This window comes from Bos javanicus, chromosome 4 (assembly GCF_032452875.1).
Source record: "Bos javanicus breed banteng chromosome 4, ARS-OSU_banteng_1.0, whole genome shotgun sequence".
In the NCBI taxonomy this organism is placed as follows: domain Eukaryota; kingdom Metazoa; phylum Chordata; class Mammalia; order Artiodactyla; family Bovidae; genus Bos; species Bos javanicus.
In genome coordinates, this window is record NC_083871.1 from 117,732,748 (window position 1) to 117,803,619 (window position 70,872).

General features: G+C 53.3%; 1 protein-coding gene and 1 non-coding gene across 2 annotated transcripts; one reads left to right on the forward strand and one right to left on the reverse strand.

The window, feature by feature from the left end:
* Nucleotides 1-21,587: 21,587 nt before the first annotated feature.
* TRNAR-CCU (transfer RNA arginine (anticodon CCU)) lies at nucleotides 21,588-21,660 on the reverse strand. Its single transcript has one exon. It is a non-coding gene; the product is annotated as a tRNA-Arg (tRNA).
* A 13,969-nt stretch (nucleotides 21,661-35,629) lies between these two features.
* On the forward strand, nucleotides 35,630-48,434 carry INSIG1 (insulin induced gene 1). Its single transcript, XM_061415293.1, has 6 exons — nucleotides 35,630-35,774; nucleotides 36,415-36,846; nucleotides 38,975-39,099; nucleotides 40,284-40,450; nucleotides 40,989-41,088; nucleotides 46,561-48,434. The coding sequence occupies exons 2-6, from the start codon at nucleotides 36,438-36,440 to the stop codon at nucleotides 46,588-46,590; spliced, it is 831 nt and encodes a 276-aa protein (XP_061271277.1). The 5' UTR covers nucleotides 35,630-35,774; nucleotides 36,415-36,437; the 3' UTR covers nucleotides 46,591-48,434.
* The last annotated feature ends 22,438 nt before the right edge of the window (nucleotides 48,435-70,872 follow it).

Here is a 70,872-nt window from a genome sequence, read left to right on the forward strand (position 1 = left end):
CTCTGCGTTCCCTCTGATACGAAGGCGACGAAACTGGCTCGGCAGACAGACAAGGTTCCAGATCCTCGCCTGGGCCAGGCTCCGGCCCCGGGTGGAGTTTTCTGCAGCCCGTGTGTACAAGGCGGCCACAGCGAAGGCTCGGAGACCACCGGACGAGAGTCTGGCAGTGCACTGCATGAGCACAGACCCAGGGCTGGTCACACTGGTCACTTTGACTTCCACCTCCTTTCCTGCGTTTCCGCCGTACGGTGTATATAGGAAGCTTCTGTTCATTGACAGAATTCTGTGCCTAAAAGGACTGTGTGTGTTTCTGAGCAGCAGCAGCAGCAGGCCCACAGCACCCCACCTGCCCTCCCCGGTCCTGCCGCGCCCACTGCTGCCCCCAGAGCTGGTCACAGGGCGAGCCCACACCTCCCAGCCTGGTCCCTTCCTCTGCATCCATTTCCCTCCTCCACCTTCCCAGACCAGCCCACATGTGTGAGGCTCAGTTTTCTCTTAGACATCTGTAAAACGTTTCCAAAAGACGTGAAGTCCATTTTAGTATAAAGTGTTGTTTAACCCAATACATCCAAAATATTTTTATCTCATCATGTAATAAAAAATTACACGTGCGGATTATGCACAGGGTACTCTGAAGCTCCAACACTTTGGCCACCTGATGCTAAGAGTCAGCTCTTTAGAAAAGATCCTAATGCTGGGAAAGACTGAGGGCAAGAGGAGAAGGGGACAGCAGAGGATGAGACGGTTGAATGGCACCACTGACTCAATAAACATGAGTTTGAGCAAAGTTCTGGGAGATGGTGAAGGACAGGGAAGCCTGGCCTGCTGTGGTCCATGAGGTTGCAAAGAGTCAGACCCAACTTAGCTACCAAACAGCGACAATAACAGGATCTTTTGTGCTTTTTTTTCTTAATGTAAGCTTTTGACATCCAAGGTGTATTTTACACTCTCCAGCCGTCACAATTTGGACTAGCAAATGTCAATTGCCCCAGAGCCTCTTGTGGCTCATGGCTGCTGTAATAGAGAAGCGTCTCTAGTCTATTGGATTGGATGTTATGGATTGAATGTTTGTGTCTCCCTAAATTCACATGTCGAAGCCCTAACCCTGTTATTGTTAATTTGTTGCTCAGTCCTGTCTGACTGTTTGTGACCCCATGGACTACCGCCTGCCAGGCTCCTCTGTCCTTGGGATTTCCCAGGCAAGAATTCTGGAATGGGTTGCCATTTCCTTTCTCCAGGGATCAAACCCACATTCGAACTCACATAACCTACACTGATGTTTATTCCTGAGGGTGGAGGGCCATGATGAGGTTAGCACCCTCACTAGAAAAGACGCCAGAGACACTCGTGAGTCCTCTCCCTGCCTCTCCCTCTCCCGCATGGAGGGACCCAGTGAGAAGGTGGCCGCGTGCAGGCCAGGAAGAAAGTTCTCCCTAGAACCCAACCAGGCTGGTACCCTGATCTAGGGCTCCCAGTCTCCAGAACCTTGAGAAACAGACGTGTGTTTCCTAAGCCAGCCAGCCTGTGCTGTTCTCCTAGGGCAGCCAGAGCAGACTGAGGTGCTGCGGCTACGGGACGAAACCTCCCACAACCGGCTCGTCAAACAGGCCTCTCTCTGGAGGGATGGCGCAGAAAGCAGCAGGAGTGATGGGGAGCTGGGTTGAGGCTCCTGGAGCCTCGGCACCCCCCACCCCACACACAGACTGCACCGTAAGCCGCTGCTCAGAGAGCTGGTCCCAGCTTCTCAGTTCGTGAGGCTCGCTGTTCAGGGAGCAGACAGGGGGATAATTGCCCCATTTTACTATGATAACTTGTTTTACGGTCTAAGCCACTGCATGTTTGGGGAGAAAGCAACAAGAGGACCACAAACGAGTAACTAAGAGATGGAAACGGGAACTGAGGAATCCAGGCAGGAACGCGATCATGTCTGGATCAGGCAGCAGGAGCCCGCTGCTTCTGCTACTACTCACTGCTGACAGCCTAGAAGGGCAGATGGGTTTGCTGTTGAAAGATCAGCTACCGACACGAACAAGAATCACACCCAAGGCAAAGATCGTCCTGGTGTCTGAGGCTGCACTGGGGGGACTTCTCTCTACCGGTTGTTCCAACTTGTGCCTGGGTCCACATACTGGTTTGTTCCATGTGTTTTCATATGCTACCTTTTCCTACTGATAAAACATAAAAGAATAAAGAAAAAAAATAAAGGTGCAAGGTCTTGGAAGCGTGCTTAAATTGCTCGGTTCTAACCACAGTGACCAAAGAGACCTAAGAGATGCAACCAGTCCATCCTAAAGGAAATCAACCCTGAATATTTGTTGGAAGGACTCATGCTGAACCTGAAACTCCAATACAGTGATGTGAAGAGCCAACTCTGGAAAAGACCCTGATGCTGGGAAAGATTGAAGGCAGGAGGAGAAGGGGACAACAGAGAGCAAGATGGTTGGATGGCATCACTGATGCAATGGACATGAGTTTGAGTAAGCTCTGGGAGTTGGTGATGGACAGGGAGGCCTGGCGTGCTGTGGTTCATGGGGTCACAAAGAGTCGGACACGACTGAGCAACTGAAAAACAACAATTTAGCAAACCTATTGGGGGCAGGAGGAGAAGGGGATGACAGAGGATGAGATGGCTGAATGGCATCACCGACTCAATGGACATGGGTTTGGGTGAACTCCTGGAGTTGGTGATGGACAGCGAGGCCTGGCGTACTGCAATTCATGGGGTCGCAAAGAGTTGGACACGACTGAGTGACTGAACTGAACTGAACTGAAGTGACAGAAAAGTCCCAAACTTCCTCAGGGTCAGGATTTTAAGAGTACAAAGGGAAATCTATAGAATTAAAGAAAGAAAAGAAAAAAATTGCCTCAAGTTATCAGCCATCATACTCGTGGCTCCTATGGGTCAAGTTAAGGCACATCAAGGGACTCCCATGCTTCAGAGCCATAAAAACGTTAGAAAATGATTAGCCAAAAGGATTAGAGATGCCTGGCAAGGTCAAGGTACCAGGAAAAGTCCTTAGGTAAAAGGATAGGACGCTGGGATTAGTCCGAGCACAATCTGAAATGTCTGACACTCGCAGCTGGCACGGGAGATGGTGAATGGCATTGGAGTGAAGCGTGCAACCGCGCTCACCCCTAACACCCTGGTAAGACTTAAACCAACTCTGAGTCTTTGCGGGAAGTGTGCATAAGCCTCTCTGAACAGAGTAGACAAGGGCAAGTTTAGAAGAGAAAAAAAACATTGTGAACTGTGGGAAAGGTCTCCTGGAGAAACAACCAACTGTGAAGCAAGGGACAGCCTCTCTGATCTGAGAGCCAGCCAGGAACTGCTGCCAAGAGGCTAAACCACAGAAAAATAATCTGGCCACAGGGTCAGGGTGAGGCTAGAGGAGAAAGTCCAGGTCTCGGGAGGCCGCACAGTCACAGAACAGCACTGTTCAAGAAAAGCAGGTCAGGACAGACCGCCTGCCCCCAGAGGTCCATCCAGCAGCGGTCCAGCCACTGCACAGACTCGGCCCGGAGGTCCAGCTCCATGACCCAACTCGTGCTCACTGCCCTGGGACCCGCCGACCCCTGTAGCACAGGGAACGTGTCCGGCTACCCCTCCTCCCCTCCTTCCTAAGTCTCCTTCGGAGGCATCCTCTCTCTGTCTGAGGATGCACGGCCTTTGGAGGCTTCCGGGGCTGTCTCCAGGCCTTCTCTCCTGCTCCACCCGCCCCCCCGGGTCCAACCTCGTCACTCTGCATGTCCCTAAAGACCCCCTCAGGAGCCGTCCTTCCCAGGAGGCAGGAGTCACGCTTTCTCATGGGGATCTTTCAGAGACACTACTCTTTGATGCAGAGGGTGGCCCCTAATGCTGTGCGTTTCACACATGCAACAGGCCCAGCGGAAGGGTCTCTCTTAGAATGAGGAGGCTCCTTGGGTTCTCGTAAGCCACAGTTTAACACTGGCCCTGCCTAGAGTACAGTTGAGTAAAGACTTTGGGTAATTCGTGTTGAGAAATATTCATGTCAATTTCATGGACTATTTTACCTTAAACTTCTGTTTGTACCATAATTACTTTTTACTGGTTACAAAAGTAATGCAGTAGCATTGTTCAAAACCTTGTTTGTGGAAGTGCTGTCTAAATTCACCTCTAAAAGGGACCTCCTTGGTGGTCCAGTGGTTAGGACTCTGAGCTTCCAATGCAGGGGGCAAGGGTTCTAAGATCCCACATCCTGAGGGGCACAGCCAAGAAAAAAAATCACCTTCAAGAAGTACAGCCTAAGTTTACATCAGCATTCTTCTAGCTCTGTGTATGCACACACACATTTACAGATCACACGTAGATAGAGACAGAGGTATATACAGCTATGTAATGTATACTTGCAATAGAGCTTCCCCGGAGTTCAGCAGGAAAGAATCCGCTTGCAATGCAGGAGATCTGGGTTCAATCCCTGGGTTGGGAAGATCCCCTGGAGAAGGGCATGGCAACCCACTCCAGGATTCTTGCCTGGAGAATCCCACGGACAGAGGAGCCTGGCGGGCTACAGTCCCTGGCATTGCAAAGAGTCAGACAGGACTGAAGCAACTTAGCACACAAGCATGCAAATTGCAATCAGGAAACTATTCCAGGCTCCAATTTTCCAGGTCATCGTTCGATTTTCCTTTCCTACGTCAATGCAGAGCAGCTTCATACCTGTGCTGGAGACAGAGGGACGGGCGGGGACAGTTGGGGACACATGTCCTGCTGTTGCCCAAGGGGTCACATGGTGACAGCAGGTGTGCAGCGCTCCACACACACACACGTGCACACACGCACATGCACACGCATGCATGCACACACATGTGCACACACGCGTGCGCACGCACACACAGAACAGAGAGCCCTCTCAGGTGGTGATGCATGTGCACCCAGGCCTCAGGAGTGCGATGGCGATCTTTTCTCAGGGATACGTGGCATCTGTTCCCACGCCACTAGTCTTGGAGCGTGAAACCAAGAGTTCTGCCCCCTGGAGCCCTTTGGAACTGCCGGGATGGGCAGTGAGGCCTGCGGCTCCTCTGTCCTTCATCTCTTTGTTTGGGTTCCTTGTGTCAAAACCAACTCCCCCAGTTCTACTGGAGACTCATCCACGCGAGCTTTCCCTGGCTCTGGGGGAACACATAAAGGAAGCAGCACTGAATATGTTTAGGCTGAATGGAGCCACCCAGCGGTCCAAAGGCCCAGCCCACTCTGGGCCCCCGAACTCTCCCCCTCATCCTTCCCAGCCCAAACCCCTGCCATTCGCGTATGCATCAGGACCATGCTTGTGCGGCAGAAGTAAGGACTTGTCCCTGCTTCTCAGAGCAAGGCCCTCGCCAACCCAGGTGTCATCATGGACCGTGGCTCCTGCCATAGGGGTGGGGGTCGGGGAGGCGGTGGCCCTCCGTGTGATGCTGTGGGCTGGCAGCTGCTCCCCTCTGATTCAGGGCATGGCCAGTGGGGCCAAGAGTTGTCCCCCCCAAACTCCTAGGACCTCAGACCTGCCCATCAGGGACTGCGGTGCAGCCGAGGCCCAGCAAGGCCCCCGTGGAGCACCCTGGCATTTCAGCTGGCGGATGGGTGGCTGGGAGGAAACTGGGCAGGCCACGCCCCAGCCCGCAGCCTGGACCACAGCCCCAAGAGTTGTTGTGTGAGACGGAAGCACCCCGCCCCTTCCTCATCAACAAGGTCGCTTCTCCCAACCAACATACACACACCGAGGCCAGATGTCAGCCATCTGTCCATCCCCCCATTCTCCTTCCATCCTGCATCTCAAAGGCCCGTGTCTGCAGAAGATAAATCCCAAGGATGTGGCCTCTCGACCAGAACCCAAATCAAAATCACCGTCTTTTATCCAAGGATGACCATCAGCCTGCGCTCAGTGTTCCACCGCAGAGCACGAGGGGTCCGCGGGCCAGAAGCTGGCCTCCGCGGGCCTCCGTTTGCTGTGCTCCAGAAGGAGCCAGGCCTGCCTCACCACACGTGGAGGCAGCCAAGCTCTCCCAACGTCGCGCTCAGGACCGCAGTCAGCAGAACTCGCAGCTTGGAAGGGAGGGAGCTTGGAACCTGGAGCCAGAGTATCTCCACGCAAGCCCCTCTGTGTGACCCTGGGCAAGACGCTCAACCTTTCTGTACCCGCCTTTTCAGCTAGATCTGCGTCTTTCCGAGGGTCGGTGTGAGTTTGGGAGAGCTGGCTCAAAGGGCTGAGCCCTGTGCTTGGTGCACTTGAGTGACTCAAGAAAGGCACTGCCTGATCTTCCTCGAGAGACCTGGCCACCAGGGCTGAGGACTGTCCAGCAGGGGAAGAGGCGGGTCTCGGTGAGGATGGGAAGACAGAGAAGCCGCCTCCAACACAGCGGTCGTGCCGGGTACAGGGGAGCGAGGGGAGGCCGCCTGCTGCCCTGGATGGAGCCAGTTCTGGTCAGGGGAGTGTGGAAATCCTAGAAATCACCATTTCTAGTCACTAGTGCTCAGGTGCAATTCCTGATCCAGAGCCTTGGTCCAGGGACATGTACACTCACACGCATGTTGCACCCACATACACGTACATATACATGTGTCCCATATGTGTGTTTTCACATGTACACTCATGCCCTCACATATATGCATGCATGTGCAATGCACAGATGCGTGTATACATTTATCTACGTGTGGACGTACTATACACATATGCGTGGACTTATGCATCTGTGAGCATGTATACATATCACTCATGCACACATATGTGAACATGTGTAAACTCGCAAACACACGCTGTGTATACTTGTGCAACATACGTGTGGGCACCCATACCCATATATGCACAGATGTGGGCACCTACACAAACACAGTGACTTACGTGCAGACACCCAACACGCGTGTACACTGCACACGCACACACACGCAAACACACTCACACCCTATGTGGACACACATAAACACGCTTACACGTGCACACACCCAGCCCTGAGGACACACTGCAGATGCACGAGGTGGTCGTTTCATCAGAGAAGTAGCTCATCTGGGGGAAGAACGATGCGTGTAAACGAGGCAGAGAGGGGAATCAAAACATCAGACCCCCACCGCCCCACCCGCCACGTGACCAGAGGGCTGTGGTCACCCAGGAAGAGGTGGTTGAAGATCCTACTGAGGAACCGCAGTGATGGGCAGGTGTCCCCTCACCACCGATTCACCCTGCTGCGGTCCCATCGCCCCCGAGTCCTCCTCAATGCCCGCGCCCTCTCTGCTCTGTTTGCCCAACTCCTGCTCAGGGACCCCCGGGCACAGCTCGCCGCCCCTCCCCGGCTCTGCGCACTCAGGCATAGACTCCGGCTGCTGCAGACCCACAAGCGGGGAGCTCCCGCCCTCCCACGAGGCACCCGCTCAGCACAAACCACGCTGGCTCAGCCACCAAGGAGAGCTAGAGGCTGTGCATGGGTGTCTGCTCCGAGTCCTGCTCTACAGTGAAACCTTTGCGTGGGGCCATCTGAAGTCCTGCTTTAATAAAAATGGTACTTTTGGAAAAATATATGGCATTAAAAATGGTCCTTGTGATTTCCCTGGTGGTCGGATGGCTAAGACTCTGAGCTCCCAATGGACGGGGCCTGGGTCCTGTTCCTGGGCAGGGAGCTAAATCCCAGAAGCTGCAACTAAAGATATCTCAGAGCACAAGCAACATTCCAATTGCAGCGCCTAAGAGCCAGTGCAGTCAAATAAATACATGTTTTAAAATAGCCCTTTCGGTAGATTCTGAATGCAAATGGTCTTTCCTCCAGATTATATGGAATAATAAGGATGATGTATTGCAATATCCTCTTAATATCATCCAGCCTCCATTGTTAAAGATCATGAGTTGCTTCTGCTTTCACTTTGCAGATCTTTGCAGAGTCTAATACAGTAACCACAAGCACTGTTTCTTGTGTATATTCATTGATTTATAATTTATTTATAAATTATTAAATATAAATTATTCCTCCAAGCAGGCTTGATGGATCTTCCAGTTCTTAGGCCCTTGATGGATGGCCTGACACCGGGGAGGGAACTTCTCTGGGAACTGATGGCCTCTCATTTATAGCTTTACGTGGAAAACTGTGGATGCATCTCTGGCCCCTGAGATACAAATGAAAGTCTGCTGGTGGGGCTTCCAGGAAATCTTCACAAAGGGACAAACACGGTTCATGTAAGCCTCCGTCTCCTGCCTTTCCCCAATTATCACAGCTGGAACATGTGCACGATGCCTGGAGTTCTGCAGCCCTCTTGAAACCATGAGGTGACGGACAAGTGTCAGACGGAAAGCTCACACTGTACAGATGGCAGAGGGCTGGCTGTACTCCACTGCTCCTCCAGACTCACTGTCCACTCAGCACAGCGCCCTAAGATGCTGGCTTGTATTGGACGGCTCAGGGCTTCCTTACCCTCTGGCTTTCAGCTGGGTTATTCAAAGAGGAAGTTGAGAGGCACCCCTGGGAGAGTGGAGTGGGGCAGGAAAGCCAGGTTAATTTCTTGCTGCCCCTTGGCTGTGTTCCTCTTCTGGAAGCTGCAGCTCCTTTCCAACGGCCCTCCAGTCGTTGCTGCCACAGCTGCAAACCTCTCCACGTTCGGCTTAGAGCCCCTGCCTCTCCCCACCAGGCTGGAGGTAGGAACACCTGCTTCTGCACCTGTGATGGGTTCCCCAAGCCCTTCCCACCCTTTGTGCAGGAGATCAGGCCTTGTTTCAGTCTCCTCGCCCACTGAGAGTGCCATCTTCTTTAGCTTTCTTTTCTATTTTTTTTTTTTTTTTTTTGTGGAGACCCTGGGGGCAGCTCAGAAAGAATAGAGCTGGGCCCCCACAGTGTTGCTGAGCCCTGGGCCGATCCCGCACTGTCTGCCCGCAGACCTCACGCCACGAGATGAACAAGTAAACTGTCGTGATCTCCATCACTCGAGTGTGGTTTGCTCACACCTGCCACTGTGAGCTAATCCACCAACAGGATAATAAGATGGGCTTCCCAAGGGGACAGCCTATCAGGGTGTGGAGATACTTTTACAAGCCATAAAGCTATTTTGGGAACTTCCCTGGAGGTGCGTGGCTGAGACTGCACTCCCCAGGCGGGGAACACGGGGTTGGTCCCTGGGTCAGGGAAGTCAGTCCTGCAGGCCGCATCTGAAGATCCCACATGCTGCAGCTCAGACCCAGCACTGTCGGTTTAATTAATTAAAAAGAGCAAAAAAGAAATAAGGCTATTTTGGGGACTTTCCGGGCAGTCCAGTGGCTAAGACTCCGTGGTCCCAACACAGGGGGCCTGGGTTCAGTCCCCGGTTGGGGACTAGGCCCCACGGGCCACAACTGAAGACGCGCGTTCCACGACTCGGACCTGGCGGGTCAAGGTAACTAATTTTAAAACAACGAGAAAACGCAAGTACAGCTCTTTTTATAGGAGGTCTACTAAAGAGGAGGATAACAGGGGGCATGGAGGATGCTGGTGAGGGGACTGTCAGAGATGAGAGGCCAGATGTGAGGGTCTCAACAGAGGACCCCGCGGGCCGGCCCTGCATGCGTGAGCGCACGTGGAGGTGAAGCTGGCAGGTGGGCGGCTTCCCCGTCAGCCTCCAGAAAGATGCCGGGTCCCTCTCAGCCCCAGTCGGCGGCGTCTGGGGCAACTAGCAGAGGGTGGGCGTGTGCTGGGACCACAGCCAGCTGGCTTGGGCCGCAGCGACAGGCGCTGCTAAGGTGACAGGCCCCAGCCAGGGAGGTCCTAGAAGAGGGGAGGCTTCCTGGGGAACGGACGGAATTATGCAGGGCAGGGACCCTGGTAAAAGGCCGCCCCTCCTGCCGTCATAGGATACTTGGCTGCTCAGTCGTGTCTGACTCTTTGCGACCCTGTGGACTGTGGCCAGCCAGGCTCCTCTGTCCATGGGATTCTTCAGGCAAGAATGCTGGAGTTGGGGGCTTCCCTGGTGGCTCAGTGGTAAAGAGTCTGCCTGCCAATGCAGGGGACATCGGTTCGATCCCTGGTCCAGGAGGATCCCACCTGCCCTGGAGGGACAAAGCCCATGCGCCAAACTATTGAACATGTGCTCTGGAGCCGGGGAGCCACAGCTACTGAGTCCACGTGCCACGACTACGGAAGCCCGTGCACCTGGCACCCGCGGTCCGCAACAAGAGACACCACGGCAGTGAGACGCCGACACGCGCCACGGCTAGAGAGTCGCCCCCACTCACCATACCTGGGAGAAGAGCCCACGCAGCAACAAAGACCCAGCACGCTCGGAAACAAGTCAGTAAAATTATTTTTAAAAAAAGAATACTGGAGTGGGCTGCCATTTTCTTTTCCAAAGGATCTTCCCAACCCAGGGGTGGAAACCACGTCTTCTGCGTCTCCTGCGTTGGCAGGCGGATGCTTTAATGCTGCTGTCGCAAAGGCCCTGCATTTATTATGTTATTTCACCAAGTAAGGAAATTGATGACACAGGCTGGAGAAGCTGTGGATATTCAGGTTCCTGGGATCATAGGCATGGTGTAGTAGTTCACTGAAAAGAAGGTTTGCAAAATGTACTTTTACAAAAGTCAAAACCCTTGGTTAAGATATTTCTCCAGGAGAATGAATGGATTCGGTCCTGGGAAAAGCCTCAAGTCGACTGGAAGAAGGAGAAGAGAGAAAAGCACTGTGAAGTTTGAGAAAACTTTAAAAAATTTCCCTCCCGATCGGGCTTCATTCAAGTTTAACAGTGGGTGTTTTCCCTCTGGTTTCCTCTCCTCTCTTCTAAGAGAAAACAGGCTTTTAAGTGTGTGGATGTTCATGCTGAATCGGGACTGCAGAAGCTGACCCCATGCCAACAAATGTGTGGTGAAACAGCCAAAAGCTTCCGGAAAGCAATCGATATTTTGTTTTTCTCAATTAAGGTTAGGAACACAGTGCACGTCTTTCAGATGTCAATAACATCCGTGTTGCAACTCAGTCACTGACATCAAGCATCACCTAGCGGCCCCCACACGTTTCCACCCTGAGAATCAACCAGCAGGTCCCCAGTCTGCCACACCCCCTAAGCCACAGACCTCTGCACCAGGAGGCGTTTAGTTTGGAGGCGTCTTTCTAGTACCACAGCCCTGGGTCTGAGAACACAGGGAAAGGGGAGGAGGGAAGCCTTCTCCCCCTTCCTGTGGTCCAGCCGGTCCCCTCTAACGCTGGTCCAGAGCAGAGCAACGCCAAGCTCCAGGGCGCATGGGCACCATCCAACGGGGCTTTCTGAACACCTCTTTGTGACAAGTACTGTGGGGAACCACAGAGGCTCAGACACAAACCTCAGGTTCACAGGGTTTATGTTTTAATAGGAAGCACCCACATACCACCAGCACTGATTAGTAAGTGGCTAAGAGTCAGTAGTGTGGTCAGACAGCGAGGAGGGGCATCCTCTCCTCCTAAGAGGGTCCCGGTGGGAAGCTGAATGGAGCCTTGAAGCATTCTCCCAGTTCTGGGACACAACGTCAATAATTACAAATTAATCTTCATTTTTGCCTTGTAAGATGTTATAGCATGGAACAAACTGGGCGTATATGTCTGTCCTAGTATTTAACACTGAGTGAGACCTATCCGCTTCCTACTGTGATCCCACCAAGGCAGCCCACCACGAGCGCTTCCGCCTGCTGCTGAGGATGCTGGAGAAGCGGATGGACCGAGCAGAGCACAAGGGAGAGCTTCAGACAGACAAGATGATGAGGTCAGCCGCCAAGGACGTGCACAGGCTTCGAGGCCAGAGCTGTAAGGAGCCCCCAGAGGTGCAGTCTTTCAGGGAGAAGATGGCATTTTTCACGCAGCCTCGGATGAATATCCCGACCCTCTCTGCAGATGACGTCTAATCGCCAGAAAAGTATTTCTTTTGTCCCAGTGATCACGCTGTGAGCCTAGACTGTGGCTAAACTTATTTATGTGGTGTTATATGAAGGTACCAAGTCATGAGTCCCCTAGCACTCTTGTCCATTTGAAGATAAACAGAATTTTTTAGTTTGAGTTCTATTATTATTAAAAAAACAAAACAAAAAAAACCAGCATTACAATGACAAGATTGTATAGTTTGTATATTTAGGAATGTATTTTTGAGAAAGAAAATTTAAATGAACTAAAGCAGTATTAAGTTGCTGCTCTTCTTAAAGTTGTTTAGATTTTTTTTCTTTTTTGTACAGATCTACCTACTAGAGGTTTCACTGCAATAAGAAGTAATGTTTGAGGGACAGTAATCCTCAAAGGATGTCCTGAAGGTGTCACAGCACAGCTGACCTTTCCTACTTAACGTATTTCGTACATGTTTTTAAAAAGATGCATGGGAACTGTGCAGGGATTCTGAGGTGCGTCCGTGAATCTTCACGAGCTGTGATGTGTTTTTATGTGGCCGCCCGACGTGGAGCGGGCAGCGTGGGGCTGGCTGGTGACAGGCCTGCCCACGCTGGTCTCATGCCCAGTGAAGCCACTGACACGAGTGAGGGAGGGCTGTGGAGAACACCTTTCAGTTTTATCTCCATCAATAAAGTGGCCTTTCTGAAAAAAAAAAAAAAAAGGCCCCAAGGGTGGGGCCTGAACACCCAGCACAGAATGTAGCCGGAAGGGGTCCCCACAGACTGTTGATTAATTATCTGATGACATTCATTATGTAAGCGCTACATGCAATATAGAAACTCATGGGCAATCTTGACTTCCTAATTCACAAGGAAATACGTGAGAGAGAAGGATTTTTTTTTTTTTTTAATTCTCTCCCAACTTGGTTTGCTAGGATCTGAAGGGGGAAAAACGCAGGAAAAGATAAGGCTGAGGGAAAACAGTGTAATGTGTATTTTTGGATGAATATTTTTATTCAGGAGTTTATGCTTGCCAAAAGAGCGCTCAAGTTCACACACCAGAAGACAGTGCAAAAGAAATCACAAGGAATTATCATCAGGTTTCTCCCGAAGCCTTGCTCCTCAAAGTGCGGTCCATGGACCACCAGCCGCAGTGCTGACTGGGACTCACTGAGGATGGAGGATCTGAGCCCACCCAGCCCTGCCCAGGGAGCACTGCAGGCTGACAAGGTGCCCGGGTGATGTGGAAGAACCCTGAAGTCAGAACAGCACTGTTTTAGAAAAGCAGCCGCTGTGACAAGTGCAGACACCCGCGTGGCCTCTCTTCATTCATCCCCCAGCACCACACTGGACTCACCAGGAAGGGGACCTCCTGACAACTTCCTGGAAAGCACCCTCCCTTGAATGTGCTGTGTCGACACCTCTCGGCTTGGGAAAGGGCCACCACAGGTTCAATCAATAACGCTGAGCCAAACAAACGCTCTGACATAATCCCCAGAGGTCATCTCTGGGGAGGCCAGGAAGCAAACCGCCTGCCAGACACGCTCCAGGGGACACCCATCCTCCCGTCTCACTCAAACCGTCGAGCGCCCCAGAGCCAGTCTCGTTTCGTATAGTAAAACTGCTTCGTTGCATTAGAGGAGCTTTCGTTTTTGCAGCCATGTTTTCACTCTGAGGGACCTAGAGTCAGGGTGGGGCCTGCAGCAGGCTGGCAGGGGGTTTGCGGGGTGTCCTGAGCTGTTACCAGCAGCCCCCAGGCGTCTGCACGTTCTGAACACCCTCCGTGGGCACAGGACCGCTTAGGGATGGACTCTCAGAAGGTTGAGGCCGCCAGACGGTACACGCCGGACAGCGTGGGAGCCAGGCGGTGCAGGCGCGTCTGTGTATGGGGGTGAAAGGAATTCGTCCAGGGCGCCGGCGGCGAGGGGCTGAGGGGCACGGGGCCAGGCCCAGCTCTGCGCTGCCGGGTGCTGGCCGCTCAGCACAGCAGAAGGGCGCTTCTAACCCTGCTCAGAACTTTCAGTATTTTAATTATAAACGCACACACACGTATTCTTCTCTTCTTTCTGGGAGTTTATTAAAAAAAAAAAAAAAGCCTAAAGGACAGACTCTTAGAGCTGGAAATGGCTCCAGTCTCATCTGGTGATTTCTGGGTCGTCTCCTGATGTTTGAGGAAACTGAAGTTCAAAGAAGTCTGTAACTCATTCCAGGGCATCACATGGTGTGTGGCTGAGTCAGTCAGAACTCAGAGTCTCTGATTCACAGGCTGGACTTCCCCCACACCCACGGCACACACACACACACACCGCGCACACTGCACACACACCACACACATATACCCCACACACATATATATACCAAACACACACACACACCACACGCACCACACACACACCACACACACCACACACCCCACACACACCACACACACCACACACACACACACCACACACACACACACACACACACACACACACACACACACACACACACACACACACACACACACACACCACACACACACACACACACACACCACACACACACACACACCACACACACACACACACACACACCACACACACACACCACACACACACACACACCCCACACACACACACCCACACCCACACACACACCCCACACACCCCACACACACACACCACACACACACATAGACACACATATCATACACACACCACACACACCACACACACACACACACACATATACCCCACACACATATATACCAAACACACACCACACACACACACACCACACCACACACCCCACACACACCCCCACACACCCCCCACACACACACACCACACACACACACACACACACACCACACACACACCACACACACACCACACACACACACACACACCCCACACGCACCACACACACACACCACACATACACACACCACACACACACCACACACACACACACACACACTACACACATCACACCACACAGACACATCCATAGTTATGGACCTACAGAAAGTTCTAGTAATAAAAACCACACACTAGAGATGACTCTTGGACAGAGTCACAGGAAGAACTGAGCAGAGAGAGGTGTTGCCCTTCTTATGTTCTTCTCTGGTAAAGGGGCAAAGGAGAGGTAGTCTAAATTAAACATTATTCTATTTCCTCGGCAAGAATCTGATGTCTGAAGCCCATTAACAAAACTATTTAGAGTTTTTCAAGAAATGCTTTGGAAATAGGAATATTTTAAATAAACTAGCAATAAAAACACGAAAACAATGCTTACTGTTGAAAATACAGCCGAGGGCAGGAGACTACAGAGGACGCCTGCCAAGTGCCACGCACAGTAACATCCTGAATGATTGGTTCTCAAGTGAGGTCCCAGGTCCCAGGCGAGCATGTCAGCTTCTTCCGGGGATTTTCAGAAATGCAAGTGCCAGGGCCCTACCCTACCATGGGACTAGTTGAGGGTGAGAGGGACCCAGAGACCTGCATTTTCACAAGTCCCCCACTTTCTCCGTCAGTGTTCCGATCCAGGCTTTGAGAACGTCTGGCCCGATACAGATGAGGTTTTTATGTAAGGTGGGTCTGAGACAGGCATAGCCCCGCCAGACACCGATTCATGTTCCCTGCGGTCTGATGGTGTCGTTTCACTGGCGTTTATAATCAACTGTTTTTACAGGCTTCTCTCTGGGTAAGATCGTTGTTACCCAGGTCAGTGGTTGAATTGTTAGTAACAACATCAACCGGAAATAATTTTCTGCTAACATGCTCTGCTAGCATCAGTATTATGTATTGAAAACGAAATAAACAACAAAAACAGTCATGAAGTGTTGCCTCACTCCTTATCAAGAGCTGAAAATGAAGACTCGAATAAACACAACAACAACAAAAACCGCTGGGCCTTCCCTGGAGGCCCAGTGGTTAGGAATCTGCCTGCCAGTGCAGGGGACACGGGTTCGATCCCTGGTCTGGGAAGATCCCACACGCCTCGGAGTCACTAAGCCAGCGAGCCACAACTACCAAAGCCCGAACACCTAGAGCCCGCGCTCCACAACCAGAGAACTCACCACCAGGAGGAACCCGCACACGGCAGTGAAGAGAAGCCCTGCTCACCACAACCAGAGGAAGCCTGCACAACGCAGTGAAGACCCAGCACAGCCAAAAATAAACAAACAAACCCTAAACGAAACAAACAAGCAAAACACACTGGGAGAATTCTGTGTTCCCAAGTAGACAGGGAGTGGTTCAATGCTCCAGTGACTGGATGCCTGGCCCCAGGTTGCAGCAAGGTACTCCTGGGTCCACATGTCCTGGAGGCTACAAGGAATGCAGAGTCTCAGGCCCCTCCACCACCCCGGCACCAGAATCTGCATTTTAACAGGATCCCCAAGGAATCTGCATTCACATTAGACCTCGAGAGCAATGTATTCGATGAGACGTGGTTAAGTATTTGGAGGCATGCTGGATTTCCTAGGCCTTCACCTTCTTGTGCAATGAAAGACCAACTGTGTCAAAAGAGGCACGCTATTATCCACAGCAGCAATGTCGCGCAGTTCTTAAATGCCTTCTGTAAGTACGGCACTGTTCAGTTCAGTTCAGTCGCTCAGTCGTGTCCGACTCTTTGCGACCCCATGAATTGCAGCACGCCAGGCCTCCCTGTCCATCACCAACTCCCGGAGTTCACTCAAACTCACGTCCATCGAGTCAGTGATGCCATCCAGCCATCTCATCCTCTGTCGTCCCCTTCTCCTCCTGCCCCCAATCCCTCCCAGCATCAGGGTCTTTTCCAATGAGTCAGCTCTTCATGAGGTGGCCAAAGTACTGGAGTTTCAGCTTTGGCATCATTCCTTCCAAAGAAATCCCAGGGCTGATCTCCTTCACAATGGACTGGTTGGATCTCCTTGCAGTCCAAGGGACTCTCAAGAGTCTTCTCCAACACCACAGTTCAAAAGCATCAATTCTTTGGTGCTCAGTCTTCTTTACAGTCCAACTCTCACATCCATTCATGACCACAGGAAAACCATAGTCTTGACTAGACGAATCTTTGTTGGCAAAGTAATGTCTCTGCTTTTGAATATGCTATCTAGGTTGGTCATAACTTTCCTTCCAAGGAATAAGCATCTTTTAATTTCATGGCTGCAGTCACCATCTGCAGTGATTTTGGAGCCCAAAAAAATAATCTGACACTGTTTCCCCATCTATTCCCCATGAAGTGATGGGACCAGATGCCATGATCTTCGTAAGTGGGCATTTAAAAACAAAAGAGGAACTTGACTTACCCTTTCTAAATAGACTGATTTAAATTAAATAGCAACTGGCCACTTTTTTACACCATGACAAGGAGAATTTGAAAAGTCTCTTGAAGACAGACAGAGTCGCTCACTCTGTTCAACTCTTTGTGACCCCAAAGACTGTAGCCCACCAGGCTCCTCTGTCCATGGGATTCTCCAGGCAAGAATACTGGATTGGGTTGCCATTTCCTCCTCCAGGGGATCTTCCTGACCCAGGGATTGAACCCAGGTCTCCTGGATTTGCAGGCAGATTCTTTACTATCTGAGCCACCAGGGAAGCCCTTGAAGACAGAAAAGTGAAGTGAAAGTGAAGTCATTCAGTCATGTCTGACTCTTTGCAACCCCATGGACTGTAGCCTGCAAGGCTCCTCTGTCCATGGGATTTTCCAGGCAAGAATACTGGAGCAGGTTGCCATCTGTTTTGAAGACAGAAGCCTACATCAAATTTATTTAAGGGAAATCTGAAATTTAGAAAGTAGCGGGGAGAGAGGGGTGACTGGGGGCCTCTAAGCACAGAACAGGGGTGTGGACAGAGCTGAGTGGGGAAGTAAGAAAACTGAGGCCAGCCTGGGTGTCAGGCGGCCTCCATGAGATCAAGTCGAGGCTGAGCTCATCTGCCCAGGAAACCCGAAGCGGCTGCCGTCGCAGTTAATTCCACAGACTCTACCAGGCTGAGGGTGGAGGGCGCGGGCGGGGGCATGGCCCAGCAGTGGGGCTGAGGGAAGCGGAGAGGCCCTCCGTGGGCAGGCTTCTCCCGGCACTGCTCTGCCTCCTGGAGATGAGAGCTGGGAGAGCAGACAGCTTTGCCCTGCGATAAAAAACCCATGTTTTATGCAGCAGGGCCTCAAAGCAGCCCGGCTGAGCGACCCAGGGGGGCCCCCTCTGCTGGGCAGGTTGCTCCCCGTTCAGAGTAAACGCAGCTATGATATTCTCTTTAGTGCGAAAAACGCCCTCGCCATCTGCTGCATCATTGATGGCCTTCCCGGGCCTGGCCTACTGTTCGGGTGCCTCTAATAGTCTCATCTGTGCACTCGCTTGCGGGTTGTTGGGTTCTGTTTTCCGGCAGAAGTCCTGGGACACATGTGCCGCACCCTCAGCACCTTGCTGATCCAGCAAAGGCGTGGGCAGCCCTGGTTTAAGGATAACACATGCCGACTGCAGGAATATAGTAAAATCCTTATATACAGGCTCCATCTCAAGTGCCTTTCTTACCGCACACCCTTCAGAACCAGTTTGGATCAACCACATGACTTGTGGAGACAAGTTTCACCAACGCGGCATGAAGGGAGCAGACCCCCTCTGCTCTAGACTGTGTTCAGCCATGTGGTTGTCACAGGTCTATAAGAGATCCCATAGCCCTGCCTATGCTCGCAGGGTGCCCGTTACAAAGACTGAGCGTGCCTGCCAAGCCGTGTCTGACTCTATGAGACCCCATGGACTGTAGCCCATCAGGCCCCTCTGCTCATGGGATTTCCCAGGCAAGAATACTGGAGTGGGTTGCCATTTCCTCCTCCAGGGGATCTCCTGATCCAGGGATCAAACCAGGGTGTCTTGTGTCTCCCGCACTGGCTGGAAGATTCTTTACCACTGTGCCCCCTGTAACCGAGTAAATACGTGAGGGGCCAGAGACCACGGTGCCAGGAGCCGACACGACCCAGAAAAGGGCTTTGTGCGGTTCCCAGATCCTGGCACATCCTCTTTATCATGTGTGCAAATAAACAACCTCAACATCGTGGGGTTTATACCAGTGTACATGTAACACATACAACAGCTGTAGTGTTAAGTAGGGTGGGGAAAACAGGCTTTTTATACAGTTGCAATTTTTTACATTTATGTGAGGTAATACGACATTAACTCTAAAGAGACAGGGACCACCAGGGAATGTACATTATAACCCCTCGAGCAACACTCGTTCAGTCACTTTGCGACTCTTTGCGACCCCACAGACTGTAACCCACCAGGCTCCTCTGTCCATGGGATTCTCCAGGCAAGAATACTGGAGTGGGTTGCCATGCCCTCCTCCACGGGATCTTCCTGGATCAGAGATTGAACCCGGGTCTCCTACACTGGCAGGTGGATTCTTTTAACACTGAGCTACCAGCAAAGCAACCACTAAGAAAATGCAAGCAAGGATAACAGATACATTTAAAGGGAATTCTAAAACTCAACCACCTTTTAAACAAGGACAATCAGGCTACAAATAGCAAAATGATGGACATCATATCACATCACTAATTACAATAAACGTAGAGGATCAGACTCTCCAAAGAAAAGACAGAGATATTCAGAGTGCATTTTAAGAAGCGAGACCTAGTTGATACGCTGTTTATAAGAGACGTACTTTTAATACACAGATAAGCTGAAAGTACAGGGTGGGGAAAGACACGTACTGTCAGTAACTATGTCAACATCAGATCAAAGACACTTGAAGACGGAGTGTCCCCAGGAGTAAAGAGGGGCATTTCATGATAACAAAAGGGTCAATTTGTCACAAAGTCCTAACAGACACAAAGGTTTATGCGCTTCATAACAGAGCTTCGAGCTACATGTGGCAAGACTGGGCAGACGGAAGGGAGAGGCGGACAGAGGCCCAGGGAGCCTGCATGCGTGCGGGTCAGCATACAGACACAGGCCCCAGGCCAGCAGCCCCGGGCGTGCTCTGCACAAACCACCTACCGATCAAGAGAAAAACCCTGCCCCTCCGGAGCCGAGAGCTCCCGATGCTATCAGGTGAATGCGGGCAGCCGGGGAAGTCCCCTGCTCCTCGCTGCCTGCCGGGGGGTTCTTGGTGGTGAGTTTGGCTGCAAGAGGCATGTTGTTTCCAGCTGCTGATGGGTGACTAGGTAAGCTGAAACCGACCCTGGGCGTGTCAGGGGGCCGCTCTGGAGGTGGTCCCATCTCCCTCTGAGGTGGAGGTCATCTGCTCCCTAGGTGAGGTCACAGGGCGTCCGCACACCCGGACTCCTCCTGGCTGGTCCCGCTTGGGGCAACCCTCTGATCAGAGCATAGCAATGACCTTGAGTGTGGGAAGGCGGGGACTCACCTCTTTTCTCAGCTCGGAATACAGAGAAAATTTACACCCAGGAAACAAGTCCAATACTCAGTGATAATCACTGAATTACAATTCCCCAAACTTTACCTGGGATTCCCTGGTAGCTCAACTGGTAAAGAATCTGCCTGCAATGCAGGAGACCCCAGTTTGATTCCTGGGTTGGGAAGGTCTCCTGCAGAAGGGAATGGCTACACACTCCAGTATTCTTGGGCTTCCCTGGTGGCTCAGCTGATAATCCACGTGCAATTCAGGAGACCTGGGTTCGATCCCTGGGATGGGAAGATCCCTTAGAGAAGGGAACGGCAACCCACTATATAGTCCATGGGGTTGCAAAGAGTCAGACACGACTGAGCAACTTTCACTCATTCACTCAAACTTGACTTATTGCAAAGGGACGAAGTCCACTAGCAGATTAAATTGCTTTCCAGCAAAATTAAACATGTAACGAGAACAAACTAAATCTAGCCCCAGTGAAGTGTGCCTGCCTTGTTCATGCATAGCCACAAGTCTTATACACTCATTTTAAAACAGCAACCCAAGGTCTAAAAGTGTAAGCAGTGGAAGGAGTTCCTATTAAACCGCAGTTCAGCTCTGGTTAAAAAAATAATAACAGGGAACCAGGAAGTCACTGCGAATGAAAAGCAGAACAAGAGCCATTTGTCCCGGGAGGGACTGATGGAAGGTGAAGAGGAGAGGTGAGATTATCACTCATTATTTTTTGCTTCCACCTGAGGAGCCACAGCAGCACTGCACCAGAGAGGAGAGCGGGAGGAATGTCAACCCCACGCTCAGAAACCAGACTGGCTGGCAACACGCGATCAGGAACGGCACACATTCAGCAGGATGTGCAGGTCCATTATTTCATGGATAAGTGTTGGAATGTATCCTGAGGAAACAAGGATGAAGATGCACCTAGGTATTCAGCGATGAAGATACTGGGCTCCCTGGTGCCTCGGTCAGTAAAGAATTCGCCTGCAGTGCAGGGGACTCAGGTTCAACCCCTGGGTCAGGAAGATCCCTTGGAGAAAGGAATGACAACCCAGTCTGGGGAGATGCCATGGGTGGAGGAGCCTGGAAGGCTACAGTGCATGGGGTTGCAAGAGTCGGACACGACTTAGAGACTAAACCACCACTGCTATGAAGATACTGTTGAAGCTTTGTTTATGATACTAAAATGTATGAGGCTCTCCATAAATGTCCAGTGATAAGACATGATAAGAAATCACACACACACTCACACATACTCACACTCACACACACTCACACTCACACACACACACATCTATGCAGCAGGAAACTTGTTGCTGAAAAATGTGTATTTCTTACCCTGAATGATGTTTACCCTGGATTGTTGGAGGCGGGGCTAAGTTGAGAAACAAGACAGAATATTACATCCTGTAGAGTTCTAATAGTAAAATCTTTTTCCTTTTGGCCGTGCTGTTCGGCATGTGAGATCTAGCTCCCTGATCCGGGATCAAACCAGGGCCCCCTCCATTAGGAGTGCAGAGTCTTAACCACTGGACCACCAGGGAAGCACCATAGTTATGAGATCTTGTCCGTAAACTTACATGTGTACTTGTGCATATAAGGCGCTGGGGATGAGGGACTCAGAGGAGCCTCCCGAGAGGACCCAGCCAGGGGCGACCCCCAGGGACCCGAGAGCACTCTCGTAACCCAGCTGGCCTTTTGGCCAACGCTGGCGTTTGGTGTGCAAAGACCGTTGACATTCAGAAGTCAAGCACCGGGAGAGCAAGGAAGAGAGGTCATCGAGGACGAAGGAAAGAAAAAGAAGCTTAAAGGGCAGATGACTCGTAGCAAGGGCCTTGCAGCCCCACAGGTGGTGCTGAGCGCGGCAGCTGAGGAGCCGGGAGGAGGGCCCCTCGGTCTCTCTCTCTCGTCGCTGTAACCAGGGGCCCCAGAAGGCAGACTCTGCAGTCACCAGAGGCAGAACGGAAAACCAGGTCACGGTCAGGTGTGCCTGCTTCTTCTTTTTGCCCACATTTAAACAACTGCGGTCAAACATATATAAAATGTACCATTTCAACGGCTTTTAAGTGCACCATTCAGCAGTATGAAGCACATTTATGTCGTTCCGTAACCATCACCACCATCCATCTCCAGAACCTTCCTAAATTGTAACCCTGTCTCCATTAAACACCAGCCCCTGGTAACCACCATCTTAAGTGTGCTTAGTCGCTCAGTCGTGTCCGACTCTCTGTGACCCCGCGGACTGCAGCCCTCCAGGCTCCTCTGTCCATGGCATTGCCCAGGCAAGAACACTGGAGTAGGTTGCCATGCCCTTCTCCAGGGGAGCTTCCCCACCCAGGGATGGAACCCATGTCTCCTGCATTGGCAGACAGATTTTTTACCACTGAGCCCCCCTGGGAAGCCCAACCACCACCTGCTTTCCACAAATGTGACTCCTCCTGGGACCTCATATAAGTGAATCTCAAATGTTCTTGGGGCTCTTCACTTCAGCATAACGTCCTCAAGGTCCATCCCTGATGGTGCAGGTGACAGGATATCCTCACAAGTCCTTGTGAGGACCACAGCTTGTTTGCCCATCATCCATCGCTGGGCACGTATGTCCCTTCCACCCCTTGCTATTGTGAAGAGCGCTGCCGTGAGCACAGAGAACAGACATCTGTTCCAACTCCTGCTTTCCCTCTTTTTCAGATATAAATCCGGAAGTGGAATTGCTGAATTGTATGGTAATTCCGTATTTAATTTTTGACAAGTCACTCTTCTGTTTTCCATGACGATGGTACCCCTGTACGTTACCACCACCAAGGCACAGGGTTCCGAGTCTCCACATCCTCGCCAACACCGGTTCTCTGTCGTTGTTTTTAATCATAGCCAACCTCGTGGGCGTGAGCTGGCATGTCACGATGGGGTTGACTTGAGCTTCCCTGGTGATTAGTGGTGCTGAGCCTGTTTTTGTGGGCTCGTTGGCCAACGGTATGTCTCCTTTGCTTCCTCCATCTTGTATACACAATCCTGTTGAAATCTGCTTGGGTCCAGAAGCCCGCGTATCCAACTGCCTTCCCACTGTCAGCCACTTACTGCCCACGGCCCCCTAGACGTTCATGTTTGACAATACATCCACTCCTCTCCCCGCCCCCGACCCCACAGCCTGAGCTCCTTCTTCTCCAGGATCCAGGGGCACGAGCTGGATGGAGGCACTGCCACCCGGACCCACGGGGAGCCTCTGCGTCCCCAGGAAATTCCAGGAAACCTTCCTGTTAGGCGCCCGGCAGCCTCTGTCCTCCCCGCGTTCCTACCATCACCCACTTTGTCCCCTGAGCTCCATGTCTCCTGTCTTCCCAGCTCACCCCAAGCCTGGCTGGAAAACACGAGGTAATTTTTTTACTTTTTCTCTTTCTTGTTCATCTTGAACAAGGGCGCATATGAATGCCCTTTTTTTTTGTTTAAAGATTTTGTTGCCGGAAAGTGATGAGGGATTAAAAGCAACAAGCAAAGCAAGCCCAAACAGTAGAGGCACTGTCCCCAGGCTATAACTGTTGCTCAGGCCTTTGCATCTTTGGCCCTGAGGCCCGGGGTCTCTGCCCCACCTCGTCTCCCAGCTGAGGCCAAACGTGAGACAAGATGCCCCCTCCTCCCTCACAGACTCTGGCCCGAAAGGCCACGTGGCAGGGGTCATGGGCTCCGTGCTCCCTGAGACCTTTCAGCAGCTGGCTCACGTGGACGGGCCACAGCCTCGACCAGCTGCACCCCGGGGATCCGGGGCCTGGAGGGGAGGAAGGACACAGCAAACCCCACATTCTGCCCCAGGCTCCCAGACCATGGCTCCCCTCCACCCCACCACGTGAGCCAGCACCGTGCTGTGGCTCGTCTCCCCACACAGCTACTGCTGCACCTGGTCTGGGCCCACCCAGGTATCCAGTCTGATCATCTCCTGGAGCAGACAATGTGAGCGTCACCTCCCCACCCCGGCCCCGAGCTCGCGGGACACCCCACATCTGGAGCGGCAGGCACCCTAGGGCCGCACCAAGTGTCTCCAAACAGAAATTCATTTCTGCTAACATTTACCAAACAGGTTGACAGGGGCACCTCTGCTCAGCCTGACCATCAGGTGCGGGCCACACCTGAAGTGCCGTGTCCAGGCACACGTGGGCACACCACCGTGAGGAGCGTGACGGTGGCACCATCCATTGTGTCCAGTCCAGAGCACTGCAGGCCCTGGCGTGCCTTATAGGTAACCCTAACCTATAGGTGTGCCTGTCTGCTGTTGCTTCCTGGGGCCTCTGGAACAAAGACAAACCTAGACAGCATGTTAAAGACCAGAGACATCACTTCGCTGACAAAGGTCTGTATAGTCAAAGGTATGGTTTTTCCAGTAGTCAGGTATGGATGTGAGAGTTGGACTATAAAGAAACCTGAGCGCCGAAGAATTGGTGCTTCCGAACTGTGGTGCTGGAGAAGCCCCTTGAGGGTCCCTTGGACTGCAAGGAGATCCAACCAGTCCACTCTAAAGGAGATCAGTCCTGAATATTCACTGGAAGGAATGATGGTGAAGCTGAAGCTCCGATACTTTGGCAACATGATGCAAAGAGCAGACTCATTGGAAAAGACCCGATGCTGGGAAAGACTGAAGGCGGGAGGAGAAGGGGACGACAGAGGATGAGATGGTGGGATGGCATCACCCACTGGATGGACATGAGTGTGAGCAAGCTCTGGGAGATGGTGAAGGACAGGGAACCCTGGCGTGCTGCAGTCCATGGGGTTACAAAGAGTCAGACACGACTGAGCAACTGAACAGCAACAGATACCTCTTCTCTCACAGTTCTGGAGGGCAGAAGTCTGAACTTGAGGTGCATCAGACCGTGCTCCCTCTGGAGGCCCTGGGGGAGGGTCCCTCTTGCCCCCTCGAGCTGCAGGGGCCCAGGGCCGCCCTCGGCTTCCTGGGCTCACAGCCGCACCCTCCCTCGGCTCTCTTCCATCACGGCCTGGCCTTCCCAGGCATCTCCTCTCTCCGTGGCTCTTCCCCTCTTATGAGGACACCATCGTGCTGGGTTAAGGGCCAGCCCTGCTCCGGGATGACCTCATCATGACTAATCACAGCTGCAGTGACCCAGTTTCCAAAGAAATCCTGTATTTGTCTTCTGAGGTCCCAGGAAGAACCTGAATGTGGGGGGACACTCTGGCCCAGGGCATCCTCTCAGCTACAAGCCCACCACCCCCCAAGTCACGGGGCCTCGAGGGTGGGCCCAGGCCTCCTGCACAGACCCTCTGGCCTAAGCAAGTCCACCTCAGAGGAGCCGACCCGCCCGGCCTCCACCTCTCTGACCCCTGACCCCGTGGTCTGGGTGACTCCTCTGCACCACAGCCGCCGCCCAACCCCAGGGCCGCTCTGTGACTTGTGACCGTCTGCAGCTGCTGTCCCTCTGAATCTTCCTGTCTGCCTGGAGTCTCTCCTCCTCCAGACTCTCTATCCAGTAACGTGTGTGTAGGGGCCGGTTCATGCCAATGGACAGAGGACAGATCCCCGCACGGAGGAGGGAACGCCGAGTTCTCTGCCTGACCCCCCGTCCTGGGAGGGCAGGGGGGTGGTCACTGTCCCTCCCTGAGCCCACTCAGCTTCCTCCTGGCCCTGTTTGGACTCTGAGAGCGCCACGAACCACTCCTCAATGTGCCACCCTTCCAGCCCTGGGGTTCTTCCTTTGTTCCACCCGGAAAAGCCCAGCTTCTCAAGCCTGGGATGCTGGCACAATGGACTCACCTCACCACCCTGCAGACCTTGTGGAGTCACGCCCTAAAAGGTGGAGGAGGCCCCCAGGCTGAAACCAGACTGCTCTCAGTCCAGCAGCTCCTCCTTCCTCCCCAACACCTCCCACACGCCTGAAACCCTGGCGGGCAGGCCCACCCGGTGGCCCACCCACCTGGCCCCAGGCCTCCCTTAGGGCACCCTCCTGGGGACAGCAAACATTCTCACCCAACCTCTGTCCAGCCTCTGCAGGCTCCTTGGGGGAATTGCCCACACTTTCTCCTCTTTCTTTCTCCCTTTGTCTACTGGACTCTTCCATCAGCGCCGAAAAACGGGTCTCTCTGAAGACCACGCTCCGCTCCAGCCTGGTTCTCCCCTCCTCATCCACACCTGCCTCCTCATGAAGCACCAGCGTGACTCTTTGCCATGCCCCCAGCCCACATCGCTGCATCTTTCCGCCAGGAGCGAGCCTTTGTCCCTGCTGACTCCCCTTCCTGGAACACACTTCCTTGGATTTCTTCTTCTTCTTTTTTTTTTTTAACATGGAAGAGATGTCTGTAAAGTTTGCGTGTAATCCTTGCTCAGGGGCCACGCTGATCTCTACATCCTCCCAGGTTAGTGGGCGTGCTGCCAAAGGGAGCGCCTCCCTGGCTTTCTCAACCATCCTTTCTTCCTACTGTGGGACCTTCCACCCCACTGCCCCCTGCCGCCTCTTGGCCTCCTCTCCACCCCCAGGCCGTCATGTCTTCATCCTTCGTCCCACGCGCTCTGCCTTGGCCCATCCTTGCCAGTGGCTCCAGTCACCGTAGGCAGTGGTTTCAGTGAGACTCACCAACAGCTTTCCACATCAAAGCCATTTGAAACAGGAGGGCAGGGGGCAGGGCACAACTTTTGAAGGAATGACACAGTCCAAGGCCACGACAGAAACTGATTAGAATCAAGTCCATCCAAGATGGAAGACAAGTCGACTAGACCTTGATCCTCAGTATAAGCTCCTTGTAACACATCAGCGAGCTAAACGACACACCCAGGGGTGCCATGACAGTTCCAAGGTCAACCATCAAAGATCAAAAGGGAGGTGGTGGCCCAATTCCTGGAAATCTCCACCCCATTCCCAAAATATTGCTGCTCTTGTTCAGTTGCTAAGTCAGGTCCAACTCTTTGTGACCCCATGCCCAAATTATTAATAGTTGGAATAATCTTCCTGCTCATTAGCCTATGAAATCACCCAGCCCATAAAAGCTAACTACAGCACATTTTGAGAAGTACCCACCCTCTGTGATGGCGCACACTGTGTCTGTGGAGTGGGTTTCTCTCTGAATAAACCCACTTCTTACCTCTCACTGTGTCTCTCGCTGAATTCTCTCTGCGATGAGACACCCAGAACCTGAACCACGTCTGTGATCTCAGGCGGAAGGCCATAGTTTTGGCTCAGCTTGAGTCCTGGAACATGGGTTCAGGGTTTCCCGGGTGGCGCTAGTGGTAAAGAACCAGCCTGCCAGTGAAGGATATAAGAGACTCGGGTTCCATCCCTGGATCAGAAGATTCCCTGGAGGAGGGCATGGCAACCCACTCCAGTATTCTTGCCTGGAGAATCCCATGGACAGAGGAGCCTGGTAGGCTATTGCACAGAGTCGGACACGACTGAGTGACTTAGCACACATGCTCACGGGTTCAAGTCCCAGTCTGAGGTAAAGGGCTTCCGGCATCTCTCCTGAATCTTCTGTTCCCTTTCTGAGTGACTCTGATCTGCCTGGACATACAGCAGCAGCCCTGGCCCCCTCCCACCACTGCCGAAACTGAGCTGTGCTCACTGTTGGCATGGACCCTGGCTGCCCAGTGGACACACGGGGGCGTTGAGTACCAGTCAGGACAGCAGAGGACACAGTGACTGTGAGGAAGAGGTGACCAGCCAGAGAAGGGAGTCAGAAGGCTAAAAGATACTCTTTCTTTTCTCCAAAAACATGTTTCTTTCTTGCAAAACATGTTTCTCCATAACCCATATGGGTGACATTGTTGGCATGACCAGCCCAGGGGATGGGTTTTTGTTGGGCTCCAAAAATCACTGCAGATGGTGACTGCACCCATGAAAATAAAAGATGCTTGCTCCTTGGGAGAAAAGCTATGACAACAACAAACCTAGACAACATATTAAAAAGCAAAGATATTACTTTACCAATAAAAGTCTATCTAGTCAAAGCTATGGTTTTTCCAGTAGTAAAGTATGGATGTGAGAGTTGGACTGTAAAGAAAGCTGAGCACCAAAGAACCAATGCTTTTGAACTGTGGTGCTGGAGAAGACTCTTGAGAGTCCCTTGAACTGCAAGGAGATCCAACCAGTCCATCTTAAAGGAAATCAGTCCTGAATATTCATTGGAAGGATTGATGATGAACCTGAAGCTCCAATACTTTGGCCACCTGATGTGAAGAACTGACTCATTGGAAAAGACCCTGATGCTGGAAAAGATTGAAGGCAGGAGGAGAAGGGGACGACAGAGGATGAGATGGTTGGATGGCATCATCGACTCGATGGATATGAGTTTGGGTAAGCTCCGGGAGTTGATGGACAGGGAAGTCTGGCGTGCTGCAGTCCATGGGGTGGCAAAGAGTCAGACGCAAGTGACTGAACTGAACTGAACTGAGGGCTGGGGAGTGGAGGCTGGCAGGGTGGGGTGAAGAAGGATAAAGGGAATGATGTCTAGGCACAGTTTCTTTTTGGGTTGATGAAATGTTCTCAAATTGACTGGGGCTTCCCTGGTGGCTCAGATGGTAAAGAATCTGCCTGCAATGCAAGAGAACCGGGTTTGATCCCTGGGTCAGGAAGATCCCCTGGAGAAGGGAATGGCTACACACTCCAGTATTCTTGCCTGGAGAATCCCATGGACAGAGGAGTCTGGTGGGCTACAGTCCATGGGGTCACAAAAGTTGGACACAACTGAACGACTTTCACTTTCTTCTCAAATTGATTGTGGTGATGGTTTCACAATTCTGTGGATTTACTAAATGCTATTGAATTGTACAGTTTAAATGGGTGAATTACATGGTTTGTGAATTTTATCTCAATAAAGCTGTTAAAGAGTGATGATGTAGTCAATGCTGACTCAAAGATACTCACAAGCTCCAAAGAACTAATTCCACTGTATATGAAGTATTATTCTCCTTGTGTTTTGTTTTAAACACTCATACGTGAATAGGAAAAATATCTGAAAATACCCCCAAGAAGTTACAGTGAGTATCTCTAGGTGATGGCATTATGGATTTAAATATATATTTTCATATACTTTCTGTATGTTTTATAATAGGCACGTAATCTCTATTGAAAAATACTATACTTAATCATCTACCCTATTTTAAAAAATAGATTATTTAAATAGGTTATTTTTAAATGGCTATTAATGTTATCAAAAGTATATCATGAATAGAGACTAAAGTCCACAGATTGCTCACTGCATACACAACATCTCAAAGTCCTTAGAACACGTCCCCCTGCCCCCCCAATACACACCCCCATGATCCCACGATTTGTCTGTGTTCAGAAGACCTACTCAGCATCATGCCCTCAGTGGCTAATCTGGGGAGACAGCACAGCACTGGGCTTAGTTCGTAAGCGAAGGTAAACTCCCCTTGTGTAACAGCACATCTATAATTGAGAACTGTAATAAATGGTATTCTCATGAGCACATTTCCTCCGATACTCTACTCCAAGTCACTGGCTGGGGCTGGAGAGAACAGATCCCATTATGGTCAACAGAAAGACTCCATCGGTAACAGCCTCACTGCAGATGTTGGCATTTCAAACCATCAAAATACCTGGATATGGTTTCTGGTAGCAAGGCTCCAGTCTCCAAGGCAGTAAACTCAGCTCCTTCCATTGTCGTTCCCTGGACTGACTTCTTCATTCATGGGCCCAGACTCCACAGGCATTTAGCTTACTCAAACTCATCACTGGGGGTGCAGTGATGAATACCAGGTGAAGGCGAGGTCACACTGACAGCCCTAGCTGCTGCTGCTGCTGCTAAGTCGCTCAGCCGTGTCCAACTCTTAGCGACCCCATGGACTACAGCCTACCAGGCTCCTCCATCCACGGGATTTTCCAGGCAAGAGTACTGGAGTGGGTTGCCATTGCCTTCTCCAGACAGCCCTAGCAAGATCTGGCAAAACGCAACCCATGGGCACCCCTCCTGCCTTCTCCCATATCCGAGGGGTCTCTGTGTGACTCCAGGAGGACCCTGGTTCAGAGTGTCACACGGAGAGGGGATGGAGAGGCAGAGGAAGGGCGGTATTAACATCGGCTTGGGTGGAGAGAGGAAGGCAACTGAGTGAACAGACCTTGATATGCCAATTACCTAGCGGAAGTGACAGCAGTCTCCCAGACAGCAGAGAGACAATGCAGGAGCCCATACCATTTTTATAAGGCATGTACTTGGTATTAAAACAAAGATACTGGGATAGTCTGGATGGCCAGGCAGAATGGCAGAGGGAAGAAAGATGAAGAAAACAATCTCAGATCCCGCAAGACAGGTACACTGCAATCTGCGCTGTCGAGAATGCCTGGGGAGAGCAACTTGGTAGCTAAACACTGACCTGTCACCTCGTTGTCTTAAGCCTCACACATCTGAAAATCCCAGGTTTTAAAAGCGGATGTGCGAAAGAGAAGCTTCCTGCATTTTCTGGGGTTTCCCTGTTGAATCCATGGCACGCCTACATTTCAGAGTCATGGCCTGAGGTTAAGAGCTTCATTTATATCAGTGCTTCCTGACCTATGTGCATGGGACTTGAGCCAGACGGTGGAGTAGGGGAAACCCAGCATAGGCTTCTGATGGTTGAAGAAGGAATGACTCTCAGTTACACAGCATCCCATCATATTAGTGTGCCATCATTTATTGAGCCAGTTTCCCGTCAGTTGATAACTGGGCCGGCTTTTTGGAACTTTGTGGGTCCCAATGTTACTGTAATGGTATGTATGTGTGTGTGTGTGTGTGTGTGTGTATACACACACATATATATATTACATGCATATATACACATATATATATATTACATGCATATATGTGTATATATACATGTACTCTTTGTGACCCCGTGGGGTGTAGCCCACCTGGATCCTCTGTCCATGGGATTTCCCAGGCAAGAATACTGCACAGGTGGCTGTTGCGTTTTCCAGGGGATCTTCCTGACCCAGGGACAGAACTTGAGTCTCCTGCAATGGCAGGAGGATTCTTTACCACTGAGCCACCTGGGAGGCCCACAGACATCCTTGCTGTTGTTGTGAACAGCAACGGACTGCTGTTCGGTCACTAAGTTGTGCCTGACTCTTTGCGACCACATAGACTGTAGCACGCCAGGCTTCCCTGTTCTTCACTATCTGCCAGCGCTTGCTCAAACTCACACCCATTGAGTCGGTGATGCCATCCAACCACCTTATCCTCTGTCACCTCATCCTTCTCCTGCCTTCAATCTTCCCCAGCATCAGGGTCTTTTCCAATGAGTCAGCTCTTTGCATCAGGTGGCTAAAGTATTGGAGCTTCAGCATCAGTCTTTCCAATGAATATTCAGGGCTGATTTCCTTTAGGATTGACTGGTTTGACCTCCTTGCAGTCCAAGGACTCTCAAGAGTCTTCTCCAACACCACAGTTCTAAAGCATCAGTTCTTCGGCGCTTAGCCTTCTCTACAGTCCAATTCTCATATCCATACATGACTACTGGAAAAACCACAGCTTTGACTATACATCCCTTTATTTACAAAGTGACGTCTCTGCCTTTTAATATGCTGTCTACGTTTGTCATAGCTTTCCTTCCAAAGAGCATCTTCTAATTTCATGCCTGCAGTCACTGTCCACAGTGATTTTGGAGCCCAAGAAAATAAAATCTGTCACTGTTTCCACTTTTCCCCCCATCTATTTGTCATATGATAATATATATTATATGTGTGTGTAGTGGCTCAGCAGTAAAAAAATCCTCCTTCAATGCAGAAGACACAAGTTCAATGCCTGGGTTGGGAAGACCCCTTGGAGGAAGGCATGGCAACCCACTTCAGTATTCTTGCCTGGAGAATCCCACGACTGAGGGGCCTGGCAGGCTACAGTCCACGGTGTCGAAAAGAGTCAGACATGACTGAATTGACTGAGCATACACGATGGTATGATCACTCACCTAGAGCCAGACATCCTGGAATGTGAAGTGGGCCTTAGAAAGCATCACTACAAACAAAGCTAGTGGAGGTGATGGAATTCCAGTTGAGCTATTCCAAATCCTGAAAGATGATGCTATAAAAGTGCTGCACTCAATACGCCAGCAAATTTGGAAAACTCAGCAGTGGCCACGGGACTGGAAAAGGTCAGTTTTCATTCCAATCCCAAAGAAAGACAATGCCAAAGAATGCTCAAACTACCGCACAATTGCACTCATCTCACACGCTAGTAAAGTAATGCTCAAAATTCTCCAAGCCAGGCTTCAGCAATATGTAAACCGTGAACTTCCTGATGTTCAAGCTGGTTTTAGAATAGGCAGAGGAACCAGAGATCAAATTGCCAACATCCGCTGGATCATGGAAAAAGCAAGAGAGTTCCAGAAAAACATCTATTTCTGTTTTATTGACTATGCCAAAGCCTTTGACTGTGTGGATCACAACAAACTGGAAAATTCTGAAAGAGATGGGAATACCAGACCACCTGACCTGCCTCTTGAGAAACCTATATGCAGGTCAGGAAGCAACAGTTAGAACTAGACATGGAACAATAGACTGGTTCCAAATAGGAAAAGGAGTACATCAAGGCTGTATATTGTCACCCTGCTTATTTAACTTTTATGCAGAGTACATCATGAGAAACGCTGGACTGGACGAAACACAAGCTGGAATCAAGATTGCCGGGAGAAATATCAATAACCTCAGATATGCAGATGACACCACCCTTATGGCAGAAAGTGAAGAGGAACTAAAGAGCCTCTTGATGAAAGTGAAAGAGGAGAGTGAAAAAGTTGGCTTAAAGCTCAACATTCAGAAAACGAAGATCATGGCATCCGGTCCCATCACTTCATGGGAAATAGATGAGTTAACAGTGGAAACAGTGTCAGACTTTATTTTTTGAGGCTCCAAAATCACTGCAGATGGTGACTGCAGCCATGAAATTAAAAGACGCTTACTGCTTGGAAGGAAAGTTATGACCAACCTAGATAGCATATCGAAAAGCAGAGACATTACTTTGCCAACAAAGGTCCATCTAGTCAAGGCTATGGTTTTTCCTGTGGTCATGTATGGATGTGAGAGTTGGACTTTGAAGAAAGCTGAGTGCCAAAGAATTGATGCTTTTGAACTGTGGTGTTGGAGAAGACTCCTGAGAGTCCCTTGGACTGCAAGGAGATCCAACCAGTCCATTCTGAAGGAGATCAGCCCTGGGTGTTCTTCGGAGGGAATGATGCTAAAGCTGAAGTTCCAGTACTTTGGCCACCTCGTGTGAAGAGTTGACTGATTGGAAAGGACTCTGATGCTGGGAGGGATTGGGGGCAGGAGGAAAAGGGGACGACAGAGGATGAGATGGCTGGATGGCATCACTGACTCGATGGACGTGAGTCTGAGTGAACTCCAGGAGTTGGTGATGGACAGGGAGGCCTGGCGTGCTGCAATTCATGGGGTCGCAAAGAGTCGGACACGACTGAGCGACTGAACTGAACTGAACTGAACTGATATATACCTACAGGGAAACATATCTCCATGGACTTATGCAGGAAATGGAAAGAATGGCCAGGATCCCAATTCCCTTAAGTCAAAAAAGCTTTGAACTTTTGGGAACAAAGTACATAGTGGTGACCAGGGCAGAGAGGGGAAAACCTGTCCTGCCCACCCAACAGGCAGAGCAGAAGATGGAAGACTCTTCTGCGCACACTCCTGCTTTGGCTGGGCCAGGCTCAAGCAATGGAAAATAAGTCACATTATTAGCAAATGCTGTCTTGATTGAACATAAGCATTCAAAAGCAGTTTTGGTTATAATCCAGTGTCAACAAGTCTTTTACGCTTTTATAGAAGTAGATTAGGTGAGGTTCATGCCAGGTTGGCACCTTGGACCGGGGTAGTGGGGGGGAGTAAGCGGGGAGGCGGCGGTGTATGACATCCACACAACCAGGCTGTGTCTAGCCAGTCAGGCAGAAGAGATTTAGAGAAACCAGTTCTGACCCTGGGATAACAGGAAATGTCTACTGAGCACTTCTCAAGTTACCTAGTGAAACATCCTTATGGGCCAGGAGAGTAAGCACACCCCCTGAAAGCATTACTTTTCCTTGAAGTCTCTGGATTATCGTTCGTGTGAATCCCATCCTCACCTCCACCCCCAAAACGAAGTTTGAGAAATGTTGGTGCCTCAGGAAGGCTTTTTTAATCTTCTGGCATTAAGTCAGAAACCCCAGTGTTGAAGAGATCACACAATATGGCATTTCACATTGCCTAAGCCTGTAGGGTCTCTTGGGTGTGAGCGGATTTGCTATTTAGAGCACAAACTTCCTCTCAATCTCTGCTCACCCGCAGACAGTGGGAAAAGGCCGGAGTTTTTCTACTGTTGTTCAAGGACATTTTAAATAATACAATCTTGCTCAACGAGATGTGAGTTTTCAGTTGGCATGGGGCCTGCCCTCCTGTTTAGATGGCCAGACTCATGTGGCAAACAGGATATAAATATATGACATCAACAAGATAAAATAATCTCTTATTTTTATCCCAAGTGGTTTTGATGGTTTGTTTTCCACTGAGAGACAGTTAGAAACTAGAAGAAACTATTTTATGAGTGAAGATTTCATCATTTACCTTTTCATAAAAGGGCTCGTGTCAGAAAAGTTTTCTGAACCACTCTGGTGCCTGAGAAACACGGTTGAGCCCTTAGACGTGCCAGCACCTTCTGGTCATTACAGGCACTAACCCACTTTATATCAGCAGGTTTGGTGGCCGGTCAGGAGCCTCAGACAGCAGGGCACTGAACGGAAGTCAGAGCATCACCACGTGACACGCCGGGGCAGACAGTGACCATCTGGAGGGGAGGCTTTTGAACGGGTCATGCCTGGGACTGGGTCCGAAGACTAAGGTCTTCCACCACCGGACGCCAGGCCCGCGGCTGCCAACTGCTGGGAAACCGCCCTCCCGCGGCCGCCGTCCACCCGAGGCGTCGGGCGCTCTAGGCCAACCCCGTCCGTCCGTCCGTCCGTCCGTCAGTCAGCGCTCCTTCCCCTCGGCCGGTCTATCGGTCCGTCCGTCAGTCAATGCTCCCTCTCCTCGGCCGGTCCATCGGCCCGTCCGTCAGTCAGTCAGTGCTCCCTCCCCTCGGCCGGTCCATCGGCCCGTCTGTCCGTCAGTCAGTCAGTCAATGCTCCCTCCCCTCGGCCGGTCCTGCGGGCCGTCCGTTAGCCAGCCCCCCTCCCCGGCTCCATCCTCTGCTCAGTCCGTAGGTCCCCCCGCCTGCCGTCCTCTCGCAGCCCTGTCAGTCGGCAACCCGCCCCCTCCCCCAGAGCCGGTCGGCCAGGCCGTCCCACATCACTCCGGTCACCCCCTACCCCCGCCCCCAGCTAGCGTCCGGCCCCCGGGCGCGCTCAGCCCGCCGTCCGTCCGTCCGCGCTCCCGAGCCAGCGCGCCCCGCGCGGGGCGGTGGTGGCGTGTAATGACGTCATATGGGCCGCCTGCCCGCGATTGGCCGCGGCCGCCTCACCAGACCCCGAGCGGCCGGGCACGCGGGCGGGGCGGAGCGCGCGGAAGCCACGCCCCCGGGCGGCGGGCCGGGCGGCCGGCCGGGCGCGGCCACGTGACCCGGGGCCCCGCCGCCCGCCTTATAAGCGGCGCGGCGCGCGGACCGCCGCGGGCCCGACTTCTGGTGGTCTGGGCCGGTACACTCCTCCGCGTCCCTCCTCCCTCGGCGAGCCCGCAGGCGGGCGCCCCTCGGCCAGGTACGCGGGGCGCGGCGAGGGCGGCGGGGTGGGGGCTCCGAGGCGGGCCGGATTGGGATGTCCGGGTGCCGACCCCTCCACTCCAGAGCCTCCCTTCTAGGCCGCTTTCCTTTGGGGGACTCTCGGGCCTGGGCCCCAGCCCTGACCCCAGCCCCGGTCCCTGCGCGGGGGCCCAGCACCCGCGACCCCCAGGTGCGCTCTGCCGGTGCGCCTCCCGGATCGGGAGGACCCCAGCAACTTGTCCTGGGACAACCTGCCCCAGGTCCTGCCTGGCTGAGTCCATCTCCTGCAGACGGACGGGGTCTGGAAAACTTCTGGACTGGACGGGCCAGAACTTCAGGGCTTCTGTGGAGGGGCGTCGTGGCGGGAGCGCAACGCTCAGATGCACCTAACCTGCCTGCCTCGGAAAGCAGTCGGTGCATCTGCCTGGCCGGGGCTGTGGGCAGGATCCTTGGCAGCTGCTCCCAACCCCGGGGCACCTGCCCGGTGTGACTAAGTCCCGGAGGGCCTTGGGGGTTTTCCTGGACCTGCTGGTGGTGAACCAGAGCAGAGCCCTCCTTGAGTGGGCCTCCCTGGACCTGACCTCCTTTGGAAGTGAACTTGATCTGGGTTCCACCTCCACGCCCCCTTTTCGTTCTAGGAAAGCCTGCAGGCGGGTGGCTCATGCCCAGACTGGACGACCACCTCTGGAGAGGTCCCTGTGCCAAGGGCACGAAGCACAGAAGCCACCCGAGGGCCAGCGCCAGAGGGCTGGTGGCCAAAGCAGGAGAGATGATCAACTCCTCGGGGTCAGGCCCCTCTCTGCTGGCAGCCCATGGCGCCCTGGGCACTGACCCCGCTCACGGGCCTCAGAGCGCTGGTGTGGGGGGCCAGGGCAGCAGCGGCCACGTCAACAGCTGGCATCACCACTTGGTGCAGAGGAGCCTGGTGCTGTTCTCGGTGGGGGTGGTCCTGGCCTTGGTGCTCAACCTCCTGCAGGTCCAGAGGAACGTCACCCTGTTCCCGGACGAGGTCATCGCCACCATCTTCTCCTCCGCCTGGTGGGTTCCTCCGTGCTGCGGGACAGCAGCGGGTGAGTAGACACTGGAGATGTCTGTTGGGTTAGGAAGTGTGTTGGGCCTCTGAGAACTGTTTATTTGAGAATGGAACCATCCACAGAGGGGCGGTGTGCCTCTCCAGTGAGCGTATCTAGAGGAGAAGGGGCGAGAGGCAGGAGCCCAGGTGCCAGGACTCTGGATGCTGGTGATGGGGACCAGGCGGGGCAGTGATTGGCTGTTCCTCGCCCGTGCCAGGCTGACCGAGGTCCTTCCCTCTTTCTGATCTGGCCCTGAGGACAGTGTTGAGGGGCCCACAGCTGTTACCCCGAGCAAGCTGCGCCATTGGCCACCAGCGGAACTGGTGAGCCGAGGAACTGCCACGTGATTGGCTGGCCCTGGGAACATGCTACCAGCCGGGCAACCGAAAACAAACCGTCACGTGGGCGAGTGGGCAGAGCTGCCCCAGTGGCTTCTTGCACTTCCTTTTTCAGGATGGCCCTGTGAACGTGCCAAAGCCAGGCCTTTCCCCTGCCCCCCTCCAAAAAAAAACACCGGGGTCCCTGGATGAAGGAAAACAAATGTCTTATTCAGAGTTTAGCTTTTACTGCACCTGGCCAGCCACAAAACCTGACCCAGAGTCTGCAGTCTTAACAGACTAGACAGATGGACTATACCTCTGAGTAAAATTTCTTGGTCGTCTGTCTGGTTTTAGGTAAAAACACTGAATTGATCTCAGCCCAGTAGGGTGCTTAGGACTTCTCTGGTCACCCAGCGTTTGCTGTGGCCTAAGGTCTGCCGGTGGTTGAAGTGCAGTGAGCAGCCTGCCCCTGGCGGGCGTCCTGGGCTAGGGGGCAGGACAGGTGTGGACCTGGGTGACCAGGCCGGCTCCTGGCTGCTCCGTGGTTGGCGTTTATGGACTGTTTGATATGTTTCGCTTCCCCTGGTCCTTACGAGACTCTGCTGCAGCTCCATTTCACAGCCGTGGGAACCACAAGGGGCCACGCCGAGTGGCAGGCCCGCCGTCCATAGCTGGGTGTGTCCCCTGCACTGGGAACGGTGCCTCGTCAGCAGCCTCCCTTAGAGCAGGGGCAGGCCCCAGGCTGGAGTGGGGACCCTCAGGGGAGGGGTGCTGTGGGGAGAAGGTTCGCACCGTTCTCAGGAAGGTGGGCTCCTGCTCTGTTTTCTAAGCCCTGCCAGCATGCCCTTTTGGGCACTAGGCCCAGATGTGCACTTCCGTCTTCATTCTCATATGATACAGTAGTTTTTTTGACTGAAACAGTTGATCTCAAAACCGTCGAACCATTTGGTTTAGGCTTTATTTGTAACAGAAGCTTCAAGGAATTCCAGGGATATCTGTACGTGATGCCTGGTACCCTAGCTGCTTTTTTTAAGCCATCAGTCAGGAGCATAAAGGGAAGATTCCATAGTACATTTTCACCTACTTGAATCTGAAAGGTTAAGGTTAAGATACAGTGACTTAAGTGATAGAACTGTTTGGGTTCCATTTTTCAAGACTCCAGAATTACGGGAATTCCCTGGCAGTCTAGTGGTTAGGACTCAGTGCTTTCACTGTGGTTGTCCAGGTTCAATCCCTGGTCAGGGAACTAAGATCCCACAATCTATGCCATGTGGGTCCCCACCCCCCTCAAAAAAAAGTCCAAAATCAGAACTGGATAAAATGTATTATGAAATTGGAACTATTTCATCAACTCTTGGCCTGAGGCTGTGTTGCTTGTTCCTCTGTTTGGGACCTGAACTGGGCCCTTCTCGTGGGACACCAGGGGCGCCGTGCATGACTCTCAAGCCTCAGTACCTGGCTGACTCCACCTGGCCTGCCTCCCGGCCAGCCACCAGCAGAAGTGCGGGGGTGCTTCCCATGTGGATAATTAAACCCCTGGCTCCATTCCTTCTATAGGTCAAGCCAAACAGCCCCAGTTTTATTTAAAATTGTACAAAATGATGTGGGTTTTTTGGTTTGTATTCAAGGAGAACAAAGATGTAACATTAGTTTAAAAATAAAAGATGTAAAGTTAGTTTAAATATCTGATGGCTGGTAAATCTAGGAAAGGCAATGGTTTGAATATCGCGTTAATGATCCCCACGAGGCAGTCGCGTCGTCTCTGCTGGCGTGCTCAGACCCTGCCGTCTTGTCTTTCCCCGCAGCTGTGGTCGGCCTGCTGTACCCCTGCATCGACAGTCACCTTGGAGAGCCACACAAGTTCAAGCGCGAGTGGGCCAGCGTGATGCGCTGCGTGGCCGTCTTCGTTGGCATCAACCACGCTAGTGCTGTATCCTAAGACGTTACTGTTAATGGGTGTCTGTCACGTCCTGGGTCAGTTGAGCTGATCTCTTACAAGCATGATTTCAAACCACGTTGCTCACTTTCCTCTCAGCAGAGCTTTCAAAATGATCCTGAAAAGTCCTTTCAGTTCATTTCAGGAGACAGTTAAAATGACCCTGGGAACAGAGTGGATATCTTTAGTCTGTCCCTTTCTTGGTCACTACCTGTTGGATCCTCCGAGTTGGTTTGGTAAATTCCCCGTCCATTTCTGCCTCCCATCCTTCCAAGGTGCAGACCTGGTTCCTGTGGTGCAGTGAGACGTTGCGGGAGCTTCACTCTTCTTGGCTGACCCTTCCAGAAGGCAGAGCAGAAGCCCGTCTGCTTCTCCGCCCTCCCCGGTCATGACCAGGGAAGGCCCAGCGCTGATCAGAGGAGGTGGCCTCAGGAATAGGGTTCCCAGTGGAGGTCACATTCAAGGTCAGGTTCTGGCGTCCACCAGTGGGCTGCCTGGCAAAACACGGTGCAGTTTTCAGGAAGACGGGCCATGGTTTACCGGGCGTCAAGACATTTATAGTTTCTTTCTGACAGCGAGATTATATTTTTAAATTCTGGAGAAAGCTGTTTTTAGAGTTTCTGCTGCTTAAATCTGCTTTACCCTGATTTTAATGATAAGAATGTCAAGAAAAGGTATTACAAGAGAGCCTGGCTCTGACACATTTGTTTTGTCCCCTGTTGGTAAAGTGGTGTTGTGAAGGAGGCCAGCTGTGTCCCCATCAGCTGTGACCGTGTCGTGTTGAATGCCATTCCAATGAGGTGTCTCCTTGCAGACACAGAGTAAAGACTGTGCTTGCTCAGTTCAAACTGCTAATAAGAACAGGAAATAAAAGTGGGACTGTGGATGACTTACTAGAATATAGTTGTTTCGTGGTTGAAATGAATCCAAGCAGGGTTTTATGCATAGTTTTTAATACATTGACTGGTAAAGTCAAGTTTTCGACGCAGGGATCCCAGAGATGCCCCAGGTCATCCTGATCAAGTAGCCTTGTATCCAGCACACGCTCTCTGCAGCTCACCGGGCAGCATCTGAGGCTGGAGAATTAGGTGGTGCACACGTGTAGGCCCCAGGGCTCGCTTGTGTGTCTTTGACCGTGTTAGAAATTGTTGCACTTTTCCTTAACTTTGCGTCACCAGAAACTGGACTTTGCCAATAACGTTCAGCTCTCCTTGACATTAGCAGCGCTGTCTCTGGGCCTCTGGTGGACATTTGACCGTTCAAGAAGTGGCCTGGGGCTGGGCATCACCATCGCCTTCCTCGCCACCCTGATCACGCAGCTGCTGGTGTACAACGGAGTCTATCAGTAAGCACGTGCCCCCAAGTGTCACCTCTGCCCGGGAGCTGTCAGTCCAGTTTTGCTCAGAATACCCACGAAGCTGAGATGCCGTGTTGTTTGTAATTACATGGCATGAGCTTAGACGTGAAATCTTTAAAAGCACTTCTTATTGTTGATTCACATAAAAATGCACCATCTGTAATTTAAGGACAGCCAAGCCACGGTGGAGAGCTTTGCATTGTCCTTCAGCCTCTTAAGCTGTGTCCAGGTCCTTGTGACCCACGCTGGGCTGCAGCACACCGGGCTTCCTTGTCCTCCACCATCTCCTGGAGCTCGCTCAAACTCATGTGCGTCGAGTTGGTGATGCCATCCAGCCATCTCATCCTCTGCAGCCCCCTTTTCCTCCCGCCCTCAGTCTTTCCCAGCATCAGGGTCTTTTCCAAAGCGTTGGCTTCCCGCGCCAGGGGGCCACGGTGGGCGGCGAGCGTGGGTGTCACGTGCTCACGTGGCTGGTGTGCTGTGTGCCTGCCCGTCGCGCAGGGCTCATGCCTCCCTCTCCCTGCAGGTACACGTCCCCAGACTTCCTCTACATCCGCTCCTGGCTGCCCTGCATCTTCTTCTCGGGAGGCGTGACAGTGGGGAACATAGGACGACAGCTGGCCATGGTGCGTAGTCCCACGGGTGCCTGATGCTGGCTTTCAGCTGGGTCAGCTGGGTTTGCCTGGGACGTTATCATTTGTGTCAATACGTGTATAGGCAGGAGCAGCAGTTACTCAGATAAGCATACACTTTAAAAAGGCGCATCCCCAGGTCATTCTCGGCTAACTTGTAAAGGTTCAGGGATTTGTAAGCTCACAGTGAGAGCTGCTGAGGAACCAGAGCTCCCCTCACATGACGGATGCTGTCAGCGGCTTTTCTGAACTGCTTCTCCTGTAATAATTGGCAGAGACGAGTTACAGAAATGGCTAACTGAATGATTTATGATGAGTTTCCTCCCCGGCTTCACGACTCGGGTACAGACAATGCCGTGCTAGGGGAAGGGAGACACGCCAGGCCCATGAGAGTGCGGGCGGGGCTGGGGGGCCGCTGAGTGTCCCTGGGTGGGTGGACTCCGGCCTGGACCTTGTCTAAGGACTAAAGGGAGAGACACTGAGTCCCAGACGGAGCCGTTTCCCAAGACCCAGAAAGGCAGACACAGTCAGGATACCTTGGCAATTCTGTTTGGGAGTGAAAGATCGCGACACTTGAGCACTTTGATGAAGGAGCGTGCAACATGGACATTTAACTGTTTTGAATGGACTTCAACTTGAAGGCTTAAATAAAATGAATTTTAAAAAGAAAAGGAAACTAGAGTCTTATAAGGGCCATTTCTCTCAGAGACACACTCTGGGACTTCCTTAGAAACTTGTCTTGGTCCCTCATGCTTTTATTTTAAAAAGAGGACATTTATTTGTGCCCCCTGAGCCTGGCTTGGGAGCCGCCTCCTTGGCTGTTTGACAAGAATGGAAGTAGTTTAGAAAGGGGAATTTGTGATGCGTCCCACTGGCTCCTGCGTCCACGCCATCATCCCCCCACCCCGACCCTTGTGATGGTCTGGACCCGCCGCCAAAACCAGAACGGACCACGGTTTGTCTCAGGACCCCTTGTGAGCATGCGCGCAGCCCTGCCCTGTGACCACAGCCTCGCGACACCCCTGTGCTGATCCCGCGGCCCTGGGGATTCCGGGGAGAATGAGGCAGCTGCATGCTCGCCGTCAGCCTTGATGTTCATTTCGGTAGTATTTAGTTAGGATTCTTAATAAGGCTTTTGAGATGAGGTTGTCTTCAGCTTCTGTGACTCTTCATGGAGTTAAAGTTGACAAAATTCAGCCAACTGGTTATTACTTCGGGAGGAGGGGTGGTTGCTGTCATAGGTTTATGATGAAGGTCTTCTGAACAAATTTTGTAAAGAAGCGTCCTTCCGATAGAGGTAGACGCTGCACACCAGGCACAGGCTCGTAGCGCCAGGAGTGGTTGGAGGAGACGCACAGAAGCCACATGGCCATGCCTTTGGCAGCAGCACTAACTGAAGGTGCTTTTAGCAGCTGTCTTTCCATCTTGTCTTACTGCTGCTGTTCAGTCGCTCAGTTGTGTCTGACTCTTTGCGACCCATGAACTGCAGCACACCAGGCTTCCCTGTCCTTCACCATCTCCCAGAGCTCGCTCAGACTCATATCTATTGAGTCAGTGATGCCATCCAACCATCTCATCCTCTGTCACCCCCTTCTCCTGCTACCTTCAGTCTTCCCCAGCATCAGGGTCTTCTCCAATGAGTTGGCTTTTTGCATCAGGAGCTTCAGCTTCAGCATCAGTCCTTCCAATTAATATCCAGGGTCCATCCCTTTAGGATGGACTGGATTTTTGTAGACACTTTCATTTTTTTTGAAAAGATGAGTGAAAGTTTTTAACAGAACTTAAGATAACTGGCATAATTGTAATTCCCCTTTATTAAAGATGTTTTTTTTTTTTACTCTTCAAAATTGGGGACAGTCTTATCTTTGGATGTTACTGTTGTGTCTTGAAACTGGAAGAGGCTGGTGAGCATTGCAGTCATCAAAGGGAAAGAGCCCCCACCCCGGTCTCTGAGTCCAGCCTCCTGCTGTCTCTCCACCCGTGCACATTTGTTTATGTGTGTATTTGGCCACGCCTCGTGGCTTGGGGTATGTTAGTCCCCAACCAGGGCCTGGACCCCGGCCCCAGCAGGGTGAGCTGCTGATGGGGAGACCGGTAGACTCCTCAAACGTGTGAAGCCAGAGGGGCAGTCATAGCTGGTTTTACAGATGCCCCGTCTGCTGCATCTTGAGGAAGGGCAAGAGCAAAGCGCCTTTGCCCGAGTCCCCAGACCCCAGCAGAGGACACGGTCCGCATGATCACAGGCAGGGTGGTCACAGCTTGGGTCGCAGCTGTGTTTCTGGCACAGTCAGGGAGAGGATGAGGGAGGGTTACTTCTGTTACAGCTACTCAGGGCCCAGGAGTGAGGCACGGGGTTCAGATGGTCTGAAGGGGTCAGCCAGTTGGACTGGCAGAGGCGTGCAGTAGTGAGGAGCCGTATTGGTGGGGGTGGGCAGGGGAGTGCTCTGCAGGAAAGAAGTGGCCACTTCTGACAAGTAGGTGGTTGGGGTTGTTCTTTTCTCTTTTGTAATTTTAAAGTTTACCATTGTTCTGCAGTTGACCCTTGAAGAACAGGTGGATTAGGGGCACCAACCCTCCTAGAAATTGAAAACCTGAGTGTATTGGATGAATCCTGTATTGACGGATACAACCAACCAGGGACCTTGTTGAAAAGATGCGTCTAAGTGAAGCCTTGTTCTCAAAGCCTTGTTCAGGGGCCAGCTGTACTTGTAACTGCAGCACTGGCGTGTGTACAGGAGCCCGTGGCTGTGGTCTCTGCAGCGGGCAGACCTGTATCAGGAGGGGGGCAGGCCCGTCAGCTGTGTCCTGCGGAGGTCGTCCACGGGGCGGCCACTGCAGGACCGTGGCCCTCTGCCCTTGCGCAGCGCTGTCTGTGCACTGGGAGCAGAGCCTTGGCCCTGGGTTGTGGGTGACAGGAAGGCAGAGAATCGGTCCCCCACCCCCTGCAAAGCCCCCAGACCTTCATCCCCACCCCGGCCTCCCCTCCTTCAGTCTGTCCTGCCTGGTCCCTGCCTTTCTGTTTGTCTCTTCCATCCTTCAGGGCATCGTAAATGAAATAAAGTGACATGAATGTTGCTCAGTTATGTCCAACTCTTTGTGAACCCATGGACCATACAGTCCATGAAATTCTCCTGGCCAGAATACTGGAGTGGGCTACCTTTCCCTTCTCCAGGGGATCTTCCCAAGCCAAGGATCAAACCTAGGTCTTCCGCATTGCAGATGGATTCTTTACCAGCTGAGCCACAAGGGAAGCCCAGCAATACTGGAGTGGGTAGCCTGTCCCTTCTCCGAGGGATCTTCCCGACCCAGGAATCGAACCAGGGTCTCCTGCATTGCAGGCTGATTCTTTACCATCTGAGCTATGAGGGAAACCCCTCTTAAATGACTCTTTCCTGAAAGCAGTAGGGAATCTTAAAAAGCCCCCCTTTGTCTGGCAGGAATTACACAGCCTTCACGGCATATCAGTTGACCTCTGAACCTGACACCGACCCCTCCTCTTCACAAACCCTCCATCCACTTCAGCCTTTCCTGCCGTCTCCGTGGGATGGCAGGCCATCTTTCCACAAAGCTCTGTTGTTGCAGGAGCAAAAAGATAAGTATGTGAAGCCAAAATTGTATTTTTCATGAGACTAGCATTGGAAGTGTAGGAAGTTATATTTGGTTCAGATTGCATCAGGGCTGAAGAACGAAAAATATATTTATAATAAGGTTTGTCTTAGAAACCTGTAACCACCCATGACTTGACCGTCCCTGCCGGAAGGACCTTCTGCTCTTCCCCACCACCCAGCAGCCAACAGCTGTGATGGGCTGGAGCAGGGGCGTGGCCTCTGCCCTCTGCCCCTGCCTGACCACCCACCACCCAGTCCCGGTCCCCCGGAGAAGTACCCAGGGCCGGGCACAGAGGCTCGTGCCCCCCAGCGCGCTGGGGTGTGCGCCCTGATGGCTTGGGTTTGTGTCTCTGTGGGGTCTCAGAGCTCAGCCTGGACAGCGCGGCACCTTGCTAGACTCCCTTGAGCAAGTTAAACATTTTTTTTAAAGAAAGAGTTCGAATACTTTAGCCAGGTTTTTAATTTTTTTCTTCTAAGAAAGGGAAAAAGCTAGTAGCTGCTATGTGAAGGTGAGCTTACTCATCACTTAGAATTGGAAAGGACTCGGGGCCTTAAAAATGGGGTCGCTTGGCACCTGGGCCTGTTTGCACGTCCGTGGCCACTGTCCTCGCTTTCAGAGCAGCCACCCTGCAGCCCTCGGACAGAGGACACTTCTGAGACGTATTCTCGCAGCAGCGTTTCAGGATGAATTTTTGGTTTGAAACGTCTCCAAGTGAGACTTTGTAGTGGAACATGATCTGAGCGCAGAAGAGAAAGGGCTGCAGCCATGGACCCAAGGTGGGCGCCTATCAGTCCGCTCGGGGCCAGAGTGTCCCGTGTGACGCGCCTGCAGCCCGCCCCCTCCCATCTGCTCAGTTCTGCCCATAAACGTGCTTCCTGGCCCGGGCAGGCGTGCCCCAGAGCCACAGGCTGGCTCTGCTTGAGTGTTCAATGGTTCACGTAGCTTTTTCTGTATGGTATTTGTCGTCCGCCTGTAGGTTTAAACGGGAGTCTGTAGCATCATTTTATCGAGTTCGTGTCTGTTGTCTGCAGATGAAAGTCTCTTCTCAGAAAAAGTAAGGCTTCGCACTGCCGCATGAGGAGTGTGGCCCTGTTCCCAGAGCCCAGGCCCCGGACGCCGCGTCTCCAGCATGCCTCTCCCACTGCGGTGCGGCGGCTCCTGGCCGTCATGGCCGTGGTGTCGTTGGGCTGACGTCCACTGGCACTTGGTTGAGTCCTGCAGTGGCAGTATGGGGGCAGGACTGTCAGCCCGCTTTGGAGATGGGGGTCGGAGCCCAGGAGGCTGAGCGCCTGGTGTCTGGTGCAGAGCGGGCTGGCCCTTGTGGCTCGCTCAGCCTCTCAGCAGGGGTCAGGGTGGACACGCAGGGACCCCGGCTCTGGCAGGAGGCAGGGGGCTCTCCTCACACAGCCCTGTGACCTCAGGAAGGTCAGCCTCTGGTCTTGGACCTGCTGCTCCAGTGGGGTGTCCATCCTCGGTTGAGGGCCACCAGACCAGGCCCAGACACCGGCCACAAGTGTGGGGTGCCCTCTCTGGGTGTCTGTGCTGTTCGGCGACGAGACGTGCATAGACACAGCTTCTGGGCAGCAGTACCACCTCCTGTCCTGCCTGCTACACCCCCGCCCTGCCTGAGCGGGACAGACCAGGTCTGCTGAGATGTGGGCTCCCAGCTCAGGGCCCCGAGGGCATCGCTGTGGGGCCGGGGGAGCCTGTCTGCTGCTCCGTGATTCTGGTCTCCACCCTCGCCTCTGGCGCAAAGGGATTCTTCATCTCTCACTTTGTGGGGTCCGCTTAAATTGCTAAGCAAAACACGCACACATACAGCGCTAACATCCTTTTTTTCTGTCTTTCTCCACATAGGGTGTCCCCGAAAAGCCACACAGCGATTGAATCCTCAGGCGCACGGATCCTGAAGAGTGGCAAGGTTTGGGGAGAAAGTCCGCGATACTGGGCAGTGACGAGACTATCTCTTTTCCTCAGTAACCTCTTCAGATGGGGCTGACTGTACCAGTGACTCCTGGAAAACACTTCACCTGTTTCAGAGCAGCCGAGCGGTGGATGGCCGCTGGTGGTGGGATGGTGCCCCTGCCCGCGTCCGCTGGGGGCACCACGAGCAGGCCGGCTGGGCACCGGGCCCCGAGGACTCAGTTTCTCGTGTTATTAAATGCCAAGTTGCCATGTTTGCTAGCCTCGAACTAAAGCCTGACTGCCAGCTCTGGTTCCGTGTCAGCGCCCCGGGGACGGCTTGGTGGTGCTTACAAAGATGAAGTGTGGTGAGACAGGAATATCACTCATCCAAAAGATTTTAAAAATAGGGCTGTGTTATGAAAAAAGAGAAGGCAGGGGTGGCAGCAAGCGCAGGGTGGCTGTGCCGGGCAGGCGGGCACGGCGTGCCCTCGGTGCCCGTGTAGGGTGCTACGCAGACAATCCTGCAGAGGAGGCAGTGAGTGGGAGGTTGTGGCTCTGCGCTGCAATGGGTTGGACTTTCCACCCTGGTGTTCACAGAATCCGCACCGTCTCGAATGGGGCGCCCGTCGGCCACACGTCTCCGTCTTGGCCCAAACCTTGCGTTTTCTTTGCTACTCGGAAGAAGAGACGGCTTTTTCCCCACAGCCCTATGGGATCTGCAATCTGTGATTGCCTTGTAAAAAGAAGAGTGCGCACGTCACTGCATCACATTCGGTGTCTCTAAACCCTCAAAGGACGCGGTGAGCACAGTGTACTCACTCAATGGCACAGCCCACGTTGGGCCCGGTGTGCAGGTCCTGGGCCTTCGACTTCAAGTGCAATGTATAGGAACACCAATCTGAGCCTTGTATTCTCTTTAAATATTTATTATTATTTTTTTAAACGTGTGAGATGCTAAAGAGGGTTCTCCATTTCAGTGCTGCATGGAGGCAAAACTCAGCAATAATTTCTTTTCAGCTGTGAAGTTACTTTGTTGTGCCCTCCCGCCGAGCCCCAGTCCTTTGAAATACTCCCAGTTTGGGGGTTTAGTAAACTTGTAATTTTTACTTACAAATTCACCCTTTCTGTATTTTGCAATTTAAAACATTTTGGTTGTTTTGAATCCTGTGAATGTGGCTTGATGGTAAGATTCCTCTGGCAGCTGGCAGTCGGGGGGCTGGGGACACGGGAGCCCCTGCCGGCAGCCGTGGACTCTGCGAGTCCCCGGCTCCTCTCACCCGATGGTCCCCGTCTCCGTTTGCTTTTGTTTTAAGGAGGATATCCTGGAGTAAATTTTAGGTTACTGTAGCGACTTTGTTTTAGAGGAATTTTGTTTAAAAGAAAATAGTACCATTCTGAACTTTGCGATGACCCCCTTATGACATTTTCTGAAAATGAAAACCATCAGCTATGCGAAAAGATTTTTCAATGAAGATGTCAGCGTTTGTGAAAAAACCAGAAGTTATTAGATGAAAGCAGTCATTGAATCTTTCCAACATACTTGATCATGCACAATGAGTATTTTTCTCTCTTAAACTGGAAATAAATCTATGTCTGTTAGAAGCAGTATAGCCAAAAGATGTGAATCTGAAGAATTTTATTGCCAATATTTTCTAGCAAGTATGTGAACCAAAGTCATTTGAGTTTGTGAAAATGTTAAATAGTATGAGCAAAATTTGCACTATACCAGATTGGAACATCTAGTGAGATTCACATTCATACTAAGTTTTCAGCATTGTGTTCTTTTGAATTCATTTTTTTTACTTTTATTAAAGGTTCAAAACCAAGCATTGGATTTATGGGTTTTTCTTTTAAAGGGAGGAGGGGGAATTCCCTCTGTAGGATAGTCACATTTGGAATAGAAGAATATTTTATAGCTTTCCAAAATTTACTAAGTTGCCACACAATCTCTTGGGAAAAATATTTTTTCCTCATGGTGGAAACGGAGGTGTTTAACCTCCCGCGCCACCCACTGATTCTGGGAATTGGGACGTCTTCTCCGGCCTGCCCGCCCCCAGGAATGCTGTCCTCCATCTTGAAGTGAGAGGGCCCTTCTCCTCATCCTAGGACACGGGGTGTCTGGGCACCCAGGAAAAGGGCAGAGGGAGCCTCCAGGCTGTTGACAGCCAGTGCGTCCACGGGCCCTGAGCGAGGGCCCACGTGGCAGAGGTCCGCTGTCCCTGGTGCCTGCTGGACGGGGTCACCCCAGGTGACGAAGTTGTCGCAGATGTGCTGTGTGCACACACACCGCCTGGTGTGAACGCCCGCGCTGCCAGGGCTGGGTGCTGGTTGGACAAGAATCAGAACTGGCCTCACAGGCTCTCATCCCAGGGTGAGAAACACAGACCCCTGGGCCAGGCTGGGGAGGGAGGTGGGTGTGATGGAAACGACCGAGTCAGGTCGCTTTCACTTTCGCTGTGAGACCCCCAGCACAGACAGCAGGCCCCCTACCCAACAGCGAGTGGTGTTCCAAGAGCGAGGTTGTGAAGGCCAGTTTGTTCTGAAGTCCCGCAGGGCTAGCCTAGGTCCCAACTAACACAGGCAACTGTGCAGTACTGTGATAGGTTTGTAATGCTTTCCACTCAAATAAGACATAAAAAACAAAAAGTAAAACATTTTAAATCTTACGATACCTTGAAAAGTACAGTAGTACAGTACATCGGGGGCTTCCCGGGTAGCGCTGGTGGTAAAGAAGCCACCTGCCAATGCAGGAGATGCAAGAGACTCGAGTTCAATCCCTGGGTCGGGAAGATCCCCTGGAGGATGGCACAGCAACCCCCTCCAGTATTCTTGCCTGGAGAATCCCATGGACAGAGGTGCCTGCTGGGCTATGGTCCATGGGGTCGCAAAGAGCTGGAAACAGCTGAAGCGACTCAGCATGCGCGGACAGTACGGCAGCTGGCGTCGAGTGAACAAGAAGAGTGTTCGCGTCTTTGAAAATTTGCACTTAAAGGTTCGTATGTAGGGGACTTACTGTGATGCCTGCACTGAACTAGTCTAACCCTGTGTTTCAGAGTAAAGTTTGGGGAGGGAAATGTTTTCTGGAATTTCTGGTTTGTGAGCAGGTGGTTGAATTACCTCAGTTCATGAAAGGTCATTCTGTGAGGCAGCAAGGATTTCCGTGTCCTGTCTACAGCTGCAGATGCACGGCTGAGCAAACAGGAGCTCACAATGGGGATACAGGTATTGTGTTTATTTAGCCAGTTTCCTGAGTCTCCTGAGATCCTACCCAAGGAGTGCTTCTGGAAGTTCATCTAAAGAACAGGATTAGACATAATCAAGTCATGTAGATTATAGACAATGCCTTTATCTTGGTGGTGAAAAGACAGGAGGGAAAGGAGCCAATTTAAATCTAAGCTTGCCTTTTCTACTCCATGTTTAAAAATAGACCTTTTGCTAAGAAAATTCACCTGAGAGTTTCAGATGATCTATTTGTAAACTGTAACTAGCAGATAAAGTCTTAGAGTTGGAATATACCTTTGAAAAGTATTAATATTGTTGTTGTTCAGTCAGTAAGTCATGTCCAACTCTTTGTGACCCAGACTGCAGCACGCCAGGCTTCCCTGTCCTTCATTATCTCCAGAGTTTGCTCAAATACGTATCCATTGAGTCAGTGATGCCATCCAACCATCTCAAACTCAGTCGCCCCCTTCTTCTCCTACCCTTCATCTTTCCCAGCATCAAGGTCTTTTCCAATGGGCTGGCTCTTTGCACCATGTGCCCAATATCATAAAGTATTAATAAAGATATTCAAACTCAACTCTAACGCATCATATCTTACACAGAAGCTGGCCAACTACCCAGTTACCTACTTACTAGATCCCAGTTACTTCACGCTTACTCTTGAAGAGGCAGCAGACTAACAACAAACTGGCCACGGGGAATTTCACATCGATCCCTGAACACAGCCGAACTGTGCAAAGAAGGATGCGTGAAACGTGCTTCCAAGTCGTAGGACCCACTTGGTCCTCTGTCGGTTTTCTGCATAAATCTTCAGAGACGCTAATGGGAAGAATCTCGTCCTGAGCAATTTTAACACCGAGTGTCTGGCTCAAGGCTGCTGGCTCTGGGAAGAACAGAGCTGCTGAGACAGTGTCCTGGGTGTGGGGGTTCCTGCCTAGGTCTGTGACTTAGAGACGGTGGCATGTGAAAGGCAGTTACCACATTTTCATTCATCAGCCACCATTTTTCCAGTGCTTCGGCTCCGTCTAATGAATTCTGTACATAAGAGAGACCATGTTGTCCCCTGTGATATGCCTCCTGCAGTTCAGGGTATACGACAGTCAAGGGCGATGAGTTGAAAGTTCACTAATTTTCTCATCAGGATCTAGCTCCTTGTGTTTTTTCTGTCTTCTCTCAGGTAGGTTCTCTATTGAAAATCTTAGAGTTTAGCTTTGGTGGAAAGTGGCCTCAGGTCAGTTCCATCGCTCAGTCGTGTCCGACTCTGCAACCCCATGGACTGCAGCACGCCAGGCCTCCCTGTCCATCACAAACTCCTGGAGTTTACTCAAACTCATGTCTGTTGAGTGGGTGACGCCATCCAACCATCTTATCCTCTGTCGTCCCCTTCTCTTCCCACCTTCAATCTTTCCCAGCATCAGGGTCTTTTCAAATGAGTCAGTTTTTCACATCAGGTGGTGAAAGGATTGGAGTTTCAACTTCAGCATCAGTCCTTCCAATGAACACTGATTTCCTTTAGCATGGACTGGTTTGATCTCCTTGCAGTGCAAGGGTCTCTCAAGCATCTTCTCCAACACCACAGTTCAAAAGCGTCAATTCTTTGGCGCTCCGCTTTCTTTATAGTCCAACTCTCACATCCATACATGACCACTGTAAAAACCATAGCCTTGACTAGATGGACCTTTGTTGGCAAAGTAATGTCTCTGCTTTTTAATATGCTGTCTAGGTTGATCATAGTTTTTCTTCCAAGGAGCAAGCGTCTTTTAATTTCGAGGCCTCTAAAAACGGTTCGCATTCACTTGACCCAGAAAACCCCACGAAATCATGCAAGTCAAGAGGTTCAAGCTCCGTGTTTACTTTAGGAATCGTCGTGACGTTGCCCAGGGCCGTGAAGGGTGCGTGGAGACTGTCCCTGGGCCCGAGGCGCCCCAGCTGCTTGCTGTCCTCCTCGTGTGCTGGGTCACGTGACTGCTGTCCTGCCGCCCTTCAGACTGCATCTCATGTGCCATCTGATGGCTCCCAGGCCCATTGTGACCCTCCTTCCTGCCCGGGGCCCTGTGACCATGCCGGTGGGAACCGCTGGGATCACCCTTTCCCCTAATTCAATCTTGTTAGTTGCAAAAGGACCCAACTAGGACGGGGCAGTGGCGGTGGGGTGGGCGTGAGCAGATAAGCTCTGAGGGAGTCTGAAATGAGGGGGCAGCTTGACAGGAGCCCCTCCAGCCTACCCCTAACGATCTGCTCTGCGGCCAAAGCACGTGCGGGCAGACCTCCAGCCTGCCATGTGACCGACTGTGGGCCAGTTCCGCGGCGGGCGGGGGAGCCCACCGACGGAAGGTCAACATGCCAACAGACCCCTGGAAAGATCATTTCCAAGCTCCCTGGGTCCGAGGCGGGAGTGTGCACTTCACTGCCCTCATGGGATCAGAAACGGCCCTCGGGTCCTCTCAGAAACCTGGGGTACACGGGGAAGCCCTGTCTGGGGGCTTCTCACAAAGGAAACCCTTGTTTCCCAACATCCACAGACAGCTCTTTGCACCTGTTTAAATGGTCGTCGAGAAACAGATGAAATGTTCCTGAACCCTTGACCGACGTGCGCCAGCAGGTACAGCGCGTGCGCTGGGGGCGGTCAGATTCCTGCCCTGACGCCACGGCCCAGCTCTTCACCCAGGAGGCCCAGTTTATGCTTCCAGAGACACAAAGCTCTTTGGGGACCCTGTTTCTGCTTAGCAACCCTAATCCTTCTCCGTAACAGGTTTGTGAAAGGAATCTGGGAAGGAGGAAGGCCGGTAGGTAGGTAGGGTGTCAAACACTCAGCTGCCGGTCATCCTGAAACCAACTTTTAACTGAAAATAGCCCAGAGTTTTAAATCCAGCATCTGGACCTAGCACTTGGCTGTTGGATAAAGGCATTGGAGGACCTTGGCTCTCCACTGAGCAAGAAGAAAGTCAGGAAAAGCTTTCTTTTTTGAAATAGTGTTGCCTCGTCTTCAACCCAAAGGCTGCTTCCTCACAGACTCGGGCTTGCCGTCCTCACCCTGTGTGTCATGGGAGCCGACCCCCGACCTCGATGGGACCTTACCTGGGACGAGCCTTGGAGGATTTAAGCTGACCCAGCGGGATGAGGGGAGCTTTGGGGGGCTTCCCTGGTGGTCCTGTGGCTGGGACTGGGCGCTTTCACGGCTGGGCCCCGGGGTCAAGCCCTGGCTGGGGACGGTGGACACAGACCAGGTGGAGGGGACAGGGAGGACTCCTCTGAGGACAAAGGATTGCCCCGAGGAACGCCGGAGGCTGTCCCAAGCACAGGAGCCCTGGGCCTTCAGAGGGAGGATGGTCCTACACCTGGACGTGAGATTTCTGGCCTCCAGAACCGGAAACAACAAATCTCTGCTGTTTTCTTTGGTTTTCTACAGCTCTTACTTCTCCAGAGGCATAAATGGATGTCCTATGTATTCAATCATTTCATCTGAACTTGGAGAGCTGCTTTTTCTGTACACTTTGTTGAAACCTGGGAGTCTGTTGTGGCTCAGCGGTGAAGAATCCACCTGCAATACAGGAGACATGGGTTCAATCCTGGATCAGGAAGATCCCCCGGAGAAGGAAATAGCAATGCATTCCAGTATCCTTGCCTGGAGAATCCCATGGACAGAGGAGCCTGGCGGGCTATGGTCCTTAGGTTCACAAAGAGTCGGACACGACTGAGCAACTAAACCACCAACCCCCACCATGTTGAAGTCTGATTCGAGCCATCCACCCCGCCCTAAGGTGGGCTATCCAGGCTGCGCTACAGACAGCGGAACACAACAGAAGTATTTGCCACAGAGTTGACTGCCGGATTTCTTATTTGGAAGTCCCTCTTGTGTGGGCCCACTCTATTTCTCAGGGAGGGAAGAGAGCCAGGTGGGAGAATGCCACCCGGTAAACCAAGTGGAACTAAGCGGCTCTACTTAGTCAACAAGGAAGAGTTTGCTGGTCTTTGAAAACTTAATTGGTTGAGATTAAAATCAGCACTAACCAGGTAGGATTTCCACACCCAGGGTCGAATTCTCCTGCTGAGAAGCTCAGTTAATCTCCTCTGTGCAACTGGGCCTTAGGCAGCTGACTTGAACAAGTAAAATGGGGAAAACAGAGGCCAGGGCTCCCTCCCCTGGGGGCCCTCAGCCCAGGCTCAGTCCAGACTTGGCAACCAATCCCTCTCCTCCTGCCCCACAGCTGCCCAGGGACCCACAGACGTTCCGCCCGACCATGGGGACACAGGGCTGGAATGCTCCTTTATCACTGGGCACATGATCACAGTCGAGGGGAATATCTCAGGAACCGCCCACAACCTCCCCTTCCCCACTTCCACATCACAGCTGAGGAGGTGACTGCCCAACAGGAGACTGGGCAAGCCGAGCCTGTCTAGCCAAGATCCCCGGGACCTTCTCAACCCAGGGACTGAACCCGAGTCTCCTGGGTCTCCCGCGTGGGCAGGCGGGTTCTTTACTGCCGTGCCACCTGCTTTCCCCGGTTGTTTGATCTTTGTGCTGAGTCACTCAGTCACGTCCGCTGCACCCCCGTGGCCTGGCCCGCCAGGCTCCTCTGTCCCTGGGGACTCTCCAGGCAACAACACTGGAGCGGGTGCCCACCCTCCTCTGGAGGACCTTCGTGTGTTCTTTGGTTGTGGCTGTTTCTCACTTGTAGGGCCTGCTTGTGTATTAAGAGGCTCCCTCTGTCTTTCTGTTCAGGGGACTGTATGTTCTGGCTTCCTGGGACAGTCCCAGCTCCTGCCTGTTTTCTCAGCATAATTGCTAGTATCTCTCCCTTCATGCCCTGAAGTGTCTGAGTTGGAGGGATAAACAATATCTAACCTAGCACCCCAGTTCTGTATGTCTCTCTCTGGGTCCCCAAGTCTTATGTACAAAGGCCAAGTATTAATACGCAGTAGATTGTCTATAAGCTGATGAAGCTGTCTGTCACTGGAGGTAAACATTTCAGTTCTTCTTTGGAGCAGCTCTTAGTTTTAAGGAAAAGCACCAGGACAGACCCTTCAGTGATATAAATACAGTACACGATGACAGTACTTAGCATAGATAACCAGCCTACGTCTGCAGAATCAATGAGCAAATGGACGGAGGAGTCGCAGTAGGGTGTTTCTGTTACATCTTTAGCTGAAAGTCAAACAGTGGGAACAGACCAAAGAAAAATCAGATCTAAACCAAGGGCTCTGGACGAAGCAGAATGAAGCACCTCTAACCTCCCCTTCCTCCCAAGTGTTCTGAAGAACAGAACCTGCCTGGGACCATGCTACCAGCCACACGCTCTGTTATGCAATCAACAATCTCAGAGAAAGCGGAGAAGCCACACAGTGCATGAAAAGCTTGGTGGGTGGGGAGCCAGGGCCTCCTCACCACTGAGCACCCAGGGACACACGGGTGTTTGCTCCGGAGCCTGACAGATCCACACGCTCATGCTGATGATGCAGCCCTCACCTAAAGCCATGGGTCACTCCAAGTGACCATGGAGTGGCCAGCACAGAGGTCATAATGACCAGCACACTCATAGAGGATCTACTGGGGCCTGGATGTGTGCCGGCCACTGTTAGCACTTGGTCTGCATCATCTCGTTTAACCCTCACAATAACCTGATGCTTTTGAACTGTGGCATTGGAGAAGACTCTAGAGAGAAACTTGGACTGCAAGGAGATCCAACCAGTCCATCCTAAAGGAAATCAGTCCTGTATATACATTGGAAGGACTGATGCTGAGGCTGAAACTCCAATCCTTCGGCCACCGGATGCAAAGAGCCGACTCATTAGAAAAAACCCTGATGCTGGGAAAGATTGAGGGCAGGAGGAGAAGGGGACCACAGAGGATGAGATGGTGGGATGGCATCACCAACTCACTGGATATGAGTTTGAGCAAGCTCTGGGAGATGGTGAAGGACAGGGAAGCCTGGTGTGCTGCAGTCCACGGGGTCACAAAGAATCGGACATGCCTGAGTGACTGAACAGCACACCTGATAAAGTGGAGCCTGGTCACATTTCAAGATTAGGAAACAGGGCACAGGGCAGACAGGTAACTTGCCTAAGGAAGCACAGCGAAGGGCAGAGCCAGGGTTAGAATCCCGACAGTCTAAGTGGTGACCACAGGTCCAAAGGAGAGCAGTGAGAGCAGCTTAACAGATTCTGAGCGTAGATGAAAACCTGGGAGCCAACAGCGGACAGAACGAAAAACACAGCGAGCGCCTGGACTACAAGCTTAAAAGGACTGACGCATGGCCCGGTTTCACGGAAACGCCTCTACAGATCGCATCTGCTCAGTCATATTAACTTTAAAACAGTCTTCAGAGCCCAGGCCAACCTACGTCAAGGAGTCCTTAAGCCCCAGAGCTCAGGGACCAGTAATCAAGATGAACGCCTGGCCAACTTAAGCACTTACATTAAGGGAGAAAAAGTGTGAGACTCAGGAACACGCGCTGTCAGCTGCTCACGTGGTGCCCTCTGGCCGTCCAGGGCGGGGGCTGGTATTTCCAGCCACTTGGCTACAGTCAGTGACTAAAGTCAACCCCGTAATCCTTGGTTCATTCAGAATTATACCCAGGCGTGGTTTGGGATTTCTTGCTTTGTTTGTTTTTAAGGTACTGGGGTTGGCCAAACGCTCATTTGGGTTCTTCCGTAAGGCGACTCCAGCAGCCCTTGGTTGTCTTTAACTTCGTCCGAAACAATTTTGTTAGATTGTATTGTGACAGCTGTCATATCAGCATTTAAAAAACCTATCAGAAGTGGTGAATTTTTGTGTGGCCATTTTAATTTAAAGACGGAAGGAAAAAAGCAACATTTTCAGCATATTATGCTTTATTATTTCACTAAAGGTAAAAACGCAACTGAAATGCAGAAAAAGCAGCTCTGTGCAGTGTATGGAGAAGGCACTGTGACTGGTGGAACATGTCAAAAGCGGTTTGCAAAGCTTCGTGCTGGAGACGTCTCGCTGGACAATGCTCCAGGAGCGGGTAAACCAGCTGAAGTTGATAGCAACCAAATCAAGATATTGATTGAGAACAATCAACGTTATGCCATGCGGGAGATAGCCGACATACTCAGGAATATCCAGATCAATTGCTGAAAATCACTCGTGCCAGCCTGGTCATTAATCGCTCTGATGTTTGGCCTCCGCATAAGTTAAATGAAAAAAGTCACCTTGATCGTATTTCTGCATGCAATTTTCATTACGGTTTTCCAACAAACTGTGACAGAGGCAGACCAGGAAGCCAGTTCTGTGTCCTTCCGAGTGGACCGTGCTTTATGGGGTACCCTCTGGAGAGAGCCCCAGCCTCCCCAGTGCAGGGGAGGAGGGGCCAAGCATGTTGGGAGGGCAGAGGACCGCTCTCTCCTGTAGCAGCGGAGATGTGTCGGTTCCAACGGGCTTCAGGCCGAGAAAGGGGGGCTTCTTCCAAAGGGGGAGCAAGACCCCTCCTCTGCCCGCTGACCCAGGGGGCCGTCTCCAGCCCCCACTGCCACTGGCCGGGCTCCATCCCACAGAGCAGGGCCAACAGTGGGGCTGGCCAGCCTGGGTGATCAGCACTCAGACCTCTGGGGACAGGCTGCCCCAGCTCAAGAGAGCCCCACCCACTGTTCAGGACCTATAGCTGAGAACCCACACAACCAGGCTCCCAGCACTGCCCTACAGCTCACGCGCAGACCCCTCAGTCCTGGTCACTGCACCAGCAGTTCAGTTCAGTTCAGTCGCTCAGTCGTGTCTGAACTCTGCAACCCCATGGACTGCAGCACACCAGGCCTCCCTGTCCATCACTGGCTCCTGGAGCTTGCTCAAACTCATGTCCATGAAGTCGGTGATGCCATCCAGCCATCTCATCCTCTGTCGTCCCCTTCTCCTCCTGCCCTCAATCTTTCCCAGCATTCAGGGTCTTTTCAAATGAGTCAGTTCTTTGCATCAGGTGGCCAAAGGATTGGAATTTCAGCTTCAGTATCAGTCCTTCCAATGAATATTCAGGACTGATTTCTTTTAGGATGGACTGGTTGGATCTCCTTGCAGTCCAAGGGACTCTCAAGAGTCTTTTCCAACACCACAGTTCAAAAGCATCAATTTTTCTGTGCTCAGCTTTCTTTATAGTCCAACTCTCACATCCACACATGACTACTGGAAAAACTATAGCTTTGACTAGACAGACCTTTGTTGGTAAAGTAACGTCTCTGCTTTTTAACATGCTGTTTAGATTGGTCATAGCTTTTCTTCCAAGGAGCAAGTGTCTTTTAATTTCATGGCTGCAGTCCCATCTGCAGTGATTTTGGAGCCCAAAATAATAGTCTGTCACTGTTTCCACTGTTTTCCCATCTGCTTGCCATGAAGTCTCACTGGATGCCATGATCTTAGTTTTCTGAATTTTTAGTTTCAAGCCAACTTTTTCACTCTCCTCTTTCACTTTCATCAAGAGGCTCTTTAGTTCTTCTTCGCTTTAGGCCCAATGACTTCAACCAGTTCAGGGGCCACATGGTGGGCCGGAGGGGGGCTGTCCCAAAGATGTGGAGTCTGCTGGGAGTGCTCGTCCCCAGACAGGGAATAGCCTGTAGCCCTTTCCGCTGCAGGGGAGGGCAAGACAGGGCTTACTGAGGGGGTGTGCAGTGGAGTGACAGAGCAAGGCGAGGGGAGAGACAGGCACAGTGACCACGAGGTTCTGACCCCTGTTTCCAGGCCGTGGGGACAGAGGCTCAGCCAGACCCTGTCTCAAACCCACTTCTTAGGCTCCAACTTGGAACCCTGCTCACTTCCCAGAGAGTGCTGAGGCAGAGACACCCGTCCAGGGTGCCCCGGGCCAGCTCCCCCAGCCCGGTGGCCACACAGAGGGGCCTGCGGCTGATCCATTTGACCAGCTTTGTCCCAGGTCCTGCATGAGGGCCCGGGATCACAGACCCAGAGGGTCTCCGAGATGGAGGGACCTTCCCTCCGGAGGTCTGCATCCAACAGCCCAATTGTGTAGAATGCCTCATTTCCTGACAAGGACCCAGTAGGCACTCCTCTCGCCCAGCCTGGCACAGAGCAGGTGCCCATAGGTACCTGAGGGGCGAAGGCAGGGAGGGGTCCAGGTTGTGCTGCTGCTGCTGCTGCTAAGTCACTTCAGTTGTGTCCGACTCTGTGCCATCCCATAGACGGCAGCCCACCAGGCTCCCCTATCCCTGGGATTCTCCAGGCAAGAACCCTGGAGTGGGTTGCCATTTCCTTCCCCAGTGCATGAAGGTGAAAAGTGAAAGTGAAGTCGCTCAGTCGTGTCCGACTCTTAGCGACCCCATGGACTGCAGCCTACCAGGCTCCTCTGTCCATGGGATTTTTCCAGGCAAGAGTACTGGAGTGGGGTGCCGTTGCCTTAAAGGGGCAAATCCAGTGCCCAGAGCCCAAGAGTGAGGGCGCTGTGCCCCCTGCCCAGACGAGGGGTGTCTGGAACGCAGCCCCAGTGCCCGCCCAGCCCTGGGGACCCAACGTCAGGACATCCCCCCTGGATCGGGGCTCCCCAGCCTCAGCACTGGACACGGGGCCCAGGGACCCGTTAGCCGTGGGCCGCCCTGGGCCCTGCAGGGTACTGGCAAGCATCTCAGGCCTCTGCCTAGCTCCTCCTTTCCAATGAAGAATGTCCCCAGATGTGCCCAGTGTCCCCAGGGGTACAGCCTCAGGGACGGAAGCACAGATCCGCCACCTGTGTGCCCAGCAGCGCCGACCCCACACCGTGCCCGAACCCTAGGACTCCCCTGCCTGCCCCCCAGCACACACCTGGGGAAGAGAAGGGGACCCTGCTTCCTCAGACCCCGTGTTCCAGAAAGATCCGCCCTTCCTCCCTGTCTCCTACCAAGCCAATGTAGATTTCTGATGTCCCAAGACCCACCTCCCAGGAAATTACTTCCCACTGCTATAGACCCGTCTGGGCAGGGCCCGCCTCTGCTTCTCAGACCTGCCCGTGGCTGACCCCAGCAGTGACCCTGTTTTGTCCGTGGTCAGCGAGCTCCGTGGAGCGTGGGCTTTCCCGGACCCCTGGGGGGCTGCATTTGAGGAGAAAGGGGTTCCTGTCCAAGACCGCCTCCATCACTTCACACCCCTGCACCCCGCCTGGAACCTGATCACCTCCACAGACACATCCCCCAGGATCCCTGCTGACCCCCGGTCGCTGGCTGCAAGGCCCCGGGTGGAGGCGCAGGGCTCATTCCGGATAACGTGAAGATTCCCGCTGAGCGGCGCCAGGGCCCCCTAGTGGCCAGTGCGGCACCTGCGTCCTCCTCCGCATCCCCCGCACCCCCGACCCAGCCCACTCCTCATCAAAGACCAACTGGAGGCTTAGAGGTACTTTTTTAAAGGCAAATCTCAACGGGAATTTGATGCTGAAAAAAAAAAATGTATGTATCCCATTCTGTGTCTTAATCTGCACACAAACTGGATGGAGCTCTTGGCAATTTATTCACTGAGGTTACAGGGGCTGGGGCTGGGGCTTGGCTTGCCAGATTGTTGAAAATGAGAGTTTGAGAAAGGGATGACACTTCAGTGGCCAAAACATAAACCAGCAGAAAGTCAAGTTCTCTATGCAGTGGAAAGAAACACCAGATCCACCCAGACTGCAATCGGGCCACCTCACAGCCTGCCTGGTTTCAACCAGCTGCCGCACCAGGCTGCAAACTGACTCCCTTCAGTGGGTTACCAGGGTCTGCAGGAGCGCCCGGGCACCCACGAGTCCCAGAAGGAAAGTGGGTTCTCCCCTAAGCCCGCATTGAGGACTCAGTCGGGAGGAATCAGTGCAGTGGACATCGTCAGGATTCAGTAACGAAGGGAAGGGGTACCAGGGCCCCCGCCAGGCGTGCACACCTGCCTTCAGGTGTCTTGGGCTGCCAAATCCGGCTGTTTGACCTGGCGGGGGAAGGGGGCCTCCGTTAATTCCCAGCAGCTCCTGCCTGCTGTCGACACCCGGGGAGGAGAGAGTAGACGCTTGTGCACAACCCTCTGAATCCGGCAAGGTAAGAACCTTTGCCCGTGGGGCCCAGGTAAAAACGGTAACAGATGCTGCAGCCTCTGCCAGAATGAATCCTAAAGGAGTCGCTCTGGAAGCAGGCACATTAATGAAGGAAAATGAACTTGTTTTTCCTTCATGGAGGCAAACAGCTGGAGATCATATTAGTAAGGGGAAAACACAGAGCAAAGGCTGGGAATTCTTCCCGCACACCAACGGCTGGGGAGGGGCTCCCGCAGTGCCGGAGGGGAGGGGCTCATGATGCCTGCCCGGTCCCCCCACACTCCAGCTTGGCTTTCAGCTCACGTCGCTGCCGTGTCACTGCACAGCTTTGCCCTTTGCAGCCAAGCACAGACCCGGAGCAGGGGGATGACGGGACCTGGCCAAGCCTGACGGGTAACGGTGGCTCTCAGCCACTAGGGTCCATGGAAGCCCCTGAGAACACAGAGAGAGCTCTCTGGGAAAGGCACAGGGTCCGCAAATGCTGTCTACAGGCCCCAGGAACCTGTCCTGGGTGCCTCTCCTCCTGCCGGCAAAGGGTCAGTTGCCCATGGGCAGGGACAAGCTCCCTTCAGCCCTTTCCGATGGGACCCTGGTCCGAGGGAAGCTCAGCGAAGCCTGGTGTTGGGGTGTGACTGAGCAGGGGGGGACGTCCCCTCAGGAGTGGCTGTTGGACAGTAGCGGCTCCTCAGGGGCTGTGGCAGAGATCACTCCCTGCCCCCAGAGGCCTTTCCTCCTCTTAGAATCTTCTAGAACATGGGCTGCACCTGGGGCACACTGCAGACAGCCTCACTCTCCAGATCGCCTGCCATGGAGTGGACGCTGAGAGCTCTCCAGGGCTCGCAGGTGGACACCAAGCTTCTGGGCCAGTATTTCCAGGAGGCGGCTCCTCTGCTGTTCTCTGCAGGGACTCAGATGCCCCACCAGACCCAAGGAGCGCCCTGACCCTGGGGATGGGGGAACCGTCTACACCGGGCCCACATCGCAAAGGCTGGGGAAGGAGAGGGGTTTTCTCTCTAACCTGAACAACTGTGATGAGCGCTTCCAACACAGCAGAAAGGCGAAGCCATTCATTGTTTTCTCATTAAGAGTCTAAATTGCAGATCGGAGCAGGTGCGATATTATCATTTAATTTGTCTCTATTCCATTTTTCAGGCTGCAAGGGCTCTCCTGGGCCCTGGGAGGTACCACTCAGTTCAAATGCTTTTCACAATTTCAAAGCAGCAAAATAGCAGAGTCTCCCACCACCAAGACATCAGCGCGGTGCAGCCGCTGGACAAGACACTACAGGATGTTAGTTAAAAGAGCGCTTCATGTAAACGCAGGTCCCGTCTCAAAGGAAGCGACAAAAACGATTTTCCCCGGCGCACGGGCAGTCTTGCCTACACACGCTAGGTGTCCAGGTGCGGGTCTGAGTGCTGACCTTCGGGAAGGGCCCTGGGCGTCCAAGGCGCCTGTGCATTGGGTCCAAGCAGTAGACCGCAGGTGGGCCCCAGAGACCACCACCCAAACCGCCTGGTGGCCTGATGCGCCAGCCACTCACAGAGCAGAGGGGACCGGGCAAACGGGACCCCGTCCTGGGGCCCAGTACAGACCTCCCAAGTGAAGGGGCGCGCCAGGAGTCCTGACTCAAGGGATGGACCTGGGGGGTGGGCCGCATCGAGGAGAGGAGCACAGGGAGGCCCACGTGGGAGCCCCCCACTCCCGCCTCGGGTGACGCAGTGCCTGTCGTATGTGGAAGGCGACCCCCACCTTTTATTGGATTTTAATCAAGAATGATCCTCTTAAATATTTCAGATTGCCTGCTGAGGATATATTTAAAGGACTACGTGATGAAGAGAAGAACACGGGAAGCATAAATTTTTAAAATTCATTCCCTCCATATAATAATCCACAGGGCGTTCGCGGCCGCTCCGCACAGGGAGAGCCAATGACTAGCGTCTTTCATGTGGCCAATTACTCCCATCCCTGCGGCCCGGTCCACCCGCCCACCCAGCTCTGCCAACATCCGCAAACCAACCCAGACTTTGTAAGAGAGCCTCTTTGCAGCCCCGCCGAATCCACGGCTTCTCTTGGGGAACTAAAGCTTCTCTCTGCTGATGCAGGAAGGCCCAGCCAGAACACACGCACGTGTACACACACACGCGTGTGCCCACATGAACACACACGGGCCTGTACACACAGCCTCCCTCATAAGCTTCGTCCTGCAGCTTCTTCACCAGCAGAGCCCATTATCAACGCCTGAGAGATAAATATAGAATCTGGGTAATAAAAAGAAATCTGTTTTTTTACATATATGTGTGTTTATATATAAACACAATTTTCTTCCTGGTGTTTCCTGTGATTCCACTTGCTCACAGCGGGCCGCATGCAAAGACCTCGCCCCCCACCCCACCCTTCAGATCAGAGTCTCTGCTAAGAAAAGGCTGCGTCGGGCACCTCACTCAGGGCCGTGTGCACGATTCAAGATGGCGGCGGCAGAGGGCCGTGTGCAGAGGCGCTGGGTGCGGCAATACCATCTGGAGCAGGAGCCCCGCCCCCGAGAGCCCCGCCCCCGAGAGCCCCGCCCCCTGCCCCTGAAAGTGAAAGTGTTAGTCGCTCAGCTTTGCGACCCCACGGACTGTAGCCCACCAGGGTCCTCTGTCCACGGGATTCTCCAGGCAAGAATGCTGGAGTGGGTTGCCACTCCCTTTTCCATGGCATCTTCCCGACCCAGGGATTGAACCCAGGTCTGCTGCATTACAAGCAGATACTTTACCGTCTGAGCCCCCAGGGGAGCCCTGAGCAGACCCGATAAGGCCGCTTGTCCGCTCCCTGGTGGGAGAGCGAGTGCCCTGGAGCCGGACTGGCACCTCCGGCCCTTCCATCAGAGGACGGAGCTCTCTTCCACTGCTGATTGAGCTCCCTCTCGTTCTACTGGCTCTAATGACACCGGGCAGGAGACCCTGGGCTGGGGACCAGCTCAGGAGGGTCGGTAACGAGAGCAGAACAGAAGGGCAGGAACCACAGAGGGTCACTTGCTCCTGTCTGGGTGCCCAGGCTGGAACCCAGGGCCCCCCCACCCCAACCCTCCAGCTTCCTCTCCTACTGAGAAGGCAGGCCTCCGACACCCCCTTTATCCACCATCCTCGGCCACAGAGGCACAGACGCAAAGACACGCCACCCGAATTTAGGGACACCTGCGGTAGGCACCGCTCCTGCCCCCATCTTTCGTGCACCATCACCCTCCCCCTGCAAACACCACTGTTTACACTTCATTTTGCCCCCAGCTGGCAACCCTAAGCCCCCCACCAAGGTGTGACAGACACCCAGGACAGATAACCAGGATGTCAGCCATGCTGATTCAGGGGAGCATGCCCTGGATGCTCTCCTGAGGGTTTAGCTGGAGACTGTTTGTCTCCCAAGTGTGGTGGTGGGAGGCGGGGTGAGGGGCTGGTGGTTCTGCCCCTCGAGGTGCCCACAGCAGGTACCGCCCTGCTACATCCTAGGGTCACCGCCACCCCCAGTGCACAAGGCACACACCAGCCACAGGAGGGTGGGAAGAGGGTAGGGCGCACCTACTGCCCACCTGCCACACGGCCTCCTGCCCTCGCCCACCTGAGGGGGAACCAGAGCCGGGCCCCTGTGAGCGGCTGAGCCCCTGACAAACAGGAGAGTGAGTCCACCGTCCAAGGCAGAGAGGCTGTGTCCAGGGAGACAGTCCCTGTCTCCGCTACACCGAGTAAGAACGTGCACGGGCTGCTGGGTGATTGCCACACCGCGGGAAACAGCTGAGGAAAGAAAGACGAAGGCCCACCTGCACTTGAACTTGTGACTCAGGAAGGAAAGGCCTTCCTGCTCCCAAACTCCAGACGGTGGGCTCGGGAAGCTGCCTTGGAGACCCCAAGGGCAGCTGGGGAGAGGGAGGGAAGCTTGTAGGTGGACACACTAGAGCCCCACCCCCTCACCCCTCCTCCAGCGGCTGTGGCCTGTGGCTGAGACCCAGGTTGTACTGCTGGGTTGGGTCGGACAATCTTTGGTGGCCCCAAGGCACAGGGGGGCAGGGAAGGGGAAAACAGGAGATGGTCCTCTGTTTCGAGGCAAACAGCCCGGGGCCTGTGGGTGGTGTGCACAAAGCCGCCTGACCACACCAAAGTTAAGCACTCTCAGTGGGCTAGTCATTTACACGTTAGTATAAACAAGCTTTCCATTCTGGTCATGAAAGGGGATTTTAGAGAGCGGAAAGATGGGCAGAATCACAACACAGGGGATATGAGCAGGTCGGGGAGTGCGGACACTGACAGGGAAGAAGTGGACAAAGAGTGAAGCCCACAGGCAGTGGAGACAAACCAACTCTGCTCCATCATTTCCCCTGGGATCGGCCCAGACGACAGCCCTCCAAACCTCCCGGTGGGCACAGCTGCTCAGTTACAAGGTCACAAAACAGAGATGATATGCCCGTCTGATTTGCTCAGACCATTTCCCATCCACGTTGCGAAACAGGATTCTCCCAGACAGTTGCAGACGCAGAGGTTTCAGTATTGCTCCCTGGGGAAGGATACTGGGGAAGATGCCTGTCTGTTTACATAAAACCACACGGGCATGTTCACCTCCAGCCTTCTCAGAGCCTTTACTCTGCGTACAGGAGGAGACCCTGACTGCTTCTTCCTCAGAAACCTCCCCCTTCCCTTCTTCAGGACAAATAGCATCAACACCTGGAGAAACTGGTATTCCGAGGGACACTGTTTGGGAAACACTGACACAGATGTCCATTCTCTGCAGGAAGTTCCCAGGGACCCGAGGAGGCACCTCACTGCGAGGGTAATTGGGCACAGGGAAGCCTAAGTGAACATCGGCTCCGAGTGACAGTTTCAATCATTTTGATGGAGACGCTGCAGGCCTGGAGCCACACGGCAGACAAAGACGTGCATGCTTCGGGGGAAAAAAGGAAGCAGACAGCCAGTCGTGACACGGGGGAGGAAGGAAGGAAGGAGGCTGAGGGGCGTGGCCGGAGCGGTGGGCCATCCTGAACATATCCTGGGCTTGTACACAGGCCCACCCTTCCCCTGGCCCTCATGTCCTGACCCCCGCAGCGCAGCAGTGGGGTACCGGGCCCTCTTTTCTGCCTAGACATTACGTGGTCTCGTCCACACGTTTCCTAACAGACATGCGGCCAGATCCCACCTGCCCCCCCGAAGGGCGCCTGGCATGTCACAAAGCTGTGTCCCCCTATCAAGGTCACATGGCCCCAGCTCCTGCCTGCTCTAAGCAAAAGCCCATGGAACGCTGTGGGGCTGGTGGGCAGTGGGCAGCAATGTCACGTCTCCTGCGGGCTCTGCCACACCACAACATAGCCAGGGACACCAAGGCAGGCCGGGCGGGAGCTTCAGGTGGGGCCTGGGGGCGGCCGGAAGGAAAAGGCAGAGGGCTTTCAGGGTGCTCAGATCACACCCTGGAGCCCCAAGGGCCTGGCTCACCCGTCACGGGCACACAGGGCATCAATGGGTACCAGACCACAGTGCCATCACAGCCAGTGAGAGGGACCCTGAGCCCCTGGCCTCACAGCCGCCCGCCAGCCACCTGCCTCGTCCTCTTCTGCAGGGCGTTTCAGCCTCACACGGGGTTTCCTGTAGCAAAGCCCCACAGGCCGGGCGCCTGAAACAGCAATAACGTGCTCTCCACGGCTGCAGGCTAGAAGTGCAGGGTCAAGGTGTGGGAGGGCCATGTGCCCTGAAACCTGCAGGCCTTCTCCAGCTCCTGGGGGTGCCATGTCGTCGGCTTCCTCAGCTTGGATGAGCCACCCCAGTCTCTGCCCGCACGGTGTCCTCTGGGGGTCTCCCTGCATCCTCTCTTCTTCTTGTAAGGGCACCAGTTGGTGTATTTAGGGCGCACCTACCTAGTGGCATCTACAAAGGCTCTCCTTCCAAGTGAGGTCACCTCTGAGGTTCGGGGCAGGACGTGACTTGGGGGGACATACCACTCACCCCAGGAAGAGCATGTTCAGGTCAAGCCCCCCACCCCACCAGGAGTCCTCGCCGGCTCCTGCCTGGGAGGCATGGTGAGAAGCCACAGAGTGGGGCAGAGCAGGACCGCTCTCCCCTTGGGCTTCCGGAAAAGGGAAAGCTGCAGAGAGAGAGAACCTCTCCACTCCCCCAGGCCCCAGGTTCCCACGGCACCACCGAGGGGAGGCAGGCGGCCGGGTCTCGGAAACTGCCAGCCTGCCCCGGCTCACAAGGTTGGCTGTGCCAGGGCATAGGCAAAACCCACGCCTGGCCCTGGGCCAGTGCAGGCTCATGGTGTGGGCCACCTTCCCTCCTGGCACCCCAAGCCTATCCCAGCACCCCAAGCCTGTCCCAGCACCCAGGGCCCATCCCAACACCCCCGAGCCTGTCCCCAGCACCCTGAGCCCGTCCCAGCACCCTGAGCCCGTCCCAGCACCCCCGAGCCTGTCCCCAGCACCCCGAGCCTGTCCCAGCACCCAGGCCCCATCCCCAGCAGCCCGAGCCCGTGACCAGCACCCCGAGCCCGTCCCCAGCGCCCCGAGCTTGTCCCAGCACCCCGAGCCTGTCACCAGCACCCCAGAGCCCGTGCCCAGCACCCCCAAGCCCATCTCCAGCACCCCGAGCCCGTCCCAAGCACCCCCAAGCCTGTCCCAGCACCCCCGAGCCTGTCCCAGAACCCCTGAGCCCGCCCCAGCACCCCGAGCCCATCCCCAGCACCCCGAGCCTGTCCCCAGCACCCCCGAGCCCATCCCCAGCACCCCGAGCCCGTCCCAAGCACCCCCAAGCCTGTCCCAGCACCCCGAGCCCGTCCCAGCACCCCAACCTGGTCCCCTCCCAGTGCTCATCCCTCCTCTGTGATCCTCCACCTCGGATGCATTTCTAGTTTCTGGGTGTGGCCAGCAGTTCAGCTCCAGCCGGTGGGTGTTTGCAGAATGAAGACACAGCAGGAGGGGAGTGAGCCAGCCACTGCAGGGAGGCTGGTGGGCCTCCCCCGGCACCTCCCAACCTCCAGGGGCCAGGGCCCCACTGGATCACAACTGTCCTCGGACACTGTGGCAAAGCTGCCTGGCGTCCACTCACTGGACTCCCGACAGGACGGAATTACCCCACAGCCAGCAGCGCCCATAGCAGCATTGCAGGAGAAAGAGGCCACCAGCTTCTGGAACCAGGGAGGCCAGCAGATGACCCGTTTCTCCCCCGCCTGTCTCTCTTCTGGTCTTTTCGGTTCACCCTCATGGTCTGTTTTCTCCGAGCGCCTTGGAACGGATTCAGCACCTACGTCAGCAAGACGTGGATATTCACCGTCAAGGTCTCCAGTAGGCGAGAAGAGTCCTGCAGATGCGCCCCCACAGCCCTTCAGAAGCTCCAGATGCTGAAACAAGAGAAGGCGTGAGAGTTTCCAGCTAAGACTGCATCTACCAGAGCTGTCGCCACCGGTTACAAACAAGCACTCCACGTGCGGACGGCACAGGGGCTGACAGGTCACCTGTGCTTCTCCAGGGACGTGGGAGCTTCATGCCTTGTCGGCCCATGGTTGGACAAGACTGAGGGGGGCCCGGCCCTCAGGAAGCACAATTTCCCAGGCGTTGTGGGAAGTGTGGCGGCTGCGTGTGGGAACCTCCCAGGGGCACCTCTGAGACCTCAAGAGACACTCTGCGTGAATAGACTGTGTTTGGGTTTCAACAGCCTCGTGGGATGCTGAAGCAGTGCGGGGCTCCTGCTGCGGGGACTTCCCTGGGGGAGAGGGCAGAGGGGCGGGGCACTTCGGGGCTCAGGCTGTGTTCATGGGGCAGGGGCAACACTGCCCCTGGGAAGCAGTCCTCCTGCCCCCGATGGCCAGACGTCAGTGTCTGCCCAGCTTCTCACGCTGGGCACCCTCTCGAGGGATTTGATTTTGTCTGAATGACAATCCATTTGTCCACTGCAAGGTGCACAAGTGCTCAGCCCCCAACTTCAAAGGCTCCGCCTCTACCCCGTCCCAACCCCCAGCCCCGCACAGCCTCCTCTGCACAGCGAGAGCCGGGCCCCTTTTAATTTAACTGTAATTTCCCATCTGGGTGCAGTTGCTGTCGTCAGGTTGTTTTTTTTTTTCCAGCAAAGGTCGTGGGAGGCTTGGTGAGCGTGACCGAGGGTTTTCATTTCTTTTACACGAAAGAGAAGACAGAGGCTCCAGAGGCCGGAGCAGAGCCGTGGGAGCTGTTCCTTGGGCCCGCCCCCGCGCCCGGACCGGCTGCGCCCCACATGCTGTGCTGCTCACCAGCGCCTCCTCCTGGGCTTCCAGAAAAAGGCCACGAAGGGGAAATCTGAGCCGGCCAGATTCCCCTCCAATCAGAGGTCCGGATTCTGGCCGGGCGGTTTCAGACACAGGAGGGCTCTTCCACCTTCGTGGACCGGGCTGAAGGAGAACTCAATAGCAATAGGTCCTCTTCCCGAGACTCACCAAGGTTCTTTCCATCTCCGGCAGCCTCTGACTTTGAAACCTGGAATCTGAATAGAAGTGCGGTTTTGTTTTCCAGGCAAATGGGATGCAGCTGTCCCGCCAGCAGGTAAAGGGGCCCATTGTGCGTCCTCCGCCCGCCCCCGCTCCGCCCAGGCCCACCTCTCCCTCCAGCCTCTCCTCCCCTGCCTGCACCAGGCCCTGGCATCCGGGCCTGCTGGATCACAAGGACTGGCAGAGGGCTTCCCTGATGGTCCAGTAGCCGAGACCCTGTGCTCCCATGGCAGGGTCCCGGATTCGATCCCCCGTCAGGGAACTAGAGCCCACATGCCTCCACTAAGACCTTATATTCGGTGCAGCCGAATATAAGTAAAAACAATTTTTTTTTAAAGAGTGGCCAAGAGGAAAGCGGTGATGACAGGCGTCAAGCCCCAAGCCTTTCACAGCAACCCCTGATCATTGCTTCTGCCCCACTTAACTGCCGAGATGAGACTCAAGAGGGTGAGAGACTCTGGCAAGGCCACACAGCTAGTAAGTAGCAGGGCAGGTCTCTAAACCACATCTGCCGGGCCCCAGAGCTATGCAGGGAGCCACTGTCCTGGAAGCCTCCTAAGTCTTCACTGGTATTTTCAACTTTGGGGTTGAAAGCCTTGAAATGAACTAGAACAAAACGCTTTGTTTTCTCGGGGACCTAAGTTTTCTAGAGTGAGTGAGTGAGTGAAGTTGCTCAGTAGCCTGCCAGGTCCCTCCGTCCACGGGATTTGCCAGGCAAGGATACTGGAGTGGGTTGCCATTTCCTTCTCCAAGAGTCTCATAAAAAAGCACCTAACTTTTAATATTATTTTACTCACTTCAGAGGAAATCATCCAATCTGTTATTAAACACACTGCCTGGCTCCTCTCTGCTGTGTATTAAATATGCTTGACTTTTTCTTGACAGTTTAAGGGACATTTACTTGGGGAGGCGGGATCTGGGCCACCCTGTGGGAAGGGTGGGAAGGTGGGAGGTTTGGGGAACGAGAGTTGCCAGTGGGAACAGGTGTTCGGGCCAGAGAATCCCAAAGAGGCCAGAGCTGCTGCCTGGAGAGTGGACGGAAACAGATGGACAGAGGCCAGGTCATCAGCGGGGATTAAGACTCATCAGATCAAAGCCGAGGAAGAGAGGGAGCGGGAGCCGGGTCAGCGTATGGAACCCCTCCCGGCAGGGGTGACCGGGCTTTGCGGCCAGCTGTGTCCCTTTGTCTGGGAAGACTCGAGGCATCCGCCCTCCTGGACAGCGTTGGGAGGCTCTGAGGGTGACAGGCTGGCTCCAGGTGGCCAAGGGCGCGTGCCCCTAACTTCTCCTGCCCCCTTCTGCTGCCCCTGCTCACCAATGGAGGTGGGGCTCCTCCAGGGGACAGGGGTCACTTGACAAGAGGTGACACTGCACAGGGCCAAGCTGGGCACAAACCTAGGCTCCACCACTTACCAGGTGGGGGGGCTCTGGGGCAAGTCAACAGACCTGGTGGTGCCTCAGTTTCCTTGCCTGTAAAATGGAAAGAATGAGCACAGGCCCTCTCTCCCGGGCTCGCTGAGGGGCTGCACCCATAAGTGCAAGGAGGATGAGGTGCATAAGGGAGCCATCCGGCCACCAGTCAGCGTTACGG

Bases quoted from the DNA above. Each gene is read 5' to 3' on its own strand.
- INSIG1 (XM_061415293.1), top strand. From the start codon at position 36,438: ATGCCCAGACTGGACGACCACCTCTGGAGAGGTCCCTGTGCCAAGGGC. The intron at 36,847-38,974 runs GTGAGTAGACAC...CTTTCCCCGCAG, and splicing joins GTGCTGCGGGACAGCAGCGG to CTGTGGTCGGCCTGCTGTAC. The intron at 40,451-40,988 runs GTAAGCACGTGC...CTCTCCCTGCAG, and splicing joins GTGTACAACGGAGTCTATCA to GTACACGTCCCCAGACTTCC.